At 45.0% G+C, this 72,089-nt stretch overlaps 2 protein-coding genes across 2 annotated transcripts; both read right to left on the bottom strand.

The window, feature by feature from the left end:
- Positions 1-24,154: 24,154 nt before the first annotated feature.
- Positions 24,155-25,662, bottom strand: pou4f1 (POU class 4 homeobox 1; the record flags this gene model as incomplete). The annotated part of the gene is made up of 2 exons (XM_080541258.1): positions 24,155-25,129; positions 25,540-25,662. The coding sequence occupies 2 exons, from the start codon at positions 25,660-25,662 to the stop codon at positions 24,155-24,157; spliced, it is 1,098 nt and encodes a 365-aa protein (XP_080397384.1).
- Positions 25,663-28,427: 2,765 nt separating this feature from the next.
- On the bottom strand, positions 28,428-41,437 carry obi1 (ORC ubiquitin ligase 1). The gene is made up of 6 exons (XM_080526271.1): positions 41,302-41,437; positions 40,764-40,899; positions 40,537-40,628; positions 33,516-33,737; positions 31,033-31,121; positions 28,428-30,443 (listed from the first exon to the last, which is right to left on the bottom strand). The coding sequence occupies exons 1-6, from the start codon at positions 41,371-41,373 to the stop codon at positions 28,817-28,819; spliced, it is 2,238 nt and encodes a 745-aa protein (XP_080382397.1). The 5' UTR covers positions 41,374-41,437; the 3' UTR covers positions 28,428-28,816.
- Between the last annotated feature and the right edge of the window lie 30,652 nt (positions 41,438-72,089).

Raw genomic sequence — 72,089 nt, 5'->3', positions numbered from 1 at the left:
CCCCCTTGAACCCCCCCCCCCCCCCCCACCCCGAATCCCCACCACCATCACCATCTCCTGCCACCCCTAACCCCCCATGCCCCCCACCAGTCACCGTCTCCTACCCCCTTGAACCACCCCTCCAAATAGCCCCCCACCCGCGACATTATTCACAGATTAGCCATCGCCTCCCTCCCCCTCCCCCAGTCCCAGTAATGACCCTCCTAAACCAGTGTTGGCTGACAATAGTATTAGACACGCTTATGTCTGGATGTGCCTGTGGTGTGTACAAAATATGGAGGCCTGCAGACATCAACAAAAGAAAACACTCCAAAATGGTTCAAGATGTGAAAAGATATAAACAATGAAGTGAGGATAGAAAAACATGATAAGGACATTCATATTCAAATATAAATAATAAGATAATGGTATCATTTGTTTGTCCTGTTGTGGTCTTCTGTTGAGAGTGGTATTGTAATGCCTGTGTGTGTGTGTGTGTGTGTGTGTGTGTGTGTGTGTGTGTGTGTGTGTGTGTGTGTGTGTGTGTGTGTGTGTGTGTGTGTGTGTGTGTGTGTGTGTGTGTGTCTGTGTGTCTGTGTGTCTGTGCATGTGTGTGGATGTATGTGCATGTTTGTGAGGGAGAGAGAGAGAGAGAGAGAGAGAGAGAGAGAGAGAGAGAGAGAGAGAGAGAGAGAGAGAGAGAGAGAGAGAGAGAGAGAGAGAGAGAGAGAGACTGGGTGAGTGATACTGCTGCCCTAAGCAGTTGTCTTCATAGGCTCCATTGTGGCTCTGCTGTATTTCATGTGTGTCTCTCTGGCCCAGTGGGATGTCCAATGGTCCATCTGGACTGCTCCAGCTTGGGGTCTTAGGCTGCTGTTGGTCAGAAAAGGCCATTTTGCCTTTTTTTTTGCCAACTTTTCTGACAAACTGGTGACCCCAAAACCCATAACATTTCCAAATGTACTGTAAGCAGTTGAGTGATAAGATGCTATCGAATAAAACGCAATGTCAAACATATTTATGTTGCCACTTTACTGTTAGATTCGATTCCCACAATTCTGTTAACGGAAAAACTCATGTCTTTCAGTTAATTTTTCTACCTGTGTATTTTCCTGTCATCCATGTCCTTTGACATAATCTCATACAGCAGCAGTAAAGCAACCATGGTATAACCCACGTATTGTTTTTGAAAGCCTCTATTGATCGAGGGAAAGTTTTAGAAGAATATTAATATGTCCTTATGATGACAAAATGCATTAGCCTCCGTAACCGCGGCTCCACATTTCATTAGAGACTGGAGGGACCTCTAATTTGATTCCAGTCCACTTTGTGGAAATAGCCAAATGTTATTATGTTCAGTGGTGTATCAAACATAACATAGCGGCTATTTATTTTCACTTTATTTGCCTAAGTAACTCAGGGGGCATCTGGGCGTAATTGTTTTATTTTCCAATGTCTCCCTGGCCATGATAAATCATCTTTTCTGCTCTGTACCCATGGGAACCGAAAGACGTCGCCTAGCAATGGATCTCAAGTTTAAAGAGATTCTGTTAAACAGTTCACTACTTTTCCTTGTTTAAGAATGTTCGCAAAGTTCTCTGAACTTTTCTATTCAGCTGCTTCATTTCAATGCTAGGCTATTATAGAGGCTGGGAGATTGGTTTGACCTCTGTCTAAGGTCACATGTCGGCTTCAAATGGAGAATATAACAGAGTGTTATGTCTGTCTGTGGACCGGTCTGTTCTAATTACAGGCTACATTGTCCTGCAGGAATACAAGGACTTTACCATCCAAGATTAAAGACAGCAGAAAAATATCAGAAATGCAAATAGCCATCCTCTCTATCCTTTGTAGAGAAGGGCTGCTTTGTACTATATAATTTATTAAACCTTGTTTAAGATCATCAGGTAATTCACACATACTAGGTACTGTATGAGAGAGTGAGTGAGCGGTATGTGCGTGTGGCGGAGGGGGTAGAATGGGGGGGGGGGGGGCGATTGAACAAGAACAATTTTAAAATTGTGTCTTTTGATACAGTTAGAATATAATAGAAATGAACGGTGACAGGGTTAGGTGGGCTCCTTTGACTAACGTCCAGGACATACTGATTTGTTTTGAAAGTGAGCAGGAGATAGATTGCCAGCCAGCCCAGAGCAAAGCCATCAATGTCCAATTACAAAATAAAAATTACAATTCCGCTTTCTTGCTTGAACTTCTCGCAAAAGGGCTACAGGGGTGGCTAGCGGATGGGAAGAGGAGAAGAGAGAGGGAGGTGGAGGTGATGGAGGGAGGGAGGATGGAGGATGGAGGAGGAGGACATTTGGAGGGGAGGAGGGAGGAGGAGGAGGAGTGGTGAGGGGAGGGGGGGGGGTATTTTTAATCTCGAAATTATTATATCTGGACTAGCCTCTTCAAGGCTTATCAGATTGCTTTTCCTAATCATGTCACCCAGCGTGTGTTTGATCTCCATGATGAATAGATGATTTGTTTTCCATGGAACCGTTCAAGCACACTACTCCACACGGCTGCAGACGCTCGCTGTTGATTTAGCTGTTTGAGAAGCTGGCGCAGTCAGCCACCTAGCGTCTTACGGCACGGCCACCCTGCGCTCCACCGCAGCACCGGGCCCCGCTAGGGAGAAGGGAGGGGTCGTCAAGGTCAAGTCTATGGGTAATGATATATCACGGCAGCCGCCATGTTTAAGGTTTGGTTAATTCTCCTCTCAATTATGGCCGTTCCTACGCCCTCTTGGCCCCCCGAAAGCAATGAAGCTACACAATCAATTTGAGCTGCGGAATACGTTTTTAGCCGCGAAATGACGCCTTACTTATGCTGCAAATCAGTGGCAGTCGGACCCAGATGGGGACTCGAGTGTCAACCTCATTTCCCCCCACAGACATGATCATTTCACTGGCTCGCTGTCAGATGAGGGGGGGAGGGGGGGGAGTTTTGGGGGGGGGGGGGGTAGTAATACATGGAGAGAGGGGAAAGGTTCACAAATGATAGCGATAATATGTATGGCTATGCTAACTAGCAGTTCAATGTACATTATCTGTAATACAGATTAATTTGCAAATATAGTATAGAAAAGATAAAGAAATATAGAACAGTGTGATTAATAGTCTACCTATGGGTTGTTTAGGGAATTAATGTATTATGAAATGCGTTGTTAACCAATGAGGTTTACAGAGAATGTCCAACGATAATCCACAAAAGTTTGCCAGTGTCATAAACGGTTGTCTGTGAAGTGACATACACATACAGACTCAAGGGACCTCTCTCTCTCTCTCTCTCTCTCTCTCTCTCTCTCTCTCTCTCTCTCTCTCTCTCTCTCTCTCTCTCTCTCTCTCTCTCTCTTTCTTTATTTCCCCCTTCTCTCTCTTTCTCTTTCCTCTTTCTCTCTCTCTCTCTCTCTCGTCTCTATCTCTCTCTCCCATTGAGTAATAGTTTCCCATGGTTGACAGCTTGTCAGCGCGGAGCAAGGGATGAAAGAAGAGTATAATGGCTGATTTAACCAACGGAGAGCAGGACACTGCAGGGGGGTTCTGTTCTTCACAACCGCTTTGTTCTGCCTGGGTAATGGAGAGGCTGAGGCACAAATGCCATAGTCTCCTCCTCCCTGACGAGCACTGGAGGAGTGCAGCTATGGCGACTGTGGGAAGAGGCCATGGTGAAGCTTCAGTGGGCAATGTAGAGAGGAGAAGATATGATATAGTCTCCCCTGGCTGGCAGTTTTTCCTAAATTTCATTGTTTGGTACCTGTACTGTAGCAATGACAATAAAGACCATTCATTCATTCATTCATTCATTCATACGGGTGGTGTAGGGGGGCTAAGGCCCCAGAGAGGCTAAGGTGTGGCTGGTAAGAGTAGAGAGAAGCAGAGGTGCTAGAGTATAGTCAACCATGGCTGGGCTCTACAGAAGCTGTGGCGGGGCAGAGGCCCAAGAGGAGTATGGGTAAAGAGGCTATAGCATGGTATTCTTTCCCCTGACTGACCCTTGAGAGAGTGAGGGTTGACTCGAAGGCTGTTGGGGGGGGGGGGGGGCAAGATCCCAGGTTGATACGGCTGGGGAGGCTGTAGAGAAAGGATGAGGTCCGATCTCAGTCATTGGCACAAAACCTTGACTTTTTCAATATTTGCTTTCGATGTTTACTCTATAGTATAGCCTTTCGTATCCAAGGTCTTTTGATTTGGGGTGCCCCCAGACTCCAATCCATCCTTCAAACCCTGTCCCTCTGTGAGGCTTCCCTGCTGGAGCTCCTTGTTTTCCTGGGAATAGTGAAACCAGGCTGGAAAAACAAAACAAAATCCTAACAAGCACTTGTCAGTTTCCAACCGCCGCACACCAGACAGCCACTCTACTGGACTCTCTGCTCTCATCTACCCCCCCCCCCCTCTCTCTCTCTCTTTTACTCTCTCTGTCTCTCTCTCTCTTTTTTTTTTTTTACTCTCTCTGTCTCTCTCTCTCTCTCTCTCTTTCAGTCTCTCTATCTCTCTCTCTCTCTCTCTTTCTTTCTCTCTCACCTTGTGGTCATCTGTGGAAATAGTGTGTACACTATGTACACACACGTGTGTGTGTGTGTGTGTGTGTGTGTGTGTGTGTGTGTGCGTGTGTGTGTGTGCTTGCATGTGTCAGGAACTCGACATGAGCGCTCCCTGTCTCCAGTGAAGGCTTGGATCACCAGGCCCTGCTCACTCTGGACCTGACAGTGCAGCTGGACCAATCAATACCATAGTGCAGTCAAAGGTGAGCTCTAGCTAGCTGCCACTGGGCCATGGGGGTGGGGGAGGCCAGGGGGGGACGCAGGGAGGGGGGAGGCCGCAGGGGCGGGGGGGAGGCCGGGGGTGGCACCTAATTGATGGAAACTCACCGTCGGCTAGCTGAGAGCCCTGCGGCGTTAGAAGAAAACCTAGGCTAGGGCCAACAGTACTTCCACCAGGCTCGGGGAGAGCAGGGATGGAGGAAAGAAGGAGAGAAGGAATACTCATGGATCACATAGGGAGGGGTGGAGGATGGGGGGTGGGTGAGGGGAGGGGGGGGGAGTTGATCAATTTCTGCTACTTATATATGTGGGAGCAGTGGTTCTTACCTGCAGAATATTATGTTTGTTAAAGGTGGAATGTTGTCCCAATTTTTAGAAGACAATGGTTCTGTGTTGCTAAACACACTCACCGTCGTCTCACCCTCTGCAACTCATAACTGATGTCAAAATAAAAATCATTTGAAACTTGTGAAAGTACCCTTATTCTTAAAGTCTCGGCATCATTTCTTAGCCATTTCACTGCTGGAACCCATCTTAGAACTCTTAACTATTCATAACAAGGCACCATACAACACATGGGTGGGGCTGTTATCATGCGCCATTTAACATGACGTTTGTACGTGTTCAATCCCATGATGTAGGTGTCTATTAGCGAGCGTTCTAAATGAACTCCATCTCGGCTTTCCGGTGGCAATGAAGGAAAACCACAAGAAACCCCTCCCCTAACCCTCCCCCCCTAAAATCCAGTTGAGACTACAGAACACTGACTTGTTTCCAGTTAAGAATATATTGTTATGGCACGGTCTAAGCACGGCCATGATAATTAGTATCAATAATTTAGCGAGGGGAAATGGTGGAGTGGATAGGCGAGCGTTCAGAGGCTCGTTGTGTAAATGCACCCTAGCAGATGCTGAGATAGCCCCGGCCAGCTACATCATTTACCTCCTCTTTTATGTCCCTTTGAAGATTATCTTTATGTCAGTGCCATGCTAGGTTTTGCTAAGGTGAATCTTTGGTCATGGGAAAAAAGTTGCCGCTCCATACCACTTTCTAAATATGTTTACACCATTCTATATCTGTATATACAGTATATCCTCTACATTCCATGCTTTTTTTTATCTTGCTTTGTCTCTCTCTCTCTCTCTCACTCTCTCTCTTTCTTTTTCATAGCTCAATTAAAAGACTATCACCAACAGGAACAAGACCATACATGGGTGATGAAGGCATCTATACAGAACATAAACTTCCCCCCTACCTTTCCTCTCTTGTTGTCTCTCCTTATGCAGCTGCTCTACTGCATCAGCAACTGTTGGGGTCCAATTAAGGAGAAGATGCCATGGACTCTTTAATGTTGACAAGATATGGACTCAAGGGTCCTCTCTCTCTGTCTCTGCTCTCTGTGTGTGTGTGTGTGTGTGTGTGTGCCTCTCTCTCTCTCTCTCTCTCTCTCTCTCTCTCTCTCTCTCTCTCTCTCTCTCTCTCTCTCTCTCTCTCTTTGTCTCTCTCTCTCACATACACACACACACACACACACACACACACACAGGTGAGTCATTCTGCAATGCTAGTAGTTCCAGTATGGCGTTCAAATGTGTCCAACAGTAGGAAGCTAAGACCACTTAGCTAATTATGTCTGACGCCCGCATTTCACATCACAAGGTTCATGCCTTGATGTGGTGGCCTCTCCTGCCTCAACGTAATCCACTATGAAAACATAGAACAGAGGTTTCGGGGGTAAGAGTTTCAATACTACTTCAAGAATCTGCTATTGTATATAATTTTTGGTCCCTATAATATGAATGAATGAATGAATGAATGAATGAATGAATGGTCTTTATTGTCATTGCTACAGTACAGGTACCAAACAACGAAATTTAGGAGGGGTGGCTCCCCTGGTGTTAGGAAAGAAGAAAAAAAAAGAAAAAAAAAAAACACAAGAAGGGAAGGAGCTGGTTTACATAAATAAAGGCTATGTACACTATCCACTATACTATACTGTACAGATAGACGACTAGGGTTGTCATATTGCACAATAGTGTTATTGCACATTTATTTAAAGTGTCGCAGTTTGCAGGCTTGAAATGTACATATTTGTGCCTCAGCACTACACCTGATTTTTTCAGTCCAGCAGCTGCCATCAATCCGTCCAGACTGTCCAGGGCCCAGAACCTAGGTCTTTGCTGTGTTCAGGGCCTGGACGGCCCTGTGGTAGAAGCTGTTCTTCAGTCTGTTTGTCCTTGCGGCCATGGTCCTGAACCGCCTTTTCGAGGGCAGCCGGGTAAAGTGTTCGTACCCAGGGTGGGTTGGGTCCCTGGAGATCTTGGAGGCCTTCCTGAGACAGCGTGTGTTGTACAGCTCTTCCATCCCCAGGAATCGGAGGGTGAGACTCTCTCCACGCTCTCTCCGTCGATGAGCAGGGGCTGGATCTCGGACTTTTTCCTCCTGAAGTCTACGATGATTTCCTGGGTCTTTGACTTGTTCAGCAGCAGGTTGTTAACCTTGCACAGCTTGCTCAGTTGCTCTACCTCATCCCTGTACGCCGCCTCATCCCCCCCCGAGATGCATCCCACCACGGTGGTGTCGTCTGCAAACTTTACGATGGAGTTGCTGGGGTGGACGGGGGTGAAGTCGTAGGTGTAGAGGTTGTAGAGGATGGGGCTTAGCACGCAGCCCTGGGGGGACCCAGTGCTGAGTCTGAGGGCTGTGGAGGTGTGGGGGCCCACCCGCACCCTCTGGGGGCGGTCGGTCAGGAAGTCCTTGATCCATGCACATATAGAGTGTGATAGACCCAGGTCTAGTAGTTTGGTCACTAGCCTGTCTGGAAGGATGGTGTTGAAGGCGGAGCTGAAGTCCACAAAGAGCAGTCTCGCGTAGCTGTTTCCCCTCTCCAGGTGGGATAGAGTGGCGTGGAGAGTCGTCGCGATGGCGTCCTCTGTGGACCTGTGGGCTCTGTAGGCTAACTGGTATGGATCCAGGTTGGGCGGGAGGCGTGTGAGTATGTGGGCCCGGACTAGTTTCTCGAAGCACTTCATGATGATTGGTGTGAGTGCCACCGGGCGGTAGTCGTTTAGGCAGCTCACCGTGCTTTTCTTCGGGACTGGGATGATAGTTGAGGTTTTCAGGCAGGGTGGGATGGTGGCCTGGGACAGGGACTGGTTGAAGATGTTGGTGAAAATCCCGGCCAGCTGGTCGGCGCAGTCCCTCAGCACCCGTCCCAGGACGCCATCCGGCCCCGAGGCTTTCCTGGGGTCCACCGCCTTCAGCACGCGTCTCACTTCATGCTCTGTGAGGGTGAGGCTGCTGAGAGCTGGAGAGAGTGGTGTTTGTGTTGTGGTTACCTCCGTTCGCCCCTCGTCGAACCGGGCGTAGAAGGTGTTCAGCTTTCCCGCCAGCAGGGGGTCGTCCTCTGCGGCTGTGAGCCTGTTGGCTCTGAAGTTTGTCATGTGCTGAACCCCCTGCCACATCCGCCTGGAGTCGTTGCTCAGGAAGCATTCCTCAATCTTCTCTCTGTGGTCTGCCTTGGCCGCTTTGATTCCGCGCTTTAGGTTAGCCCTGGTGGCGCTGTACAGCGGTGTGCTCTTCCCTGCGAAGAAGGCGTTGTCCCTCTCGTTGATCAGTTTTTGGACCTTCCCAGTCATCCATGGCTTCGTGTTGGGGTAGACCCGGACCCGTTTGTCCACGGTGACTGAGTTGGTGCAGTTCACTATGTGGTTCAGAACCGACGACGTGAACTGTTCCAGTTCCTCATGCTCATATTCTTAATACAGTATATCCCTCATACAGTATATCCCAGCGAAGGTTTATATGTGTGCTTATTGTATTTATAAGTAATACACATACAGCTAACATAAGCTAACCAATAGAATTGCACTGGAATTACTCTTGTCACAGCATTGTACCAGCTGCATAGGGTCCTCCTGGAAGGTTGTCCATTATGACGGGCAGTTGAGGTAGAAATCGGAGGAGGTGTCAAACACATTCCTCATTTGATTCCATGCATTACAATGAGTGCATCCTCTGATTTCTGCCTCCCCCAGCATCCCCCTGATGATGTGATACATTGCTGATAAGTTCTGCTAAAAAGAACCCCAGAGTTTCCTGAACCTCTGTACACATTGCAGATATGTCTCAGGGCACACATTCATGTGCTAGTCTAGATTTCTGTGGAGTAAGGCTAAAGCAGAGGCTTTTTACTGCTGTAGCTGGCAGTGTTTGTGTGTTGTGCTGACGAAGACTTTTCTGGAGACACACAGACTCAGGCTGCCTTAATGTAGTGTTGGCTGGAGGGGGGGTTGCTGCTGTATGTCTGTGGAAGTCTGCACGCCAACATCTCCTTCAGACAAGGCAATCTAAAACGCTGTAGAAAGGGGTTATTTTGGAGTGGTTGTACTGTTTACTGTATTTTCGAACGTTTTCATAGCCTTTATACATATGAATCTAAGGAGTAATCTAAGGAGCCATTATTGTTGTTATTGCAACATTAAAAGTCAAAATGTGTGTGAGGCCTTTTGCTCTAACCGGCTGAAGTGTTGCTCGCCTGTGGTTCAGTTAGTTCTTCGCCAGTACAAAGAAAGTTCAGGGTCAGCATTGATTGAAAACGATACACAACCTCCCCAGGGGAGCCGGTGCACTTTCCAAAATGTAAATCAGGCCTCCCAAAGATGTGTCGGCTCGACGGGCCTCTCCTCCTCCCTGCTGCTCTGGAGGCTCGAGCGCTCACCTTTAAACAGCAGAACAATAATCAATGGAGCATTATTAATGGTCAAATCATTCATGTGCATTTCTCTGCTCCCCTGCTGAGCTTGATAAGCTATTGAAGTTGTGTGTGCATGTGTGTGTGTGTGTGTGTGTGTGTGTGTGTGTGTGTGTGTGTGTGTGCGTGTGTGTATGTGTATGTGTATGTGTATGTGTATGTGTATGTGTATGTGTATGTGTATGTGTATGTGTATGTGTATGTGTATGTGTGTGCGTGTGTGCGTGTGCGCGTGCGCGTGTGCGTGTGTGCGTGTGGGTGTGTGGGTGGGTGTGTGGGTGTGTGTGTGTGTGTGTGTTGGTGTGTGTGTGTGATCCATACCGGGCATTGGATTATTATAGACATCACCAGGCTCATACAAATCAGGCCACAAAGGTGTTGCATATCCCAGTCCACTGAATTGATCCCCACCTGTTTGTTGTGTTCCAGAATGTGTTAAGCAAGTGCCTTCTTACACTTGTTATGATATTATATTGAATAATCGTGTTGTTTTGGTCACCCAGAGGAGCTTGTGATGATATTGATGAAATCATCGATCAGATGCCATTACCAGAGTCCTCCACAGACAGTTCAATACTTTAAATTCTTCATTCATATTTCCAACCTTCCCAATTTTCTTTCCTATTTATAGAGAGATAAAGGCAATAGATGAACATAGGAGAGGAGAGGTGGAGAGGAGACAAGAGAGGAAACAAAGAGGAGAGGAGAGGAGAGGAGAGGAGATGAGAGGAGATGAGAGGAGAGGAGAGGAGAGGAGAGGAGAGGAGAGGAGAGGAGAGGAGAGGAGAGGAGAGGAGAGGAGAGGAGAGGAGAGGAGAGGAGAGGAGAGGAGAGGAGAGGAGAGGAGAGGAGAGAAAAGGAGGGAGGGAGTCTTCTCCTTCATTACAAGTGCCTAGAATAAATCACATTAATTATAGAGAACGTTACAGTATTGAACTCATGGAGAGAAAATGAAATGATCAGGGCCGGTGGAGGCACGACGACACTGAGGAGATAATGAAAATACTAATTACCTGATGATATACTGAAGATCTCCCTCTCCCTCTCCCTCCCTCCCTCCCTCCATCCCTCCCTCCCTCACCACCTCTACCACAGAGAGCATTTGTTTTAATTGAGTAATAATAAGACTGTTACATTTGGCTGACTCACTCCTTTCTGAGTGGTTAATTGACCAATAAAGAGCCGCGATGGACAATTAGGAGGCTGATGTAAGTCCTAATTAGTCTCTGACACTGAAGTGACTCACTAACAGATGTGTAGGAAGAACACTGGACTGGCCTTCACTCCCCATTATGCGCTGCAGAAGTGATAAAATATAAAGCTCAGAGCTCCAACATAGCCTATACAATAATTACTTAGAGGGATAAAAACTACAATAACAGATTTGTGGGAGGTGAGCAACTCTCTCACTCTCAAATCTCCAAATGCATTCATTTGACTTCTTCTTACGTTACATTACATTGACTACACTTTTTGACTGCTAAGTTGGACAGTCTTGTACAGCAGCCAGTAGTCACACCCAGACAGCCCCCCACCCACCCCCCCCCCCAGTCATCTAGTCACCAATCAGACCCTCCTCGGTAACATCATTGTGTAATTTGCAGTTAATATCAGATTTTGCCCTTATCGATTTCCTTTCTGTGTTTTCATTCTGAATTATTCATTGGCACACTTCAACTCCTCACCCCTCCCTCTCTCACTCCTCAGCCCTGTCTCTCTCCTCCCCCTCCTCCCCCCCTCCTCCAACCTCCCTATCACCCCACCATCCTGTCTTGCCGAGTCAATAAGTGGGGCATATTTGGATGATAATCAATAGAGCAAGTGGCGAGTCTCTGCTGGTGTGAGTGAGTGAGTGAGTGAGTGAGTGAGTGAGTGAGTGAGTGAGTGAGTGAGTGTGTGTGTGTGTGTGTGTGTGTGTGTGTGTGTGTGTGTGTGTGTGTGTGTGTGTGTGTGCGTGTGTGCGTGTGTGTGCGAGCGAATGGGAACCCAGACGTATAATATGTCACAACAGTCAATCATAGCAATCAGAGGAGGCATCAACAGTGGTCTGGCATTGGAGGGTGGAGGCTGGATAACGGATGTGTTGTAGCTGACACCACCCCTGATCCCTGGGCATGGCTGTGGAGGAGCAGCGCACAGGTGGTGACTCCCAGTGGGACAGTTAAGTCCTCTTACTGGATGATTAAACAGACACCATTTCTAATGAACTAGCACCAATAGTGTGGTGTGTTGTTATTGTTATTGTGTGCTAAAAGTCAAGTCACCTCAAGTAATGTGACATGTTTATGACCTATGGCATTTTGAGACAGTTTTTTACATTTTCTAACTGATTTAGCAACTTGTCCTCCTTCATGGTATATATCTAGATTAAAAAAAATAAAAATAAAAAAGTGATAGCGATGATTAGTCCTGTCATTCCATCTGAATCCAGATAATAACCGTGTCTCAGAACGGTGGGTGAAGATGACTGGTTCCATACTGTCTGCCTGAGCGCCATTCAGAGTGACAGGATAATCAGGTTCAGAGTCCCCCCTCTCTCTCTCTCTCTCTCTGGCTTCAGCTGTCACAGCCGTCAGCCTTCTGAGAGGCCTGGGAGGGGAGAGACACTCCCCAGTGGGATCTGATCCAGGGGGGGAGACTGAGAGACTGATTCCACCCTGGGTGACCTAAGACGGGCAGGAGTCCGGACACGCAGGCCATGGCAATCAATGTCAGACGGAGGTATTGATGAAAGGTGTCGGGAATTACTGGAAATTCACATGAAGTCCTCCTCAGCGTCGGTTCTCGGCGTCATTCTCTGGTGGTTTTCTCTCGCAAGGGGGGTGGGGGAGGGGGGGGTGGTGTTGATTATTTCATTTCATTCATACTGCATGACTATCAGCGCGATCATGTCGAGTACATTGTGCAAAGTAACTGGGTATCATGTACTACTACAACTGCATACTGCAAAGTAAATGATGTCGGCACTTGTTCGACTGACACAGTTTTCGCTGTTGAATTATTACAGTTATGTGTAACCTCAGTCCCCCCCGCTCACATATACACGTGCGCACACGCACGCACACACACACACACACACACACACACACACTCTTTCTTTCTTTCTCTCTCACCCTTGAAATACACCACAAGCGTCACAACCTCAGCAGCGCGTGTGCGTGGCGGGAACTGCTGCGGCTCTCACTATTGCGGCTTCCACACTGGCTGCGTGTCTTCTGTGACTCGAACTGCAGAGCTGCTACTGCCAGCCCTGTCTTTGTACATTGCGTTTCGCCTGCAACGCACGCAGCACGTGGAAAAAATAGGTGAGAGTCCTAAATGGTGTGCCGCGGTAGCCAGCATTCATCAGAGCAATTGCGCGTCATCTCCCTGTCATCAGAACGAGCACGCCCCTTTTTGGGTGAAAGAAGAGTAGAAGTTTGAATGGCGGTCAATGGGAATTTCTGGTCTTCGCTACTTTAAATTAATCCGATAAAATAAGAAAACCGTAGTGCTTTTTAGATATTAGGAGCCCAAATCCGATGGCCAGTTAGGCAAACTATTATATAGTGTCGTTGCCGATCAATGATCGACGTCGTTATATAGAGAAAATTAATGAAATAGGGGTTGAATTGATCAGAGCAGTCATACATCATCTCCCTGTCATCTGGGATTTGTAGTTCTACTTTCATCCACATGGATGGAGGCAGACTGAAAGGACACACATTCATTGCCTATTTCATAAATGTTCTCCATATAACAACGTCGACGATCATTGATCGACACTGACACTATATAATTGTTTGCCTGACTGGCCATCGGATTTGGGCAGTCTGGGGATTTACACGGCAAATCAAATGAAGAACTCCAAATCCCAGATGACAGGGAGATGACGTATGACTGATCTGATGAATTCAACCCCTATTTCATTAATTTTCTCTATATAACGACGTCGATCATTGATCGGCAACGACACTATATAATAGTTTGCCTAACTGGCCATCGGATTTGGGCATCTAATATCTAAAAAGCACTACGGTTTTCTTATGTTATCGGATTAAAGTAGCGAAGACCAGAAATTCCCATTGACCGCCAGTCAAACTTCTCCGCTTCTATCACCCAAAAAGGGGCGTGGACATGACGAGAGAGCAAAGTACCCGGATGCTTTGCTCTGATGAATGAGACATGCTTGAGATGCGCGCCTCACGCACGCTGTATGGCTGTGTCATGCCAAAACCTGCCGCTTGCCAAAAGCTGCCGGGGGTGCGGCCTAACGCGTCACGACCAGCTGGCACGCGCACGCGTCACGACCAGCTGGCGACTGTGACCCGTCAGTCTAGTGTTTTTGAAACCTCCGAGGCGAGAAAGTAACCATATATATTCACAAAATGTATCCGGTTTATCAAAATAACCCTTATATCTATCTGATCTGACGGTTTTTTTCACAACGTTATTACTAGTCACTTTAAGGCCCAGGAGGGAGTTAGCGATTAGCGATGTTTAGCTTAGCTTAGTTTAACAGAAGTATCTTCACTTTTAACATGACTTCCCGTGGTCGTAGAGGGCTGGTCGACGGCTTAAAATGACCGTGTAGACCTGTAGACCTTATCCAGCTATAGTCAGTGTATAGAGCCTCTCTATGTGTTACCTATGGCAGTGTATAGAGCCTCTCTATGTGTTACCTATGTCAGTGTATAGAGCCTCTCTATGTGTTACCTATGTCAGTGTATAGAGCCTCTCTATGTGTTACCTATGTCCAGTGTACTAGAACCACTCTAACAGGAGTGTTTGTCCGTGAATAACACCGGCTATGCCCGGGGTAGAAACACAAGACTATAGCTGGATAAGGTCTACAGGTCTACAAGGTCATTTTAAGCCGTCGACCAGCCCTCTACGACCACGGGAAGTCATGTTAAAAGTGAAGATACTTCTGTAAAACTAAGCTAAGCTAAACATCGCTAATCGCTAACTCCCTCCTGGGCCTTAAAGTGACTAGTAATAACGTTGTGAAAAAAACCGTCAGATCAGATAGATATAAGGGTTATTTTGATAAACCGGATACATTTTGTGAATATATATGGTTACTTTCTCGCCTCTGAGGTTTCAAAAACACTAGACTGACGCGTCACAGTCGCCAGCTGGTCGTGACGCGTGCGCGTGCCAGCTGGTCGTGACGCGTTAGGCCGCACCCCCGGCAGCTTTTGGCAGCGGCAGGTTTTGGCATGACAGCTGTCCTAAACTGTTAACATGGGCGCCGAAATGAAACGCACACGCGCCGCTGAGGTTGACGCTTGCGGTGTATTTTTAAGGGTCACACACGCACACACACACACACACACATTCTTTCTCTCTCTCTCTCTCTCTCTCTCTTTCTCTCTCACACACACAGACACATTCTTTCTCTTTCTCTCTCTCTGTCTCTTTCTCTCTCACACACACACACGCACATTATTTTTCTCTCTCTATCTATCTCTCTCTCTCTCTCTCTCTCTCACACACACACACACACACACACACACACACACACACACAGTGTTGTTATTGTTGGGTCCCAGGGTGGTAGGGATTGGTGACAGTCAGAGGAGGTGCTGATCTTACGGCTGTGTCTGCAGCAGGATATTCCTGTAAGGGGATCCAGTGGATGATATTGCAGGCTGGGTAACAGGACGCTAATGAGATCACAGAGCTGCTGTCACTGACTGTAAGAGGAGCCAGGGACTTGCGCAGACACCAGGACCAGCCACGGATGTGGCTCTCACTGTGTGGTCTATCACACACACGCTGGAGACGGGGGAAAAAAACACAAATAGTGATGGTGTTGGAGGAGGCTGGCTGGTGTGTGTGTGTGTGTGGGGGGGGGGGGTTGTGTGTGCGTGTGTGTGTGTGTGTGTATGTGTGTGTGTGTGTGTGTGTCTCCAATACGTGTGAGCTTCAGCAGCACATCCCTTCCCCATGCTCCTCACCAGAGGGCAGAAATCAAATAGGCATCAATCATCCAATTAGACTTGTGTTGTCTCGCTAAATGAGTCTGGGACTTTGAAGTTGTGTGGCCCAGTGGAATACAGTACAGTACACTTCCCTGTTCCCCTCTAATCAACAGTCGTGCCTGCACTGTAGAACAAAGCGGGGGCTGTTCCCATGTTCCTTTGCTGCATCCTAGAGATGATACAGCCCAGCTGAGAGAGAGTAACACAGACATACACAACACCACACAGCCTCTTGTCTCGTCTGCAATTGTAGCCTGTATTTGTGCTCTCCCTGCTATCAGATAACAGCAGATTAGGTTTCAGCTGCGCTTCAGTTTTGGTTGGATAAAAGAGACAACAGGCGATAGATGGATGTGATTCACTGTGAATTGTTTATTTGTGGATACAGGTTCAAGCTTCATATAGGATCATCATCCTCATCTTCATCATCGTCTTCGTCATCAGCGTCGTCAAACCCAGATCACAAGACCATAACTGTATTAGTAATATAATATAATATGAGAGGAATCTCTAACATTGTAGACCTAACTATGTTTCACACCAAAATGAATCAAGCCTAGAAGAGAGGTTATTCTCTTGATGAACAAACTGCTAATACCAAGTAAGTGAGTGTCCTTGGTTGAGAGCCTTGGTTGAATAAATTGTGTTGGAGGAGGCTGGCTGGCTGGTGTGTGTGTGTGTGTGTGTGTGTGTGTGTGTGTGTGTGTGTGTGTGTGTGTGTGTGTGTGTGTGTGTGTGTGTGTGTGTGTGTGTGTGTGCGCGCGAGTGCGTGCGTGCGTGTGTGTATGTGTGCGTGTGGCGGTGGCAGCTATAGCACCAACATTTGTTCCAGCGCTTCCCCAGCCACAGCTCAGCAAATGAGTTGAACTAACCTTCCTGACCAGTCTTTCCTGTCTCCTCCGACTCCTCATGAAATATTTAATGTGCTCCACAGTGACCGACCTCGCCTTGCCTCCCCACTCCTCCCCTCTCCCCCCCCCCTCTCCTCCACTCTCGCCGTCTTCGCCTCCACATTCTACGGTGATGTCATGGAAACGTCAGTGCAACGTTCTGCCCGTGTCCGTTGTGTCGCTCGAGGTGACCCCTTGGCAAACTTTTGCAAGACGACCGATTCCATTACCATATTTATATTTCGTTCGTTATTTCGTTCTATTTCATTTATTTCTGCATTTGGATTGAAATACAAATTTGATTCCACCCGATCTGCAGCTGGCTGTGCTGTTTAATCAACAGTGATAAATATTTGATGACGTGGTGGCGAGTGGAGGGTGGCCCGCACTCTGGCCTCATTATCGAGATCCACATGTAGAGTCATTCAATATCCAATCGGTCAGGGGCTGGCCTGCAACACACTAGAAATATGACCACTCAACTTGACTCTTTAACGTCCCACTCTAGGCTATCAGCAGGTGTGGCGGAGTGGTGACTGGAATAAGAGTAAAGACAATAGGCCTTTTATTAATCTTTCGTTGATTAACCAACCTCCCAGGAATTAACAACCACATTTTGAATAATATAATATATATTTATATATAATATATGACAGCTGAGACTTTTATCCAAAGCGACTTATATTGCAGTGAGTGCATCCATTTTTTCTGTAGCCTAGTTTAGTTCATTTTACCATTTTAAAACCAAGCGTGCATGACACAAAGAACATACACGTCGTGGCACAGAACTCCAAACAGTCTCCCGTTTGAGGCTGTCAGCCCCATGGACAGAGGCATCCAAGGTTCGAATGGGGAATGTTAGAGAATAATGTGATATATCACCTTTTGTCCATTGTTTAGGGGGTCTATCCTAAATGTCCGAGTTAGAATGCCACATCTAACAAGCTTGTCATGTAAAATGTAATGTTTAATGTTTAATGTTTAATGTTTAATGTTTTAGCTACATGTGTGGCCCGGGCCGAAGATCAGTGGATAGGAGACGACACCACCAGAGGCTGCGCGTGCAGAGGTAATGATGACAAGAATGTGTTCAATACAGGGGTCAACAAGAGCACAGCCGCGGGCCATCAGAGCGCTAAAGAGACGTGCTGAGGAAAAGGCATGACATGTATACCGGCAGTAAGACAGACAGGTATAGAATGTACAAAAGGACGCCTTCAAATGACCCTCGCAGCCGCTGGGTTTGCCTGACGTTGGTTTGACTGAAAACGCTCAAAAACATTTCCAGAGATATTATGACCATTCGAATTACACTGTCATATATGTATGACCACAAGACCACAAGTTAACCCCAGCCTGAGCCTGTAATCCCTACTGTTTATTCGTGGTTAACTTAAATCTAGCCCATGTTAATGTATACGACGGTTTTGATGGATGTCAAAGTGAATGACATTCCGTGGTAAATGGAACGAATCCCAACTGATGTCTCCGGTGTGACCCGGATTCACTATGCGTTTTCTGAAAAGTGTAGGCCTATCCTTGTTATTGAGATGCAAGCGTCTACAGACCACACACACTTTCATATTCATGGTCCCGAATCTGAAATCGTCTATATAGGACGCCCTCCCTTCATCCTACACTTCCCGGGCGTCGGAGGTCAGACCCGACAGATCAAATATTTTTCTTCCTAAATGACGGATTTATTAGACAAATAAGTTGTTCATCTGACTCTGAACCCCTTGTGATTGATATTTGCCGCTGTGTCAACAGCGTCGCCACTCACACCGGAGCCCCGTCGGTGGAGAGCTGCTGCTGCGGATTACCGAGCAAATACATGCGGGAAATGAATACAGATCTCGGGGATATGCTCCTCATACCCCCTGTTTGACATGATCTACGTCCAGAGGCCATCCTTCATGGTCATTGTTACAACCAATAGAGCCCGTAATATGCTGGTTCAGTTCATTCGCCAACCATTCTCTATAAAATATAATCATAATAATCATAATAATCATAATCATAATCATAATCTGTATTATAATATAATCATAATATACAATAAAATAATTAAATTATTAATTATAGGCTACAATATGGCCGTTTCTGGAAAATAAATAATGTAATGTTCGGTTTAATGTAGACCTATAGGTCTACGTCTTTTTATTTGGATGAAGGCCTTTATGGGTGCAAAATAACTAACATGTGTATGGCAGATGAGCGGTCTATCTTGATGGATCCGGTCAACTTTCTGAGTCTGTCCTCATATTGGTGGTGTTTCGTATTTATTTCCATTTTAGGAGGGAGCAATATAATCAGCATGATCTAATACATCTTAACTGGAGAGAGTAACAGCTGCGATTAGGTTATGCCCACTCCCCCTCGCTCACAGCTATTGTAAAAAGTCATGTGCTCGTAAATCTAAGCGCGCGTTTCCATAGCGTGGTGAAATCATTATTGTGCGCCGCCGCGGTGTCAGAGGCCCTCTCATCTCATCTGTCAGGAATCCAATTTCACTTTATTTACATCCACGGGCTAGATTAATTACTCCCCCGACTAGTAGCCTAAAGGAATTAAGTTATGAGATCTATGGTAACTCATGAGCTGCATTATGTAGTAGCTATGCAACTTGGGAAAATGGTGTTGTGGGGAGAGAGTACGGGAGTGGAAAGTGAAAGATGCATTTAGGGCCTATATTATTTTGGACTATAGAATCGTAACTTTTTATAGGCTGTGTGCACACAACTGGAATTATTTTGAAAATGACTATGCAATGATTACAATGTAATTACAAAGTTATTAAAAGGTAATAAACGGCTACATTGATAACAAGTTACCTGCAGCGATACGCGAATGAATGTAAAGTGTTAGTCAGCAAAAATATAATGTTCTCTTCTTTGTTGTTCAATTGTGGTTTTGACGTATAGTAGCCTATAACTGTTGCCACGAGTAGCTAGGTGAGAATGGGTTTTCCCAGTAGAAGTGGTGAGAGCCTCAAGGCCTTGCTCTCTCGCGTACGATTACGCACCTGCCAAAGCAGTTTTGAGTTTACTAAACCTACGAAGACCTCGACAGACAGACAGACAGCAGACAGACAGACAGTATAGGCACACAGACAGCAGGCAGGCAGCTTTTTAAGTATGTCATGATTCCGAGTACCTTATTTGGTCTAACGATCATGATGTACAATTGAGTTTTCCACAAAGGCGTCCATCTATTTAGTGACGCTTAGGCCTACTTTTAAACAGTGGGTGGGAAATAGAAAATCATGCACATTAAATTCTTATTAGGCATGTAACCGTATTTTCTCGTCATGACCAGTGTTATTTTTGGTATTGGATGAACTTTGAGGTTGGTGGGCTATTGTGAAGTTGAGCTGATGAAATATCTCCTGATTAATAGATCCATGTGGCCAACCGGCTGACATATGGTGCGCGAGGCAGCTGAGGACGGTACCTCGGGCATCCCCTACGGCCGTTAACATATTAGAAGCTTTTGTGCAGTCAGACAGTCGGACTTCATCTCGAGCCCCTGCGCAGAAAGACAGCACCCTAGAGCTGTTTGATATAGGCTTTCAATAATGCATTACTCCTCAATTTGCAAGGGAGCTGTTCGCGGTGCTGAAATATGGTGGTTGCGTGCGTGATGCTGCTGCTGCCCCGCGCGCTTGAAGTGTTTTGCGGAGTTACATGAGCTGTGTAGGGTTCTAAAGACAACTCTAGAAGAGAAGAAAAGTTTAATATTCGACAAAAGTAACGGAATTCTATAATGTATAGGCCTAATACACCGTTTTAAAACGTTGCCTTGCCAAAATGCCAAATAAGAAAATAGCTACATCAGCCATTTGATCGATTCGATTATATAAGAGCATTTTAGTGTAGCCTACCTAGCCATATATTTCTTCATAACAAAAACAAAAAATAGGTTGGAGATAGGAAAAAGTTAAATTCGCTGAAACTGAAGAAAAAAACCTGAAAAGAGACAGGAGCCCAAACACCCTATCCTTTGAAAAAGAGAAAACAATTAACCTAGCATCTGATGATTCAAAAGCATCCATTGTTGACATAATAAAGTGAAACCTTTTCCAAGACAGGGCTGCAGTTACGGTAACCCGTGGAGTTGTTTCTGCCACTAAAGTGGGCTAGATGTCTTCCCACTGTAAGCTTAAATTCAACATACGTTTACTATGGACAGATAATAGTTTGTGTAGGCTACTCGATTTTGTTTAACGAACATTGGAAAAACAATTGCATATCGATAAAGAATAATAGACGGTTTAAATTGCTGCACTTTCACACTCAAATAAAGAGACATCCTTACTCACGTTTCAATGTTCCTTTCTCCGTAGCCAAAAGCCAAACAAAAGCAATAAATGAGCCGCTATCACTAGTCTAGTGCCGTGGCCGCTTTCATCCGCCGTTTCCCTGAAACCCCGATAGCTGTCTGAAAATATTGCATTTTATATCAGCAAAGCCCGATTAATATTGCATCACCTGCCTTTAAAATTTCGTTTTTCTAAACGCAGGGAAAAGTGAAGCCCTCCCAATATATCCTCCAATATCGTGGATAGAAATATTCGAACAGGGCCAGGTCGTTGGTCAGTGAGAATAAACAAACCGTCAAGTTTAAATGTGTTTTTCTTCGGTTTGTTTTATGTCAGAGGGAGCTATACTAATGCTCGTTTTGAATTATTCTGACACTGCTTGGAGACGCGCGCGGGTCTCAGACTTCATTAAATGTTTATTGTCACTTCAGTACAGCAAAGAAAGCTCCTCGGTCTACTCGAACATCTCCACTACAAATGCTGCTTTATAAATGTTGTGCATTATAAAGGGGCTGTTATTATACGTTGATGTTGTAGATAACTTGTATCCACTGTATAGGCTATATGTGGCTTGAGGCTAATAAGCCTCCGCATTTTCTGTAGGCCATATATAGCCTAGTGAAAAGGGGCAACAAAATAAAAATGTCATGAATTGCATATATTTATTTATATTTATTTATGTGTGCAAAATGTGGCTACATGACTTGCATTTGTACAGAAGGCCAACCCCTAATTAGACCTATGACGATAATTACTCAAGTTTTTAATTAGTGTCTTGTTGTATTCCGCTTATCAATTTTCCAAATCTCAGTTCATTAATTATTTAATGTGCCCAATTGTGTGTATTTCAATTAATTTGTATCTTGTGGTGTAAAATTGGCTATAACACCATTATTATCATTAGTATTGTTATATTAGTAGTAGTATTATCAACATAGCGGTATTATTAGCATCATCATTATTATTATTTATATTATTATTATTATTATTATTATTATTATTATTATTAGTAGTAGTAGTAGTAGTAGCGTAGTGATTGTAGTAGTAGTAGTAGTAGTAGTAGTAGTAGTAGTAGTAGTAGTAGTAGTAGTAGTAGTAGTAGTAGTAGTAGTAGTAGTAGTAGTAGTAGTAGTAGTAGTAGTAGTAGTAGTAGTAGTAGTAATATTATTGCAATGAGCTATATTATGATGATCTCATCAAGCCTATGGATTTACCCGATTAAATACGCCTGAATTGCCTATTCATTTCATTTTACTGTACCTTCTTTCTCATCAAGAAATATTGCAAATATTTTTGGGATTGTAAACCTTGTTCCCCTGGGAATTCCATTTGATTCTCTGGAACATTGTAACAGACCAATCAATAACATCATAGGCCTATATCATTTAGCCTGCCAGGTACAACGTCCAATGAAGTTACAAGAGTACAGCTCAAGTGTATTGCTTATGTGAAAAATACAACAACACTGAGGTTGTATGAAATATTAATATACACCTTCCTCCATGTTGGAAAATAAAGTATAAGGCCTATAGGCCTACAAATCGGCTACACTGTTGATGTTTTAATCGGGGCAAGATGTGTTTAGTTGAGATGAATACAGCATATAACGGTATTTTACATAATGCTTAGCCTATAATATAAGAAGACTGAAATGATGGAAGAAAGGAAGAGCCTCATGAATTGAAATTCTACTACGAGAGATCCCTTCCGCTCCATGTAGGTGTCAAACTTGGTCCAACTTCAGATACTAATTTGATGCAAGATATGGGTGGTGAGACAAACAGCATATGCCCGTTTAGGCCCAATGTGCAAGGCAGGCATAGGACATTTGATAGCCCTGTTTATATATGTAAACGTCATAATGTAAAGTAATGACTTTAATGATGTTGTTCGTGAGTGGAGATCAGTGGGTTCCTGTATAAAGTGTGCCGAAATTAGGGAAGTGTGTCAGACTTCAACTTAGGCTATACAGTCCGAATAGGTGGGTGGAAGATCGAAAATGGTGACACAGCAATAAGCCTGAATCTACTCTTGTTATTCAGTCAGTTCAATGAGATATAATATCAATAACAATAATACATAAGTAATATATCATCATAACAATAATAATAATTATTGTTATTATTATTATTATTATTATTATAGATCTAATCTATGATACATCACTCAAAAACAGCAGTGCTTCCTCTTTCTTATTTTCGTTAATTTATTTAGAAGATTTGCTAGGACACACCTCCCTGTTGAATTTGGCTTACAGGATGAATAATATCAATGAAAATCAGACAACAGAGGAGAGGGGAACGTTAGTGACAGCAGGAAGAGACAGTGGGACGTTTCATCATGATGCACATGTGGCCGCAGTTTGTAAACATACTTGTGCAGGTAAAATATTACTTACACAACTCTTTTTTTTTAACAATTAACACGACAAACAACGTTGTGTCTTAATGTGAAAACAGGCATTTAACAGTGACTTACACCATCCACATAAGGTCTACCAGTAGATACTCTATGTAGTGCTTTTCCAATGCATAGAATGTTTGCACTGCAAACCAAAGTACACAAAAGAAAATAGTTTTCATTGTGATTATTCTTTTTCCTCAGAATGTAGCCATGGTAGGCTATACCTCTGAATCATGCGAGTTAAAGTTTTGATATTGAAGTTTTCGTTGTGAAATAAGCCAATAGCAAAATACTTTATTTTAAAAACTCGGAGTCGACTTCTGAGATGTGAGAAAGTGATGTTTGTACACACATACACACACACACACACACACACACACATATATATATATATATATATATATATATATATATATATATATAAATAAAACCTTTTCGACAAAACCAATCTAAATCTAAATTACTGCCTAAACTTTAGTGCAAATTAAAAATAAATATGTGACAATAGACAGCCCATTCTGTCACAGTCAGAAGTGAATGGACTGACTTATGAATTATTCTCTCATGCAGGCCTCTGCAATATTGGGTTTCTGAAGTTCTCAGATTCTCTTGACAAGAGTTCACAGCAGCCCCCAAATGTAATCACAAATACATAAACAAATAAATGCGTACATAAATAATTGAATATCAGCATATAAATAAATCAAACCAAAGATAGTTCAACGATGAGGTAATTTGTAAATGGCTATATATTTCAAATCAATATCGAAAGAAAATAACTCGCTAGAATAAAGCAAATTACCTCTTTTCACAATGTTTAAAAGGCAATGTCGATATCTGTAGGATACTTCAACTGAGCGAAGTTCGTCTGGTTTATCTGGTATTTGCATACTTCACATTCACCAATAACGTGAAAATAAATCGGAAGAGATATGAAGCCTCATAAAATTGGGTATATCTAACGGTCATTGTCACACCACGTTTAAAACCGTTGGCGACATTAGAAGACCGAAAATACATAAAATGTCTTTATGTTCCTTGGTCCCCAAATTCAGTCTCGCAACACTTTTCCCCCCATCAGTGCTGAGCGGAGAATTTCAACCGCTTCTGTTTTTGTCTTTGGTTGCAAAACCATACTCGCACCACGTTCTTTTTGAGGTCCAACTTTTCAGCAATTGCTGCAATCTTCTCGGACGACGGTCGAGGTTGTACGGCGAAGTAAGCCTCCAACGACCTCTTTTCAGGCGCCGCTATGGAGGTCCTCTTGCGTTTCTTTTCTCCACCGTTAAAAATGTCTGGTTTGTTCATTTTCTCTCTCTGGGCGCCCTCGGCCTCCTCGAGCCACGCCTGGAGGATGGGTTTTAGCGCGATCATGTTATTGTGTGACAGAGTTAACGATTCAAATCGACAAATGGTACTTTGGCTTAACGAGCCTACGCCGGGAATTTTAAGATTCGCCAGCGCCCCACCAACGTCCGCCTGGGTCACCCCGAGCTTGATTCGGCGCTGTTTGAACCGCTCCGCGAAAGCCTCCAGTTCCCTGGGGTCAGTGTCCATATCATTAACATTAGGCAGTCCGTTGTTGTTGAGTCCAGGTCCGCCCTGACCGCCTCCATGGCAGCCAGGTAAAAGACCGTGGTGGGTGAGGGGGGAATTCATGTTCATAACAGCCTGGTGGGAGAGGTGGCTCAAGCCGTGCATGTGCGAGTGAGGGTGGGCCGAAGTGATGAGTCCGCCGCCGCCGCCTCCGCCACCTCCACCGCCCCCGGACCCGTCGTGGCCGCCGGACATCAGAGACAACGACGGCGAGATATGGTCCATGAGGTCGGGGGGTTCGAGGTTCTGGTGGTGATGGTGGTGATGATGGTGGTGATGGTGGGCCAGTGGCACGGTGGTGTTGGACGAGCATGGCACGCTGTTCAGATTGTGGTAGGTCGCGTCGGGCTTGAACGGGTGCGTCTTGCCCTGAGACACTGCCATGTCCACGGCTGCCAGAGCTTCGGCGCGTGCCAACAGAGTCTCATCCAGGCTTGCGAAGATGTTATTCTGCAACTGCAGTGAGGTAGAGAGACAGAGAGATACAGGGAGACAGGGATAGAGAATAGAATGAAAATGAGAGAAGAGAGAGAAAGAAAAAAAAAAAAACAGATGAATACAGGGATAAGGCAGCTGGGGACCTCTGACAACACACAGCACAGAAAGAATATTCCTTTTCGAGGCTCCAAGTCATAAAAAAATATACAAAAAATGGTGAAGTCGGAGCTTTGTGTGAGCATGCTTTCAAAAACATCAAAAGACGTTCGGGTGATTGCCGTGCAATACACGAAAAAAACATTAAGCGCGCGCGGCTCGGCAGAATGTGCCTCGGAGCGCTCCTTATTATTGCGCTCGCTCCATGCAGTAGAACATGCAGCCGGGGCATAGATAGAAAGGGAGGCAAAGATAAGTTTGGTTTCATTTACCTGTGGAGTTTGCAGACAGGCTCTTCTTATGGCTTCTGAGCTGGAATGCAGGGTTGTGTACTTGTGCTCAGGTATGTTCGGATGCATGGCGAAGTGCGGCTGCTTGCTGTTCATGGACATCATCTTTACGAGCTTCTTGAATTGCTTAAAGTGCACAAGAAAGGGGGTAAAATACAAGAGGTGGAAAAAAAATAGCAATAGACAGTATGATCCTTGGTTGTCCGATAATGATGCAATAGTTCGCTGTGTAGAGTACAGCCTTGAGCCCGAAGATCACACGGAGATGCCTGCAGTCTCTCAGACGCACTTATCTGTCTACTGTTTCCCACTGCTGGGGATGAGAAGGGCTCTTACACCTGAGCGCCTCAGATCTCGTCAAGCGAGCTCGGCTTCTCTCGCGAGACATTGAACTGTGTGTAGCCCTGTAAGATAATAAGCCGCTCCAAGCGCAGTTAACTGGAGACGCGTGCGTGCTTTTTTCCAGGGCTTATCCACGAGCCAGCCACGAGCCCGCCAGGCAGGGGGTACCGACACCTGTAGATCACGCCTGCGTGTTTTATTTGGAATCCGTTTATTTATGTATGATATATCCAATGCAGTTGTTCGTAGTTATGCTATTTGATGAACCATATTGCCTGTTTGGATTTGTCTTTGTCTCATAAAGCTGCAATAGGCTATAATACACAATTCCTATCTGAACTATTTAGATAAAGCTGTTTGACAATTAGGCAACATAAATTGTTCTCCAACTCATAAAAAAAAAAAAAAAAAGATTAAGGCTAATTATCAAATTAGCCTATTGCTGTGATATAGGCCAACAATCAAACATTCGATGAAAAACACAGAAACAATGAAGCATGGATATTAAAATGTAGTGGTCGATGTAATGTAGGGCTATAGGCTCGGAGACGACTGACTTGAGGGGTTGAAGCCATGTGTAATTACAATTATGTTGGAGAGGAGGCTATGACATCTAGTAATTTAGGCAAATTCAATGCCATTCAATATTGCACAATACCTTTAAATCAATATGGAGACAAACAATGTATGGAAATGACAGGACTAAGGTGAGCACATCCAGAGAACTGCACCTAGAGAAAAAAGATCAAATATCATGGAAGAGTCATGACTGGCTTGGTTTACAGCCACAAATAGGCCTTACTATTCACAACAAAATGTGCACACTCAGCTTGCGGTTAGTATTGGATGAAGTTGCACCTATAGACGCTGGTCTTCTTGAGCCAGTTCTGAGTTTTCACTACTAATGCTAAATGGTATGAATTTGGGGGGGAAGACAAGCTGATCTATGCCCATGGGTAACTTCCCGCCGGAGCGCATTTGGACATCATCAATGTCCAATTAACATTTTGGTGACGCGCTCAGGAGGAGTTAGGACAATTGAATCCAAATAACGACCACATGAGAATACGTTTTTTTTCCTCCCAAGATCAGAGAGCTCATTTGGCACACTGTCTCGTATGTGTTCTCCCAGCTTCTCATCTTAACCCCTAGAAGTAATGAGTACCCCTCTTTCTATCATTAAACCCCATCATCGGCAGCCAGATGAGCGCTAAACAAATTGGTTTAATATCCAGCGTAACCGTGTCTTTACCAAATTAATTAATCCCAATGAATTAACACTTCATTTGTTGAAACGCGCAACCTTTACCCAATTAAATTTTCATGCAGTGATTAGAGGTATGTGAAATATACACGATATCGTTAAAATATGCATAATAAATAAGGAATGTCGTCTCGTGCAACACTAGAATTGCCAGGCAGCCGTGCGTGCGTGGGAGGTCTGCGTTCTGAGTGTGATACAATGGTGTTTTATGAATGGAATATAGATTTACTGTTAATAGCCGTATGAAATTAACGTTTATATAATCAAACGCTTTAGGGTGCAGATGACATGCAACTAACTGATCGTTGCATCACAGGAACATAGAGCCCCTTAAGACCACCATTTGGATTATGTTTGAATATGAAAAAAGGAGGTAGGCCCACAGCTATCCAGTTCTGGATGATGCATAAGAGTTTTACAGCATGTAGCAGCGTGATTGATTGATACTAACGATTGATACATGGATCATAAAATACATTTTGATATTACTGCCTCGTATATGTCTCTGATTGTTTAATTCTATGATATAGCCAATATTCTATCCAAGACCATTTCTAGTCATTATATGATAATTTTGAGTCATTAATCAAAAACCCTTTCATATATCCCTTCATAATGCTTAGGTTGCTGGTTTTATATCCGAGATTGATTATTATAACTATTCATTGAAAAATATGTAAAGTAAATTCCTATGTAGATGGTACTAGCTTAATAATAGCATCAAATAATATGGACTGTGAGAAGCTTTGTCACCCAAAGAGGAAGGATAATCATTCACAAATATTGTATATTCACAATGCGGAAAATACCACAAAGTTTCCCTGCACACTCAGAATGGTTATTTATGTTGAGAAAAAAACATCACACCCTGCTTATACTGAAAAGTGTAGTTTTCGTACGTTTATTTTCAGGACAATTTCTGTATTACAAAGCAGTGCTATAATCCAGACCGTATTAACTATCTTTTTAATTGAGACGGCATTAAGCAATATGACACTTCATTGAATGAACAATTTCAGTTCATACGATATCAGCCATGAGCTGTATCGTGTAGTCATAACGATAGATAAGACACATGGTTACTGTGACAAACTAACAGAGAAGCAAAACAACTACTGGTACACTTGCATCTACAAGACAATATGACTATCGAAAAAATGCTGAAGCTGCCATAGCAATTCAATTTAGCTGCCCTTACGGTCCTCACCATAATATGCTATAATTATGTGACTGAACATAAGAAAGACACAATTGATGAGGGGTCTTGAAGCGTTCATTACTGATTGAGACAACTGACAATCAAAGACAGACACATTCATATCATTACATCATATCATTACAGTGCATGTCAGACAGAAATGTGCCAGGTAGAAAAATGTATAGACGTCTATTTTATAGCTGCTTAAGGGGTTGCGACGGCTCTATACAGGACATTTCGGAAATCCTTCACCTCACTGAACACAACCCGTTATGAAGTTGATTAGGCTTCGGTCGACCCTACATGCATCAGGTGGTGAGAGGGGAGGACGGGGGCTCATTGTAATGAATGGCACGAGGGAATGCTATCAAAACTCATTCCATCCCATGCATTACAATGAGCGTGTCCTCCCTTTTCTCCCTCCACTAGCCTCCCCCTCGTGAGACGTTGATCCGTTACATGTACTTAGTCACTTTAGAGGGGCTGGTGATGTTGAAAGAACTGTGACACTTCCTCTTGTTTGGCTGGCTAGGAGTGACTATTGGTTTCTCTCTCGTTGTGCTCGTAGGTTTGCCCGAGACACCGGAAGATGAGGACGGCCCTGGTCCTTGTCCTGCTCCTTCTTCTCCTTCTTCTCCTTCATAGTGACACTGCTCGCTAGCCGGGGAGGGTGCGGGGGGGCTGCCCGAGGGCGTCGCCACATTCTCCCCCAGATGGCCAAACAGCAGGTCAAACGACAGTTCGTCAGTCTGAGAAGAGGGCTCCTCCTCCGGTCTACTCCCTGTACTGTCAGGCCTCTGAGGGGCTTGGCCATCACCTGATGAGGACTCGCATCCTCTCCTTCTGGATGTGGTGGCTGGGGGCTCCGGGTCGTCCGGCGGGGGTCCCGTCACACACCACGCCACGCCGTTGCTCTCCTGGTCAAACAAAGTGCTCAGGTGACGACCCTCCTTCACAGAGTCGTCGTCGTCACCACATCCGCCACCTCCGCCACCCTCCAGGCCGCTGGGGTCAGCACCGTCCAGGAGGTCGCGGCACACCTCCAGCTCCGGCACCAAGGTGACGTCAGGGTCCCCCCTGGGCGGCAGGGAGGTCAAGGAGAGCAGGGACCCCCGGCTACTGGAGCTCTCCCCCTCCAACATCATGGAGTCCAGCTCGGAGATCTTATCCAGGTACGCGGCGTCCATGGACGCCTCGCTGGACAGCCGGAAGCCTCCGGAGTCTGGGTCTGTCTCGTCGTCGAGAAGGTCATGTGATGCGGTGTTGGCGCCGGCCACGTTTGCGTTCCTCTGACCGTGGGTCGGGTTGAGCTGCTCTCCTGTGGGAGTGGGAGTGAGACTGGGACTGGGACCGATCAGGTCGGGGGACTTGGGACTCTGCCAGCCTCCCCAGATCACAGGCTTAGTAGTGGACCCCACCTTTGGTACACTGCTCGGTGATGACGTACCGCTGCGAAGGTTAGAGAGACTGGAGAGTTTGGTTTCTGTGGCAGAGGTGCAGCTGCTCCCACTGCAGCCTTCGAAGCTCAGCCTCCTGAGGTAGGTGGGAGGTTTGTAGGTGACCCTCTTACCGTCACGCACGCCAGGGCTTTTCAAACTCAGCGATCGGAAGGCAGAGGAGGGAGTGGAGGGTAGGGGAGACTCCAAGGAGGTACTGTCCATGTCCGGGTCGCCAAACCCTCTCTGCTCCGGGAACTTGTCCGAGATAGGAACTCCTGTGGAGGTTGTCAGGAGGCAACTCTGGTTGCCAGGAAGTGTCTGGGCTTCTCCCTCACGCTCGGTGAAGACGGAGGCCGTCTCCATGTCACTTAGACTCCTCCTCATCGTGGCGATCCGCTGGCTCCCAACCTGACAGCTCGCTCCAACCTCTCCGTCCTCAGGGATGGTGATCTCTGGAAAGGCATCGGTGCGAGGATGGATGGCTTCTCTCTGGTCCGACGGCCTCCTCTCACTCTCAGAGACCTTGACCTCAAGGTCTTCGATGTACTGGTCGCTGCGCTCCAGAGCCCGTTTGAGGTGGACCACGTCTCGTTCGTACTGCTGGATCTTTGACTCCAGGGCTGCCACGGTGTATCGGCCAAATCTGGAGAAAAGATTCAGAACAATATCAATATTCTGAAAACAATAAAAATGCAAAGTACAAAAATGAGGGGAAATAGATAGAAATAGATAGATAAATAGATAGACAAATTCCAGAGCCATCATGTGTACATTCCAATGTGTTGTAGAATATTCAAAGGTACTGTGATGTGTGCTAAAACATTAGAACTACCCCAATAAACATAACCACACTATTTCTAAGGCAAAGCAAATAAATACGAAATGAAAGACTGTTTTAACACAGCATATTTCAGTCCCTGTAGCACTTTTCGAAAAGTGAAATGACTGTGGCAAACCGATCACAATTCACAGAAAGACAGATCATAAAGAGTGAGGTTAGGGAGGTTTGTATCCATAAATTATTAATTTAACCAACGTTTTTTTCTATGGGATTCATCCATTGAAAGACAACGGAGATGACAAAATGTATGTGTATGTGTCAATTTGTCTGATATGTTATGATCCATTTAGTCAGTTAGAAATGAGGAAGCAGTTGTATAGCAAGCAGTGTAGAGGCAGTGTATAGGTTTTTGCTTGTCTTCTAACGGACTATTGCCACTGCTGATACATACTTCTGAGGAGATCTGCTGGCCACTTCTGCTTTCAATCTCATGCTCTCCTGAACCAGGTTGATATTCTGAGACCGCAACACCTTGTTAGCCTGGGGTGGTGGGGGGGGGGGGGGGGCAGAAAGAGGTGGTTGTAGAACTTATATGATATTCTGTAGTCCAGATACTACTCAATATAATGTGTTAAATAGCCTGGGAACATTTAATACTTTGTTACTCACTAAGAATGGTTAGAGAGACTGAACTTTCCTGTAACACATTGAATATACAGTACCAAAAGATAGGATAATATTGCTCAAATGAATGTGTTTTATAAAGGGCATAAAGAATGTGTTGATTAATTCGTTTGTTGATTAATCTGATGTGGAAATGTAGGTGGTCAGAGATTTTCGAAACATTTCTCGACAAGAAACCCAAGGTGTCAAAACAATGAGTGGGGGAGTAATAGGGCACATCAACAATTAAACGATGGCGTCCATATCAGAGGTATGAATAAAACTAGGGATGTACGATATGCATTTTTTCCAACCGATACCGATAACCGATATGAGAACCGATAGAACAGATATAATATATAACAAGCATAACCAAAGAATCGCTATTATGACGATGTACTGTGCCTATGCTGTTCCTCAGTCCAGCGCGCTTCATCATCCCCCTTCTAGAACTGCCATCTCCCCTTTCCATCCCTTATGTCATTTTATCAATTAACATTGTATTACTGTTATTTCAACATTTAAGCCTCTTTCACACATAGTTCCCTGTAACTTCAATGGAATCCCAAGCTGTGCCGTCCAGCCATTTTCGCCGTTCACTCATGAGTCAAATGCCGGTAGATTCGCGTCTTGTTCCCTTTAACACATGTCGGCGTTTCCCTGGTTGCGAGATCTAAACTACTAGAACTGAAAGCGGCAGGTAACAGGCACGTAACATCCATAAGCTGTATATATAAATATATATATTTGACTACCAGCAAGACACCGGAGCACTCTTATCTATAACAAACGTGGAGAATGTATGAGCTCCGTGTCAGTCAGCCTTTCCGTAGAAATACATCGCTCCGTTATATATCTAACGTTACATGTTTTAAGGCTGATCTGTGCATGATAGTGCTGCATTATGTTGATCTATTTATATCGATCTATTCTTGCCAATTCCTTATTACCAGTGGAAAGGGGGAAGGCTAAAACACTTTGAATGGAATAGATAGGACTTTCTGTTCAATGGAGGAAGCATGATACTCGCGCAGAGTTCATCTCGCTTTCACCCCCGTTGATGTATTAAACAATCTAAGCAATCTAATCAGAGCAGTTGTTATTATGTAATATTATTGATGGATGTGCCATTTTTGATGGAGAGCAGTGAGCGGATGACTGGATGTGAGCATGTATTTGACTAATGCCAATAGATTCGCGTTGCAGGCGCAGCATCTTGAGCGCGACAACCGGAACCGGAAATATTTCCGGCTTCATATTATCGGCTCTATATCGGCTAAAATGTAATAAAACCGATAAATATTTAATAAATAATAAATATCGGCGCCGATAATATCGTGCATCCCTAAATAAAACGTTTATACCATGGAGCCAACCGTTTGCAGCACAATATCCAATTCAACACTGATCATCAAGAGTTTGTACTAGGGGTGAGCATCAATTATCGACGATCGATAATTGATTGATAAGGATCTTGGTCGATCACAAAATATTTTGCTCGATAATCATTAATAAATTGAGTGGAAATTTGTTTGTCCACGTTATGTGTGAGAAATTAACTTTGCATTTGCCTTCGCATTGAATTTCGCAACGCAGTACGGCATGATGCAACAAGTTCCCGTACGTTAGCCAGCAGAGCAAGCATCCCCGCAACCTCGGTGCCCTCGGAGCGAGTGTTTTTTCTGCGGCTGGCCTGACTGTCACCAGATTGCGTTCGTCTCTCACCCCTGAACATGTTAACATGATCATCTTTCTGAACAAGAACCAGTAGGCCTGCCGCCTACAGTCTCTCGCTGTATTTTAAGTTTAAGTTAAGCTGGACGCTCTTAAGGACACTAACGTTTTCAGTCATCCTCCTATTTGTGAGTAACTGTTTTTTTACTGCTCCAATGGTGAGTTACTTATTTTACTATATTTTTATTTCTAACGTAAAATGTGTTTTTAAGTTAAACAATTTAGGCTACTCACTGCCTTGTTTAAGAGGATTGTTATCTGACTGTAGTGTCTAGTTTGAATGTGAATGAATGAATGTGTGCAATAGCAACTCAGCATGTGGGCAGCCTACTGGGCTAACGTTATGGCTCGCAGATATTTTTTTCTTTCGAAATGCTTTGTGAAATGGAATGCCTGGAAGGAATACAAGAAACATTATTTCTGCCCTAGGCGTTGTTTTAATGAAAAAAAAGCTTATCAATTAATCGATAATTGATTGTTAATTCTTGTGATTATCGAAAAAGAAATGTTGATCGTTTGCCCAGCCCTAGTTTGTACCTCTTTAAGCTTCTCCATATCCTGTTTTACTATGGTGTAACGATCTGTGACAGCTCTCAGCTTATTGGACCATTCCTCCAGTATGCTGGGGTCAATGCTCCTGTCCTCTCTTTGGGCTGCAGAGATAGTGCAGGGATCCAAGGAAATCTTGAGCTGTGACTCCAGGCTTTGGTTCTTGTTTTTAAGGTCTTCATTGTCTCTGAGAAGCCCTTCAATCTCATCCTGAAAAATTCGAGATTTAGTCAATATTAAAACACAAACCTGGGTCACAGTACAGGCCAAACGTTTGGACACACCTTCTCATTCAATGTGTTTCCTTTATTTTCATGACTATTTACATTGTAGATTCTCACTGAAGGCATCAAAACTATGAATGAACACATGTGGAATGATGTACTTAACAAAAAAGTGTGAAATAACTCTAAATATGTCTTATATTTTAGATTCCTCAAAGTAGCCACCCTTTGCTTTTTTGTTGTTAATAAAATAAAATAAAATTGTTGTTAATAAAATATATAATAATATTAAATATATATATATATAATAACATATTATTATTAACACATATTATATTTAATATTATTATTATATATTTTATTAACAACAAAAAAGCAAAGGGTGGCTACTTTGAGGAATCTAAAATATAAGACATATTTAGAGTTATTTCACACTTTATTGTTAAATACATAATTCCTATGTGTTCATTCATAGTTTTGATGCCTTCAGTGAGAATCTACAATGTACCAAATAGTCATGAAAATAAAGGAAACGCATTGAATGAGAAGGTGTGTCCAAACTTTTTGCCTGTACTGTACATATGACATGAGAGTGTGCTTCATTCACAGAGTATGCACTATTGAGATTAGGCTAGTCCATTGGTTCAAATTACCCGGCAAACAAGACCAAATGCAATTAAAGAATTAGTAAGTGTGTGACATGTAGGCAGGATTTGAGTCAGGTCTGATGTGATGAGAATTATTGGGAAGACCACAGGGCTTACAGATACATACAGTATATCTCAAAAGTGAGTACACCCTTTAGATTTTTGCAAATATTCTGTTATATCCTTTCAGGGGATAACATTATCCTACTGAAACTTTGATATAACTTAAAGTAGTCAGTGTGCTGCTTGAATAACAGTATAGATTTATTGTCCTTTGAAAATTACTCAGTACACAGCTGTTAATGTCTAAACAGCTGGCAACAAAAGTGAGTACACCCCATAGTGAACATGTCCTAATTGTGCCCAATGATGTTGTTTTCCCGCCCTGGTGTCATGTGACTCGTTAGTGTTACAAGGATTCAGGTGTAAATGATAAGCAGGGCTGTTAAATTTGGTGTTTTGGGCACAATTCTCTCTGAATGCTGGACAACATGGCACCTCATGGCAAGGAACTCTCTGAGCGGCTGAAAAAAAGGATTATTGCGCTTCACAAAGATGGCCTTGGCTATAAGAAGATTGCCAACACCCTGAAAATGAGTTGCAGCACAGTGGCTAAGATCATACAGCGGTTTTCCAGGACAGGTTCCACTCGGAACAGGCCTCGCCAGGGTCGACCAAAGAAGTTGAGTCCACGTGCTCAGCGTCATATCCAGAGGTTGGTTTCCAAAAATAGACGTGCGAGTGCTTCCAGCATTGCTGCAGAGGTTGCAGAAGTGGGATGTCAGCCTGTCAGTGCCCAGACCATACGCCGCACACTGCATCAAATCGGTTTGTATGGCCGTCGCCCCAGACAGAAGCCTCTTCTGAAACCGATGCATAAGAAAGCCCGCAAACAGTTTGCTGAAGACAATGAATCCAAGAACATGAGTTACTGGAACCATGTCCTGTGGTCTGATGAGACCAAAATAAACCTGTTTGGGTCAGATGGTGTCCGGCGTGTGTGGCGGCACCCTGGTGAGGAGTACCAAGACAAATGTGTTTTGCCTACAGTCAAGCATGGTGGTGGCAGCATCATGGTCTGGGGCTGCATGAGTGCTGCCGGCACTGGGGAGCTGCATTTCATTGAGGGACACATGAATTCCAATATATACTGTGACATCCTGCAGCAGAGCATGATCCCCTCTCTTCGGAAACTGGGCCGTAGGCCAGTTTTCCAACATGATAATGACCCTAAACACACCTCCAAGATGACAACGGCCTTGCTGAAGAAGCTGAAGGTTAAGGTGATGGACTGGCCAAGTATGTCTCCAGACCTAAACCCAATTGAGCACATGTGGGGCATCCTCAAGAGGAAGGTGGAGGAGTGCAAGGTGTCCAATGGGGCTTTTCCACTAGAGGGCTGACCCGGGTCAGCCCGGGCTGGCCTGCTTCTTTGGCGCTTTTCCATTTGTCGGCCTGGGTCGGGTCGGGTCGGGTCGGGTCGCTTCTTTAGCTACCCATCGAGGGCAGGAACCTTTTTTGAGACCCGGAACCTTTTTGCCAGGCTGCGTGTGACGTATGACGCTGCACACCGTTGATTGGTCAATGGAAATCGTCATCCCATGTTCATAGATTTCATCACTAACCGCCATCTTGAAATACCACATTCGCTCTAGGAAAATGTCACTACAGTTTCTGTAATAGCTTATTAATAAAGATTCGAAAAATTATGCTGACCATCGTATTATCTTAGTTTAATGTCATTTCAATGCATCATAGAACTTTTATTTACAACAAGCATAACACAAAAATCACTATTATGCACCGTCTTTGCCCGTGAATAACACCGGCTATGAAGGTGGTACAAACACAATACTCCTTTGCTAACTTCACCATCGGTATACGGTCATTTTGAGCCCTGAACCACCGCGCTGACACCCCGAGAAGTTATGCTTTTAACCGTAAACTCAATGAACCGGGAGTTCACCCGCTGCTGCAAGCGTATCTATAACGAACGCTGAGATTGAATGAGCCCCGCGTCAGTCAGCCTTTCCGTAGAAATACGTCGCTCCATTATATATCTAACGTTACATGTTTTAAGGCTGATCTGTGCATGATAGTGCTGCATTATGTTGATCTATTTATATCGATCTATTCTTGCCAATTCCTTATTACCAGTGGAAAGGGGGAAGACTAAAACACTTTGAATGGGATAGATAGGACTTTCCGTTCAATGAAGCATGATACTCGCAAGTTCATCTCGCTTTTCCCCCCGTTGATGTATTAAACAATCTAAGCAATCTAATCAGAGCAGTTGTTATTGTGTAATATTATTGATGGATGTGCCATTTTTGATGGACAGCAGTGAGCGGATGACTTGATGTGAGCATGTATTTGACTAATGCCGATAGTCTTGCTCCGAAACCGGAGCTGTCTACAGCGGATTCAAACTACTCAACGTGTCAGGAGAAATAAAAATAGAATTGTGTCGGCATTTCCCTGGTTGCGAGATCTAAACTAGTCTACTAGAACTGAAAGCGGCAAGTTACAGGCACTTAACATTACATGGTGTAAGGCTGATCTGTGCACGATAGTGGTGCATTTTGACAATATTCTTATCGCATTTCCCCCTGCTGATCTGTATGAATGGTCTTTATTTGTCATTGATATAGTACAGGTACCAAACAACGAAATTTGGGAGGGGGGGGCTCCCCTGGTGCTAGGAAAGAAAAAAAAAGAAAGAAAAAGAAAGAAAAAACTGAAAAAAAACAAGAAGGGAAAGGAGCTGGTTTACATAAATAAAGGCTATGTACACTATCCACTATACTATACTGTACAAATAAAACACTGTGCTGTACTCTATGCTATGCTATACCTATTCTAACCTATTGCTGTACTCTATGCTATGCTATACCTATTCTAACATTTCCTATTCTCTGCAACCTTATGTACCCTAGGGTTGTCATATTTAGGGTTGGGTACCGAAAATCGGTACCGGTAGGTACCGGTTACTTTACATTCGGTATGTACCCGTACCGAATCGCAAAGGAGATTTCGGTACCTCATTTCGGTACTTTTCTATCTCGCCCCCTGGTGTCCGGTGTCAACTGGTGACTCGTGACGTCACATCGCCTAAATTTCCACTCAGTGAAAGCAGCGAGTACGGAAGGATAACGAGAAGGTTGCTAATAGCAACTTCCGCTAGCGGGTTGGCATAACGCGACGCTCGACTTATGGGTGCGTTCCGTAAACTCGTTCTGGAATTCTGATCACCACTCGTGGAATGCCTTCTGTCCAATCAAATGACTTGCTCCCCTTATGACGTCGGGCCCAGTGTGCGCTGCGACGCTCTCAGAGCGAGTTTACGAACGCAAGCCTTTGATTGGACAGTGCACTCCAGGATTCGACGCGTCTGTTGATGACGTAGTGCGGATGTGTGGCTGCGTCTCTGCGAGGTGGACAACATGATCGGGGATCTCCTGATATTCGGGTACTGTGTCAGATCATGTATATATATTCTTATCCTACTACTGTGTCTGAAAAATCAATGGTCATGTCGTCATGGACCAGAGAGGGGGAGGGGAGTAGTAGTAGCTGAGCGGCAACAGAGTTTGGATTTTGACGAGGTGGAGGGCTCCAGTTCATCAGAGTTATATTTCCTCTTGGTCTTCTTGGTTCTGGGGGTGAGGGGAACAATGGATGAGGATCGGAGGGTACGGGTAGGGCGGTGGGGGAGAAGGAGGTCAGTCAGGTAAGGGGGGGCCAGGCTATGGAGGGCTTTGTATGTGAGGATGAGGACTTTGAAGTGTATACGTTCTTTAATGGGGAGCCAGTGGAGAGAGTGGAGGACAGGAGTGATGTGGTCACGGGAGCGGGTGTTTGAGAGGAGGCGTGCAGCAGAGTTTTGGACCATCTGGAGTCTATGGAGGGAGCGGGGGGTGATGCCGGTGAGTAGGGAGTTGCAGTAGTCGAGGCGGGAGGAGATGAAGGCGTGGATGAGGGATTCAGCAGCGGGGGGGGAGAGGCAGTGTCTGATTTTGTCTGATTTTGTGATGTTTCGGAGGTGGAAGTAGGATGTCTTGACAATGGAACTGACGTGGGGATCGAATGAGAGGGTGGGGTCCAGAATGAAGCCGAGGTTGCGAGCCAGGGGGGAGGGGGTGATGGTAGTGTCGTCAATGGTGAGTGTGATGGGTCCGGTTTTATTGAGGGTGGATTTGGTGCCGATGAGGATGACTTCGGTCTTTTCACTGTTCAGTTTGAGGAAGTTGTGTGTGAGCCAGGTTTTTATTGCGGAGATGCAGGTTTCGATGTGAGTGAGGGGTGGGTTCTGGGTGGAGTTTGTGGTGATGTAAATCTGTGTGTCATCGGCGTAGCAGTGGAAGTCCAGGTTGAATTGGCGGATGATGTGACCGAGGGGGAGTGTGTAGCAGAGGAAGAGCAGGGGGCCGAGGACTGAGCCTTGTGGGACCCCCTGTGTGACAGAGGAGGAGGAGGAGGTGTGACCGGAGAGGGAGATGAACTGGTGTCTGTTGGTGAGGTAGGAGGTGAGCCAGTCCAGGGCGGTGCCCTCAACACCCAGTTGGCGCAGCCTTTGAAGGAGGATGGAGTGGGACACTGTGTCGAAGGCTGCGCTCAGGTCTAGTAGAACTAGGATGTTGAGGGCACCTGAGTCTGCAGAGGTGAGGAGATCGTTGATTACTTTGACCAGGGCTGTTTCAGTGCTGTGATGTGGGCGGAAGCCAGATTGAAGGGGTTCATACAGTTTGTTGGATTGGAGGTGGGAGTGAAGTTGGGCAGCGACAACGCGCTCTAGGGTTTTGGAAAGGAATGGTAGGTTGGAGATGGGGCGGTAGTTGGAGAGATTGGCTGGGTCAAGAGTGGGCTTTTTGAGAATGGGGGTGACAGCGGCAAGTTTGTAGCTTGAGGGAACGTGGCCTTGGGATAGTGACTGATTGAAGAGGGCAGTGAGGTGGGGGATGAGGGCAGGGAGGCAGGCCTTGGTCAGGGTGGTAGGGAGGGGGTCGAGGGAGCAGGTGGTTGTTTTGGAGGCGGTGATGATAGTAGTGATGAGGGAGGAGTCAACAGGGGAGAAAGTAGTGAGAGGAGTAGGGGGAGGGTAGTCAGGAGGGGGGAAGATGACAACAACATATATATATATGTCATTTTTGAAAATCTAAAGTACCGAATTAAGTACCGTTTTGGTACCGGTACCGTTTTTAAAGTATCGGTTAGGTACCGGTACCGGATAAAACCCAAACGGTACCCAACCCTAGTCATATTGCACATAGTGTTATTGCACATTCATTTAAAGTGTCGCAGTTTGCAGGCTTGAAATGTACACATTTGTGCCTCAGCACTACACCTGATTTTCAATCCAGCAGCTGCCATCAATCCGTCCAGACTGTCCAGGGCCCAGAACCTAGGTCTTTGCTGTGTTCAGGGCCTGGAAGGCCCTGGGGTAGAAGCTGAGCTTCAGTCTGTTTGTCCTTGCGAACATGGTCCTGTACCGCCTGTTCGAGGGCAGCCGAGCAAAGTGTTCGTATAGCGGGGGGAATCTTATGACACTGTTATGACGCGTAACTCCGCCTACTATCTCCTGCTCCTCCTACTCGTTCCTGGTCTCTTGTGTATAGTGGAAAAGCCCCAATATCCAGAACTGTTCAAAAGCGTGCCGAAGCCAACTGAGCCGAGCCGAGCCGGGCCGTATAGTGGAAAAGCGCCACAACATCCGTGGGCTCCGTGATGTCGTCATGGAGGAGTGGAAGAAGATTCCAGAAGCAACCTGTGCAGCTCTGGTGAATTCCATGCCCAGGAGGGTTAAAGCAGTGCTAGATAACAATGGTGGTCACACAAAATATTGACACTTTGGGCACAATTTAGACATGTTCACTATGGGGTGTACCGTACTCACTTTTGTTGCCAGCTGTTTAGACATTAACAGCTGTGTACTGAGTAATTTTCAATGGACAATAAATCTATACTGTTATTCAAGCAGCACACTGACTACTTTAAGTTATATCAAAGTTTCATTAAGATAGTGTTATCCCCTGAAAGGATATGACAGAATATTTGCAAAAATCTAAAGGGTGTACTCACTTTAGAGATATACTGTATGAGTCACTCAAACAGCATACAAAAGAGGCACAGCATATTGACCTCATATTCCCTCAGTAGCAGCTCTCCTCTGGTCTTTCTTAGACGCTTCTTCACAGAATGACTTTCAGTAGACTCACTCTCATTTGTACCTCCTACAACAAGAGGAAACAAGTCAAAACAAAGACAATGACCCTCCACTTTGTCTTTGAATCACCAGCTGTAGTTGCTTTGTATTGCTTGTTTATGTAAGGACTTTAGGCTGTTAGGTAGGGCTATTATCAACCTACCTAGAATTTCTCGACAAGGGTTCTCCGGTGTGATGGGGACTCTGCATGTAGGGCACTGGGTTGCTTTCTTCAACCAGATCTCAATGCAGGCTGAACAGAACACGTGGTTGTTGGCACAGATGACAGGTTGGCGAACCTAGTGGCGGCAAAAATATTTATAGACAACATGAGCTATTTGGCTTTCTAAGTACCCACGGCTAGCAAAACAAATGCTGATATAACATCACAGAGAACATCTAAACAGTTAACAGGCTGGCTCGCTAGTGAACATACACCAAAGAGGATACAGATACACACACGCACGCACGCACGCACGCGCACACACACACACACACACACACACACACACACACACACACACACACACACGCACACACAGCCACACACACACACAGCCACACACACACACACACACACACACACACACACACACACACACACACACACACACACACAGCCACAGCCACCAACGTCAACGACACAAACGAGATGATCTCAAGTCAAGTCATTATTACAATACACACGTTCGTTGTATTACCTTTCCAAGGCAGATCTGGCACGATATGGGTAAAGTTAGCGAAAGAGTCACGTTTTGGAAGTTGTGTGCCATTTTCGCACAACTGTCTCAAAGAGAAGCGTCTGCAGCTGCGTTCAACAACACCGCGCTGCGTTCGGGATCGCATTACTACGGAGAGCCGAGTGGTAGGAACAAGTCCCGTTACGCTTCGCGTTTCGGATAGGCAAAACACTTTACCTGGTAGCGTGTTCAGTGATTCTTATACAGAGGGTTTTGTTTGCGGCGTTTATTTATTTTGATGTGGGCATAAATGTCCCCAAAATATTAAGCTTTTCCTAACGTTTCCTTGATTTATTGACAAATAAAGATGTATTTTCCATTTCCACTTCATACATTTAGCCTAAAAGAAAAAAAAGAAAAGAAAAAAGATATGTGGGAGAGTGCCTACTAAATGTATGACAAAATCAGAGACATCATTAGATTTCCAAACACTGGACAGTGTAACACTGCTCTAATATGTAACCTACTAAATGTAATCCAGATGCACATACAGAAAATAGGCTTAAGATAAATTGCCACCACTCCAATTTGGTCAGATCAAATATCTAACTGAATGGTTAGCTCCTCAGTGTCATTACTCATATCTAGACCACCAGTCTCCATCTGTAGCCTCCTGCGGTACTAAAGAAACTAATGTGATTACAATTGAATGGATGCAAAACAAGCTTGTCCATTGATTCCAGCAAGGAGAACATGGTACTTGGAACATTAGCTGTTGTTGGATTTACAAGTTGTTTTGTTTCAACGTGCCATCAAATGGACTGTAGACAGACTGCATGTGCTAGCACCTACTGTACACCCACATACTATAGAGTAGTAGACTGTGATACTTACAAATAGGATTCACTCAGATTTCACTCACTTAGCATAAAAGACCAATAATGTTCCACTGTGAGAGAGGAGACAGAGAAAGAGAGAAGGAGAGAGCGAGAGGGAGAGGGGTGTTTTTAAGTGCTTGGGGAGGTAGTAGTGCTGTTGTTGGTTACATAATATCAATTTGCAAAAACAAGTAAACCTTGATGGGACCAGAGTCAATGGAATAGTGTCTCTCTCTCTCTCTCTCTCTCTCTCTCTCTCTCTCTCTCTCTCTCTCTCTCTCTCTCTCTCTCTCTCTCTCTCTCTCTCTCTCTCTTCTATGAGAACATGAACAAAGTAAACATCCATTCCAGACATGGCTCACTCTCCCTCATGGCTCATGCTCTCACCATGACGATAGTTTGTAATTGTTCATTGGTCATTAATTGGTGACAGTCAATTAATCACAGCTGGTAGGGGCGGCTATGTCTATTGATTTCATCGCAGGCCTTATTTTTCATCCCTAACTGACACAGATCACCAGGTCTGACTTCTGGGGGTAATGGACAGTGAAGAACCAGTGACCCCTGTGTTAGGGCTGGGCAAGGGAGGGCCGCCTCCCCCCTCTGCCAAATGACATCTTTACCATTTAGCTTGGAAAGGTTTAGACTGCCCTAAGAGCACGGCTCCGGAACGCTCCGGAACATGGCTCGCTCCGCTGCTCAGCTGACCTTTTCTGTTTAAGGCTTAATCACTGACAAATGCTTACATTAATTAGCCCACACCCCCTGCCTCGCCCCTGCGCCACTCCCTCTATCTCTCCTCCCTTCTCTCACACACACAGACCACGTCAGGTGCACTGTGTGTGTGTGTGTGTGTGTGTGTGTGTGTGTGTGTGTGTGTGTGTGTGTGCGTGTGTGTGTGTGTGTGTGTGTGTGTATGTGTGTGAGGAGATTACACACCACCGGGATGGTTTGGGCATGATGCCTCGACCACCTGCAGGTTCCATCTATTGATTAGTAACAACCCTGACAGGGAGAGGCACTCCATAGGGAGAGGAGAGAGCTCCATCAAGAAGAAAAACCAAAGCTTCATTGCTATGAGAAGAGAAAGAGAGAGAGTGAGGAAGAGAGGAGGAGGGGAGAGAGAGAGAGAGAGGGATAGAGATTTGTGGGTTCAAGTGGGAGGTTTAGAATGAAGGACAAGGCTCCAAGCTGAAGGGTAGGAAACAGAATGTGCTCCGTGTGTACCTGATGTAGCTCAGTCCGTCACACGGAGCGACCCACAGGGACGCGTTACTCTCTTGTCCCTTCCAGGTTCGACACATTCAGTCCATATTCCCCTTGTGCAGTCCCTTCTCCATGTGTATCGTAACCAGTAAATCGTGAGCTTCGAATGATAAGGTTCTATCTTCGTTTAGGGTAGTTCAGAGATATTGAGCGTCAACGTTTTTACATTCCATTATGTTTTGTGAGATGGAACCTTTGTATTTGATGAAATACTAACTGAAAAATGTCAACATTTAAACCACACAGGCATTAATAAACACCTAATGGATCAGATTATGTAAAAAACTCCATTTTGACAAAAATGGAGATACAACCTTATAATTCTAACGTCACGAAATGCTCAACTCCTTCACTATGCAGCATAACAGCAGCTTTATGGGACACATTATTATTCCTCCCAAAAGAAAGATGGAGATGATGACACAAAATATATATTTTATAGTATTCATCAGCTGAAGACATTTTAGCAGGTTGACGAATTTGGTTTTTACACATACTGTATATATATATATATAAAAGTGACATGTAAAAGATAATCTCAATTATTGTTTTACCTGCGTAATAAAAAAATAAAAACACTCTCCACGTTCGGGTGGATAGAGAACCACCTTAATAAGAGAGACTGCAGAATAGGCATCACCCAGCTGCAGTAAACAGTGGTGGAAAAGGATGCATACCCTACCCACAAATCCCTGTTTTATTGGAAGGGGGCCTAATTATTAGGATGTAAGTCTCTGACTGGAGGGCCGTCTCCTGCTTGACGTTCCACTGTTTTATATTTTATATTTATTCTCCTCTGCAGTCGCAGCAGCAGCAGCGAGGAGCAGGCTTTATTACATCGCCTACAGGCTGACTCAGCCCCAGCACAGACACACACAGACACACACAGACACACACAGACACACACAGACACACACACATACATACAGATACACACAGACACACACAGACACACACACATACACACAGACACACACACATACAGATACACACAGACACACACAGACACACACACATACAGATACACACAGATACACACAGGCATATACAGGCAAATACAGGCACAGGCTCACCAGTCAGCTCAGCTCACGCTAGCGCTCACGCTACGCTACCCTACAGCCCCAGGACCAGATGAGTCCCTTCCACAGTGGAATTACTCCTCCTTAGTCCACCACCACCACCACCACCACCCACTCTCCACATGGGCCCTTGGGACCAAGGGAGGGGGGGGGGGATTATTATGGTAATACTATCGCCCATTGCCCCCTTCCCCTTCTCCTTCAGCACAGCTGGGTAGAACCATCATTACAAGTATTGTGGCAATCTGTTTGGGAGGGACACAGAAAAGGGGGAGGGTGGGGAGGATGAGTGCGGCATACATAGATCGCATAAAACATGATTAAAATGTGTGTGGGGGACCAGGAATAAAATGCAAAACTTGTTATGAACACCTTATATCAAGTCCCGTCAAAATGGAGGACATAAATCTCTATTTCCCACCTCTTTTCTTTTTTATTTTATTAAAGGCCTGTTTCATTGGTCCGGTCATATCTCAGTGAAAAGGCCTGTGGCGGATCAGGAATAAATAGGACATAAATGTAGTTTAATCTCTAATGTCTCGTACCTGCCAGTCCATATTGTAGCACGATGTCGCCTGTGACAGGAATCTGGCGGAATGCTCCGGCTTGGGGAATGTCTTGCTTTCACACAGCATTCTTATTGCAGCTTGAAGGCCTCAATACGTCAGTAACCACTGATTATAAAGCCTGTTGTGACCCCAGCAGCTCAACCATCCTAGCCAATCACATAACACAGACATCCAGGGACAGTCACACCTACGTATTTAGGAATGAGGACCATCTATTTGCAAAATGGTGTTCTCCCCTTGCCTCCCTCCCGTCAGTCTATCTTGCAATGCTAATACACAGGATAGCTGAAGCAATATGGAGGAAGCCTAGATGTGCTTTTAACTTGTAGTTCAGATCAAGGGAGATAAGGAGAGGAGACAAAGAAAGGAGAGAGGGAGAGGAAGCCTCTTAAATGATTGAGATGCACTCAGTATTTAACGGAGCTCATACAAGATACAAGATCCTTTTATTGCCACACAAGATTGGTGGGCATTGTTTTTCACCCACTATGGAGCTCTACAGTCATATACGGCAATGAGACAAAACAGTCAATTCAATTGCCCAAAAATGTCCAAAATGTAAATGTACATTTATTTCAATACAGTACAATTAAATACAACACAGTAAAATACAATACAACATAATACTATGAGTGGGTGAGGTGTGTTAAAATCCCTCTAAGTGATTGTTCTCTGACCTGACCAGAAGAGACAACCTCCATGTCTAGATTGTTATCAGATTAGACCAACGACAGGGGAGTCAATCACTCACTGCCCACTACACCAGCTCCTCCCCATCCCTCAAATTAACCACCACTTCTCTCTTCTTCTCTCTTCTCTCATCTTCTTCTTCTTCTTCTCTCTTCTTCTTCTTCTTCTTCTTCTCTTCCTCTCCGTGAAGGAACAGGCAGTGTTCGTTCAGTGTCGTCTGTCCTAAACGATATCATTCTCATTCAGGGGCAGGAGTATTTTTAGACGGCGACAGAGATATCCATTACACTCGTTTTACCCTCGCCCCCCTCCCCCCCCCACCCCATTCTATTTCCAGTGACTGTTTTAAAGAAAGTTCCAGGGAGATCATTGATAGAAGAGGGAATCTATAATATGGATGACAGGGGTGATGGGTTATTGAACAGTCTAAAGATGAACTATTAAAAATGCATATTACCTCATTATTTCATATGTTAACTCCTGCTCCTATATGTGCAGACGGGCAGTGCACAGTCGGTTTTTATTCTTTCTTTGACCTCAGAGAGGGCAGGTGGGGGAAGGAGGGGAGATGAAGAGAGGAGAGAGGAGGAGAGGGGAGGGGTCTTAGAAAAGTGCTACAGTACAGTGTCTGTAACTTCATCCTCCACTACCCCCTCCCCCCCCTCCCCCCCCTTCCCTCCCTCCCCCCTATTTGAAGGTGAGGGAACACTTAGCATTGCTGCTAACTCAACCGCGTTCGGTTGGTACAACACTACACTGTGCCTTCACTGTGTTGGTGTGACAAATTGATGTTGTTCCTTGTGCCTTGTGTTTAAAACAGCTACAGCAGGTGCGCCTCATGAAATATGTTGGGCAAACAAAACCAATATACTTACAAGACATTAGTCTGCACCTCCAACCTCCACCACACACACACACACACACACACACACACACACACACACACACACACACACACACAGACACACACACACACACACACACACACACACACACACACAGACACACACACACACACACACACACACACACACACACACACAAACACACACACACACACACACACACCAGGAGGCCTTATTAATTATTTGTGGCCACTTGACTTCATATTGTGCTGCCGGTGGCCTGGTCAAAGATTATAATTACCACTTCCCTGTTTGTATCATTTTCATCTCCTGTGCTTTTAGTGCAGTATTACTCTGAGTATCCCCTCACTCTCCCTCCCTCACTCCCTCTCTTCCTCCCTCTCTCCCGTACACAAGAACCAAAAGTGCAGGCACATCATTTATTGATAAGACAAAAAGAATGTAATGAAATTATCAATGTTCTTGAATTAATTATGAACATGATTAAGAAAGCTAAAATCTCCTGAGCCGGGATCTCATTACCCATGCAGTCTTAGGGATTGCTTTCATTCAGGGACGGAGAGGCTGAAAAAGCCACCAGCAGACCCATAGCCCACTTAGCCATCGCCGGGCTCCCAGCTCCCAGCTCCCTGTCTGCCGACCCGTCTCTCTCTCTCCCTTCACTGCTTCTCTCGGGCTAGGCTGGACGACGGGCCGACCGACCAGCTGACTGGCTGGCTGCATCTATCTACTCTACCCTGCTTTAGCCTGCTCTGCTTGAACGGTTCTGGCTGCCCCATGGCCTATGATGCCTGTGGAAGAAAGATATTCTTTATCTCAAGACTTTCCTGATGGTGTGTCTCTTCTCAGTCCAGACTCATCTAAACCAAATGCTAACTCAAGGTAAGAGAAACTCTCCTGACTATAGACTTTGGTTTGCTAGACGCTCTCTCTCCTTGCTCTCAAAGTACCTGAAGACCTGTTGTCCTCCATACTGGCTTGTTCTGTTTATTTTAAATCTGCTTAACTTGGTCTGGGATATGTGTTTCTGCAAGTGTTTAGTTTATACAATTGATTATGTTTGTAAATGTAGTGATTCTTTTATTGTGCTTGATTGTGTCTCCTACTGATTGTGATTACATGAGTATGATTGTAAATGTGATTCCTTTGGATGTATTCTGTGCCATAAACAGCACTAAGGGATATCATCATTTGTTGTTTTATGGAAATATGCTAAATGGGTTAAAAAATACACCCGTACAATAATTTGCAATTAAGTGGTTCTCTTAAAAATATAAATAAATAACAATGCACATTTTTGTCAATGCACAAGTCTTATTTTCCATTCTCTATGTTTTCCCTTGGTGATGCCAAAGTCATTCACAAACTGGTCATTTCCATATCGACTGCTTGCGCTGTACATTGTATGGCAGCTGACTTCAGGATTTATCACTACTGCTCTATAGAGTAAAACACAGTAACTACTCTTGTCTCTTATTGGATAAATCAATTGAAAGACCCATCTACCCCGGCTAAGGCCATTGGGTAGGGAGAAGGGGAAATGTAGTGGACTGGAATTGAGAGGAAACTACTTCAGTGTCCTCTTGTAGTATGTTGTCTGTGTTTAATTAAATTATTTTGAGTCATGTATTATTTCAGTCAGTTCCATGAATTAACACTTAGTCTAGGTCCTTTATTTTCAGAAATGTTATAGCAAAGAACTAAAGCACTTGAAAAATATATAAGCATAATCATTTCTAATGATGTGTTCTAAAATGACTTTATTTATTTGTATATTTATTATTGTAGATAAAGAGCTTTTAAAATGTGTTTTATTATTTTAATTATTATTATTAATTAATTAAAGTTTCAGTAGTGTTCAATATTTAATTATCCAAATATTATTTTGAATAATGATGATTGGAACAAGTTTTGGGATTTTGGATTTGGGGGTGTCATAAGTATTTTGGTGGTATTTGAATTTAAGTGGATTATAAAGGTAAAGACTAATTCTAATGTATAGAATTATAATATACAGTAATTCAGAAGTAGGCTCCCTATGGTCACATGGGAAAATGTATATGGGACAAAACTCCCCAAAGTATTGGTGTTTCATTACAGTATTCCTTTATCTTTCATTCTACTCACTCTCTTCATTCTCTCTCTCACTCTCTCTCTGCCTCTGCCTCTCTCCTGCTTTCTCTGTCTCTCTCTCTCTTGCTCTCTGTGGTGCTTTTTGTCTCTCTCTTTCGTGCTTTCTCTCTCTCTCTCTCTCTCTCTCTCTCTCTCTCTCTCTCTCTCTCTCTCTCTCTCTCTCTCTCTCTCTCTCTTTCTCTCTCCCCCCCCCCCCCCCCTCCTCTCCTCAGTCTCGCCCAGAACGAAGGCAAGCCTTGAGGCTCTGGAACATCTGACATACTACTGCATACTTGGGGGGAAAAAAAGACTTGAGCTCACTGGCTTTCATGCTGCTTTACATTTATGTGGAAAAGTATCTCTGAACCTGGGCGAGCGAAGCTGTGGGTTACATTACTATCAGACAAAGGTCTGAACAATTATGAGAATCTAATTCTGAAAACATTCTAGACAAGTTGCTAGATATGACAAGTAATTATTTCCTGAACATTCCCAAACAATGGCATTTGGTTGGAATGACGAAAGTTATTTTGGAAGTTGCTAAATAATAAAAATCCACAAAATACGCTGAATTGATGGCTATTATTTAGTTTGGATCTTCCAGTCGTAGACAAAGTAGTGTTGTTTGGAGCTGTCTTCGATATAATCTCTGCATGGCCAGACAAGCACTAAACCCAGTTTCACTTTTAGGCATCCATTAATCTCGCTATCGGAGTCCTCTCTCTAAAATAGAAAGCCTTGATAAAAAAACAATCATTTTAAGGGTGAGTTAAGAGCTTTGTTTTTCTGTAGTTATTCTTGGTATGGCTGCCGTTGTGTGTTGAGATCGGGAGAGAAAGAGAGAGAGAGAGAGAGAGAGAGAGAGAGAGAGAGAGAGAGAGAGAGGGAGAGAGAGAGAGATGAAGAGAGACAGACAGGCACAGAGAGACAGACAGACAGACAGACAGACAGTCAAACAGACAGACAGACTAACAGATAAACAGAGAGAGGGAGAGGGAGACAGGGACCTCTTCCTCCTCTCCTCCTCTGCCCAGGCCAGGGATTGATCCAGAGTATTGGATCGCACATAAAGCTGCTGTTACTGGATATTACCCTGCTGGAGCTATCGGCCTGCAGTGATGGTCTGGATAAGAAGTGCTTACCAGGGAGGATGTTGCTGCCTCTGCCTCTGCCTCTGCCTCTGCCTCTGCCTCTGCCTCTGCCTCTGCTGTTGCCTCCACCTCCACCTCCACCTCCACCTCTGCCTCTGCCTCTGCCTCTGCCTCTGCCTCTGCCTCTGCCTCTGCCTCTGCCTCTGCTGTTGCCTCCACCTCCACCTCCACGTCTGCCTCCACCTCTGCCTCTGCCTGCTTCAGCTGCTGTCTCTGCCTCTGCCTCTGCCTCTGCCTCTGCCTCAGCTGTTGCCTCCACCTCTGCCTCCACCTCCACCTCTGCCTCTGCCTCTGCCTCAGCCTCTGTCTCTGCCTCTGCTGTTGCCTCCACCTCTGCCTCTGCCTCTGCCTCTGCCTCAGCTGCTGCCTGCGTTGCTTCTTCTGCAGGGGAGATAGGGTTTCCCTGCCCCTCGGGGAACAACAACTAGCACAGCCTGCTTGGTCAGGAACTTTTTACCTCATCGAGTAAATTCTGGGCCTTATCAAGTTACTACTGAACCGCACAGATACTCAGACCGATTTCCTCTGCGTCGTTGGAGGAGGCTAGTAATTAGAATGCTTCTGCTTTCCATAGATAACAAACAATACAGATTTTTGTCACAGTGTGGGGTTGTGGGCCGAGGGAGGGATAATTATGCAGTAAAGAAGGGAGTAAGACGGTTGGTATTAAGTGCACTTAGCTGAAGGGGAAACTACATTGCTGTGAATATCACTGACCTAGCTGCTCTGTTTGGATACCTCTCCTTTCTTCTCACAAAGAGCGCTTTGAAATGATGCTGTTTAACATCTTCTGTGGCCATGAACTGAAACCGTTCATCGACTGTTAATATGCAGGTACAATCGACAGCTTCTACCATAATTACCCAAACAGGCTCACAGTATTAAGTCTTCAAACACCTACTGGGTCGGTTGAAGAGTGTCTAATTGAGCTGACTAAATGGACAACTCCCACTTCACCGTCCCAGGGCGCTCCACGGGCCTCTCCCCAGACCGTTTGAACCCCACAGAGAGAGAGAGACGGGAACGCTGTGCTGCAGAGCTGCAGTACCCAGCAGCCTCAGTGTGGCAATACCCAGGAAGCATCTGGCCCAGGCGGTGTGCCAGCGCACCAGCGCGCCAACCTTGCTATGACGGCCCAGATGGCAGCTAAGCAGCCTCATTATCGACACACAAAACTCTGATGCCCCTGCCTGGCGGGTCCAGTTCTACCAGGCTGAATGTTCCTCTGCGGGCGAGCGTGTAAGAGAGGGCCCCCTCTCCCAGCGCTGTAAAACTGTCAATTTGAACTTAGGGACTGACTCCAGCCATTAGGCTAGGAGTGAAGTGGTTGCCCAGGGCAGCCGTTGAAGAGCAGCTGTAGTGCCAGTCCTAGGTGGTCTCCTCTAAAGGAGAGGAGAGAGAGAGAGAGAGAGAGAGTTGGCACGTCGAACGACTGTAAATTGTTTTCGCTCATCACGTTCTCCCACCCAGATGTGTCCGCCCGACATCGTATTGTGTAGAGTAGACAATGATGATAACGTTTCTCGATTGTTTTTAAGCATCGGCCCTTTCAATATTGCTTTTCGGTGTAATATTCAAATGTTTGAAGGTCTGCCATAATCGTTTTTATCCTGCATTATTATCCTGCAGGGGCTTTGACTCATAAGCTACTGCTTCATATAACCATAGGTCACTCAGCAACGGTAAAGGGAAACTGCGGCTTATTTCAAAGACTACTTCAGACGATACTTCAGACGATACTTCAGAGAATACTTCTGGTTAGAGTCCTGCAACCTCCCTAATACACTGTAGTTTACTGTAGAGAGTCTGGCACCCTGTTCAACAGAAATGGCATGTTCTCTAATGGGAAAAGACCTAGGAGAGAGGGAGAGTGCCTGCTGGATAATGAAAGAGTATTCCTCATTCATGTGTGAATGTAGAGGCTGAGATATGTTTAGTGTGAAGAGTATTTATTATAGATTGGGACAGCTTGGTAAGTCTGTGATCCCTGGTGAGAACTGCAAAGTGAACTAAAGTACTGTCTGAGTACTGAGTTTGTGTGTGTATGTGTATGTGTATGCGTACACAGATGTAAGTAGGAATACTTTTGTCAATTTCTTTCTTCCATGGCAGAACAGATCAGGTTATCAACTCAAACAATTTAAAATAGCATCCTTGTATGTGCTTTGATTATTCTTAGGCTTCGGTTCCTGACATTGCATTTCAGCACAAGACATAGGGCATAATAGTTCAGGCATAATTCAAGATAATAAAAATAAAAAGAGATACTCCATTGAAACTGTGATTCAGTCCAGCACTTGCCCTTGATGGAATGTGTATTATCACACTATATGCATATATGTGACACGTTCTGGTGAAAAGGTCTGTATGACGGCAATTCCCAAGTCGAGCAAATGACCAAAAATATATTTTTTTCCCAAAAAATGTGTTTTCCGTTTTTCATATAACAAAAGTTAATTGTTGAAGAGCCCACTTGATATAACAAATAACAGTTTTAGGATCTCTAAATACTTATAATGTCTGAATTGGATTCACTCTATCGTCTGCCATAGGCTACTGGGTAAGAGATACAAGACTTGTAAACAAACTTTGTACACGTTTTAGGATGTGTGATCATCTAATTATGTGTACTTATGTGCTTTTAGCATGTTGATGTTCTATCAGCATGTTGTGATGTTATAAACATGCAGTTAGATGTCCATAGTGATGTTCCTTCTTAGCTGCTAGCTACTAGCAGCTGTTTTGCTTCAGAGGAAGTTTCTTTTGGTTTGTGGTGTACCAACATTCAAATAAGCATATCTTCGTTCCCTTAACTATTTTACATACCATTTGAAAGCTTACAATTTGCTCTTTCATAATCTGGAAAAAACAAAAAAATGACCTTGCCCTACTTGAGGACTTTTTCAGCAAACCCTGTCACATTATGTTTATTTAAACAGCGTAACATTGAAACTGTACACCGCAATTGTATGTTCCATTCCCCCATTTAGATTTCCTCTCTCTGATGAAGTGTTACCATTAGGGCACCCCCCCCCCGCCGACCCCCACCCCTAGCAGCAGAATGGTACAGAGTTGATAGAGATGGCCGTTTGAGCAAGGTGCAGTCCCCATAGTGATAACCTACTGACTCCAACATTAAAGACCTCACCACCGGAGTGGAGACTACATCTTGATGTATTGGCTGGTGTCAGGGAAGAGTAATGCCCCAGGCCTGAGCCCCATCTCTGTCTGGCTATCCCTCCCTGTAGCGCTGGGCGTCTATAGGGTCTGGTACCCCGGTGGGAGAACAGGGGGAGACCACCGGGAAGAGAAGAAGAGCCAGTTGAAGATATGTTAATATGTTTATGTATAAACATAACATTACATATGTATATGTTAAAGGGACAAAGTTTACCAGCGTTATGAGGACTGACACACACATGCATGCACAGTGCACACACACACACACACACGCACGCACGCACGCACACGCACACCCACACCCACACCCACACACACACACACACACACACACACACACACACACACACACACACAGATCTGACCCCAGATATACGTAGATATTGGAGTGGGTTTAGTGCATCTCAGTGTGGTCTCACTGTTCCTGTAATCCCTACCAGTGGCATCAACAGTGTTGAGCAAAACAGAAAATCTAGGAAGTATTTGTATTTCTATAATAGCCTTCAGTATGTCAGCCATGGCTCCATAAGATATTTCTATACACTAGTCGATATGTTTATGTATCAGAACTGGATCGAAAATTATTATACACTACAGCAGGTTCCAGAAACGGTGTCGGTCTCGGGGCGCTAAACTTCAGATTAATTAGCCACAATAAAGCTGGAAAGCCAGGATCATCCATCCCTCCTCCTCCTCCTCCCCCTCCCTCCCTGTCCCTTTCTCTTCCTCCTCCCCTCTTCTCCTCCCTCTCCCCCTCTTCCTCCTCTCCCTAAAGTGTTCTCCATCTGCTTTGGGGAGCTCTCCCCAGTGCTCTGCAGCAGGGGTAAGGATAAGCACACCATTTCCCTGTCAATACACTCCTATTAGCCCTAGCAGATCCATACATCACTGACTGGAGGACAGAGAGAGGGGGGAGATAGAGAGAGAGTGAGGGAGAGAAAGGGGAGTGGAGAGCGGGGGGGGGGGAGTGAAAGGGAGACAGAGAGCGATAGAGAGTGAAGGAGAGAGGAGGAGAGGCAGAGCAAGAGAGAGAGAAGAGGGGAGGGAGAGAGAGAGAAAGAGAGGGAGATAGAGTGAAGGAGAGAGGAGGAGAGGCAGAGCAAGAGATAGAGAAAGAGAGAGAGAGAGTGAAGGAGAGAGGAGGAGAGGCAGAGCAAGAGGTAGAGAAGGGGGGAGGGAGAGAGAGAGAGAGAGAGAGGGGGGATAGAGAGAGAGAGAGAGTGAAGGAGAGAGGAGGAGAAGCAGAGTGAGAGAGAGAGACAAGGGGGGAGGGAGAGAGAGAGAGGAGGGGGGATAGAGAGAGAGAGAGGGAGATAGAGAGAGGGAGAGAGAGAGAGGAGGGAGGATAGAGAGCAAGAGAGAGGGAGATAGAGATAGAGAGAGAGAGAGAGATGTGCTAGCCTGCAGCCTCGGCTTATCTTGGTAACAGCGTGGACCTGCACCCCGGCCGCTGCTCTCTGATTTATCAACCAGTGGGTTAATGAGGACTGGAGCCTGGCCCTGACTACTGCCTGGAGAGAGGGGAGATACAGGGGAGGAAGTGAGGGTTAGAGAGCGTAGGGAGAGACGGGGGAGATACATGAGAGGAGAGGTAGGGTTAGAGAGGGGGAGGGAGAAATAGAGAGAGAGAGAGGAGGATCCAGTGCTTTTCTATAGGCACTTCAAAAAGTAACGTTATTGCTACGCATAGCCTTTATTTTCTGAAACTGGAATATGCTCTCCTATTTGGACAGAAGTGAATCAGATATGACGTCTACATTTTGAAGAAGTATATTCATTCTCCACAGGGTCATGACCTGGAAATGATGCCTGCCCCCCCCCACCCCACCCCGGACCCCACCCCACCCCCACACCTATAGGCTAATCACTGGACTGTTTACCCTGTAATGACATGACATAACATAGGTTATTACCCTTTAATGACATGACATAACCGCACAAGTTATTTCGATGGGAATGACACTGGTGATGTCTCATTACTTTACACAGTAACAGCCTCCGCTGTGTGGAGGAGATTGACTATTGATTAACTCCTTAACTGTAGGAATTACCTCCACTGTTGGTGTGTGTCTGTATCTGTACTGGGAGGAGGTCAGCAGAGGGCAATATCAAGGGGCCATTCTGCTCTAAATGATATTGTTACTGCTAGATTAGAATAGGTATAGGGTGAGAAGGCTATAGGTAACAAATGGAAATCCATAAGACTACGCCCTTCGTTTTGGGAAAAGCTGTAGGGTCTAGACAGTGACATCCAGCAAAGATTTCCCCAAACTTATCCTCACTGTTCTACTAAACTACTAATGACACTAATTTCATCATTGGCCCGTTATGCTGTTTTCGGTGTCGCTAAGAACATATTTGATGGAAATCTGGCTAGCCAACTAGCATCCTCTGGTGTTGATGTTGAAATAACTTTGTTGTGATGCAACTGATTAGCACCTAACAGCTCCTCACAACAGAAGGTTCCCCACAATTCACTGTATGGTGTGTGTGTGTGTGTGTGTGTGTGTGTGTGTGTGTGTGTGTGTGTATTAGATAAGCATTGCTATTGACTAGTTGTTATGGAGCACAATGTAATGGGAATACAATATTTTCATTAACATTTGCTTGCAGCCTAAGTAGGCCATTTATCTGGCTAGGGTTTCTCCCTCCCTGTTCTGCATGTATACGGGTTCCTGCATACCCCACAGCTAAATGCCTTTTGTGTAGAGAATTTCTCTTGGTTTGAAATGCATACACACACACAAGCACACACACACGCACAAACACACACACACACACACACACACACACACACACACACACACATATACACACACACACACACACACACACACTCACACACACGCACACACACCTCCTTGATGAAAACATCTAGCATATGGTTGTATGCTTCATGTCTGTGTCCCCCAGCCAGCTTCCCATCTGCTTCAAGCACGGAACAGGGAGAGAGAGAGAGAAAGAGGCAGAAGAGAGAGACGGAGTGATATGGAGCAAGATAGAGAGAGAGAAGGGAGGAAGATATTGAGATAGAGAGGAAGAAAGAGAGAGAGATAGAGAGCGACAGGAATGAAAAGAGAAAGAGAGGGGGAAATGCGGGAAAAGAAAGACATAAAGAGAGAGTAAGAAGAGAGAGAGAGAGAGAGAGAGAGAGAAACATGTGGCAGCCTCTGGCAGGTGCGTTGTAGGTTCTGACTGTTAAGTACCAAGTAATTACCATGCCTGCGAGCGATCAGTCACCACACATCTGTAGCTCCAAACTCAGGGCCTGGGACCATGTCCTCTCCCTCTGATTTACCCTCTTTGTCTCCTGGTGATGTAGCTAAAACCCCCAGCACCGCACAGCACCGCACAGCACTGCACAGCACAACACAGCACAGCATAGTCAAACACTACATAGTTCAGCCCAGCCCAGCCTAGCCCAGCCCAGCCCAGCCCCAGCCCAGCCCCAGCCTAGCCCTAGCAAAGCACAGCACAGCACAGCACAGCACAGCACAGCACAGCCCCTGCATACTAAGAAAGCCTGGACTATGCCTTGTCATGCTGATAACTTTCGGCCAGTGATTCTAATTCACAAATCAGGACTGTAGCATCATGGACAGATCAGCCCATCTTTCCTGTTAAGCTGTAATTTCTCTGTTTCCATATCTACAATATGAGGTGGTATTTTTGGAGGGGTTTTCTCATCGCCTGCCGGAACTGTTTGTGTACTAAAATGCTGTCTCCTTCTCTGTGTATCGATCAGGAGGGAGGGAGGGAGGGAGGGAGGGGGAGGGGCAAGGAGGGGTTGGCAGAGATCCTTATCTGTCTCACAAGGACATCTGAGTCTCCAGTCCTGCAGATACCAAGAGTCCTGACCTTGGCTTCACTCCACTGAGGGGAACATTTTAGTGCCTATTTAAGAACATGACAATGCTTCAGTTAGATTCTAATGATTTTGAGTCATCTAACCCTCCCAGTAACACAGCAAGTTGTTCTTATACCTAGGTAATAACACACTACCTCATTACACTACTGTACATACAACATTGTCATGACAAAACCCCCACTGTAGCACATAAACAACAGATACATGTTCTATTTCTTCTCAAGAGGAAACTCTGATAAAGCATTCTCACACAAGTGATGCTGGTGATCTCAAAGCATACATCCTCCAGTCATTTCTCTCCCTCTGCTGTCCTTCAGATCACAGACTAAAACACAGAGGGATGTAAGAACCAACCCTATTTCATATTTCCACTGCTAGTATTTCTGATTGATATAATTTCACAGAGTTGGTTTGTTGAAACCAATCTTGTAGTTTTTATCTTATCGCTTTTAATCTTAGTAGTTTAATGTGTTTCCCTATACGTATACATATTTAAATTCATCTTTGTTCTGTCTCTGCCTGTGTGCCCTGTTTCAAATGAATCTACCCCTATGATACATTCATTATGATATCCCTTTGTTCTGGAATATTCCATTACTGTCGTAGAGACACTGGCTGACTTCATATTCATCTTTAGATCCTGAACCGTAATTAGTGATCTCTATTACAGAAGTGTCGCTGTGGCAAATGTAAGGAGGCTGATGGAGGAGATGATGATTTCTCATGGTCATTTGTTTTTACATTTTGTTGTGTTTTTACATTTTGTTGTGTTATTTATTGATAATTAGGATTCAGTCCATGGGCTTTTAGGCGGTCCCGACTGTAATGTGTCTCAAAACCTGCTGTTGAAAAGCACATCTTAGTTTTATAGCCGTGCCATGTGAAACGAGTTATTTTATGTTTTATGGTACATTATACTTAGCTGGCAAAAGCACAGTGGGCTATTAGGTTTTCCTGCACAGGGACAATGTAAGGTACAGAAAGACATGTTTTCTGATGAGTGTGGACACGATATTGCTTTGCTGCCGCTAAACACTAGCTAATCTTGTTTAGTCCAGCGCACCAACTGCTGGTCACTAGGGGACACTTAGGCCACAATCACCACCCTTTAGGATGAGGGTTAGTGGCAGCCCGCCCGCCCTCGCTAGCCAAGAGTAGCTAACACTGATATTACTCTAGTGTATGTAGAAGACCAACTCATCACATCAGCTACATAGCTACAGTGACATGCAGTAATGCTCTGGACAGGTCACAGAGAAGCCAGGGCAGAAAGTAGTGAAATACCCTGAAAAAGGGTCAAAGGGGGGGTTAAAAGTGTACACAAATACAAACAAATAAAAGCTGAGTATCTATATGTTAACCTCATAGTAACTGTTTGTTTTAATATCCAAATGTTTGATATGTATAGAGACAAAAGAAGAACATAATGTTTCACTGTCCCATTACTTATGCAGGGCACTGCCTGTAACAAGTCACATATTAGTAGGTTTGTAAGTGATTTAACATACAGCATGGTCAGGAGGGAGTAGAGCTGTCAATGCCGGAGAGCCTAAGGGAGATTGAAGAAGCCAAGCATATATCAGGGTAGACATCTCACAACCCTTCATATCCATCCCACAACAGCAGCACTCAAACCCTCCCCACCTTTCCCCTCCCTACCTTCCCTGAAAGGGTTAACAGCTCCCTGGTTGCTCCGTGTTCTTACCATCCATCATCTCTCAGGGTAACTGGATCATACCTCCGATCGCAGCCCAGATCTGATAGTAGTCTATTAATCTCCCACATTAAGGCAGGTCCATCTGAGAAGCGGGTGTCTGGGAGGAGCCATCCGTTCACTTGTTGTTTCGCTAAATCTGATTACACACGTAATGAGATGTCGCCAAGGGTCAGAGGCGGTATGGATTGGGTCTCCGTTGGTGCCTGTGATGTAGTATATAGCCTGATGGTGAATTCACATACTAAAAGTTAGTGTACAGTACCTGAGAGTGTGTGTGTGTGTGCTGTATTATTGTGTGTATTATTATGGGGTGTCGGTTGTGTTGCCTGTGTGGCTGTGGCGACGGGGCAGGAAGGCAGGCTGAGGTTGGCCAGGCATGTAAGAGGTCAAAGGTGAACCATGATACTCGCTGATGTCACAGATTGTTATCTAGTAATGCTATCAACAAAGAGCTGTCGTTGTTAGGTTCTGTTCATCTGCTGGGATAGGTGAGACCTTTTATATGATCTATAACTTATTACTATTATTAGTTAACTACATTAGCTGTTTTGATTGCTATAAATGACCTTGAATGGCCCAGAAATAGTTTCTGTAGATGGCATGTCATCGGTTTAGTGTTTTCCAGGAGAAGGTCTTGAAATAGTCTGTAAGAAAGTACTGTCATTCATTCTGTGTCATTAAATATTGAGACACGATATGACACAAGTCTGCTCGCTCCTGTCCTGTCTATCTATGATGCGACAGACTGGGAGTCCAGATGGGGGCTGAATAGGAGATGCTTGGATAGTCAGGCAACACTTTCTATGAACTTCATACTATACTTGTCTTTAATGCACTATAAATACATGATCTACTCTATGCATTTGTAAAGGCTGCTGCATAATATACAAATGCTTAGGATCATACTTGAGTGCCACAGCTGTCCTTAAATGCATCATTACCAGATGGTTCATAGAAAGTGTTTCCAAGATTTTAACAAAATATGTGTTGGAAAAGTTAATGGAAAACTTAGCTTTATCATAATTTAAAAATAGATCCAACAATCCAGATATCTGTAAAAAGTGATTGTTCTTTCTGTGTCGCCTGTAGGATTTAGTGGGACTTTCTCGTGGAATAAAGGTTAAATATACGACAGAATGTATTAAAAGAAGCCTGCATATTTGATGTGAAGTAGTCTGGGACTTTCAGAGTTCGGGGTGGGGGAGAGAGGGGGGGGGGGGTTGTCGGGTGGAGGTTATGCTGCTGTTGATGATGATGTCAGAGGTCTTTATTTAGCTCTCTTACCTCAGTATGCAGGGCAGAGCTTGAACGCTGCGGGTATTTCATTTCTCCCTTCACTCTGGGAGGGGGGTGGGTGGCTGGGGGGGTGGAGGGGAGGCCGAAGGGGCAGGGAGGGGGGCCTATCATGTTACAGTACGGAGCAGGGTGCATGGGGACAGATCCATTTACTTGGAGAAGTTAATTGATTGGGAGGAAAAGGGGAGAGGGGGTGGGAGGGGGGGGGCAGTGTTTTCAACCCCCCCACCCTCATATTGATCATATGACTCTGTTCACCAGTACCTCCCCCTCCCCCTCCACCCCTCACCCCCTCCTGACCCCCCCCCCCCCCCCTTCCCTCCGTTAACCTCTCGACGACTGGATAGCGTGGTATTATTGCACACTGGTAACAAATGCAGCCCTGTAGCCCTGTAGAGAGACGGCTGGTAAAAACAATACACACTCGATGGCAGAGGCCAGGGTTGGTCAAGGGGTTGTGGTGTCACAGAGGTCCCATGCTGTAAGCACTATTTCTACTTTTTCTATCCCCTTTTGTCCTAGTAAGAGAGGTGAATAGGTACATGTGCTCTGAGTACATTGAAAGAATGCACTGCTGTGCCATAGTAAAGTGTATGAGGGTTATCATTATGTCCAATGGCATACATTGACAGATTAGATCTGGTGGTATCCCTTCCTGGTCTGAGATGTTAAGATAGGTGTCTCCTCCAGGTACCTTTACAATTCACTCACATCAGTAAACACAGGACATGAATGACAGGGAGTTCAGATGATCTCGAATGGAGACACACCCAATAGCTTCTGGAATAGTCTAGTGCACTAGCAAAACTGCAGACTGTCTGACCCCTTGTATACAAGAAAAAAACACACAATTGTGCATGTACCCACATGGGAGAACACACTGGGTGAGCACACACACGCGCACTCACGCACACACACACACACACACACACACACACACACACACACACACACACTTTTTGAGAAGGTAGCAACAGAGAGAGTGGGTTTGGGAGGTCTTGAGTGTCTGGCTTAGACCAAACTGGGCCAGTCATGCGTACACGAGGGTGTGTGTGTGTGTGTGTGTGTGTGTGTGTGTGTGTGTGTGTGTGTGTGTGTGTGTGCGTGCGTGCGTGCGTGCGCGTGTGCGGCACGCTGCCCTGTTTGTATTGAATAGACTACATTAATAATTGAGCGCCATGGCTGCTAGCTATTATTACAGAGAAATAGTGGACTGCATCTGGACGCTTGCCTCTCCCTTGTAAGTCAATAGAAAACACCTCACCTACTGGGTGCACCAGACAACAACAGTACCACAGCCGTAACATAGGCCTTTCAAAACTGCTCATATTCAGAGCGTGAATGTGAAGTAGAGAAGGATTTAGCCTTATAGGGCAACAGTATATACTGTATGTATATGTCTGCCCAGCCATGTCCTGTTTAAATGGATTTAAATGTCAATAACCTCTGTCTGACTTCCAGCACGGCCAAGCTTCACTATGTCAGAGGACTATCCAGTGTGTGTGTGTGTGTGTGTGTGTGTGTGTGTGTGTGTGTGTGTGTGTGTGCGTGCGTGCGCACATGTGTGTGTGTGTGTGTGTGTGTGTGTGTGTGTGTGTGTGTGTGTGCATGCATGCGCATGTGTGTATGTGTGTGTGTGTGTGTGTGTGTGTGTGTGTGTATGTGTGTGTGTCTGTGTGCCAACTGCTGAGGACTGAGATAAGGGGGGGGGGGAGAGAGAAGTGAAGTGAAGTGAAGTGAAGTGAAGTGAAGTGAAGTGGTTCATTTGTTCCAGTATGATTTGTTTGTCTGTGTCCTTCCTGGCTCTCTCCTGCTCTGCGTGTCCTTCTTTCCCTGGGCAGACGGACATTTCTCTGCTGTCGTGCCGAGGTTAGGCTTTTAGATTGAGGGCAACACCCAGAGTCGGCTGTTTGTTTTTGAACGGGAGCTGTCGTCAATACGGGGGCCAGCGGAGCTGGGATTGTTTGCAGAGTTAATAGTGGTTTGATGATGTCATTCTCAGTGACCTGGGGAGGAATTGACCCTCTTGTGTGAGCATGGCTAAAATGCCACCTGCACAATTATGGTTCCACCATCCCTGGGCGTCACTGTCACTGCGCTCTGCTTTATGTTGTTTTGACACAGTTGTGCTCATAGGACACACACGCACGGATGTACACATGCACGGATGCACACACGTGTGTGTGTGTGTGTGTGTGTGCGTGTGTGTGTGTGTGTGTGTGTATGTGTGGCTGTGTGTGTGTGTGTGTGTGTGTGTGTGTGTGAGTGTGTGTGTGTGTGTGTGTGTGTGTGTGTGTGTGTGTGCGTGTGTGTGTTCAGAATGTAAAAAAAAAATCAGGTCAGCTACTATGACAATGAAATTACATCATTTATTAATTCATTAAGGGTAAGACTTACAACATTTTACAGACAGGTTGTTGAGAGTGTATAGGGTTGGGTTCTGGACTCTGGAGCTGTTAAAATTAAGATCATATTTCAAAAATGTCTAGAAGAGCCGATCCCGTGAATTTTTCTCATCTTGTATAGCCTGCAATGAGTAGTGATGTTTTGCTAACATTTAATATCCGTACACAGAACTGTATCAATGATCTTTTACAGCTGTGTTCATCAAACATACACAGTATGGTGAACATACTGCAATAGTATGTCTGACAGTATCTCTCCTGTCTGTCTCTCTCTGTCTCTCTGTGTCTCTCTCTCTCTCTGTTTCTCTTTCTCTCTCTCTCTCTCTCTCTCTCTCTCTCTCTCTCTCTCTCTCTCTCTCTCTCTCTCTCTCTCTCTCTCTCTCTCTCTAAGAGTCCAAACAGTGCCATGCCCAAAACATCCCTTTTATTTGTTTTAGTCCTATATTGCTGTTGATTTTTACTCCAACCCTGTAGTCTCGAAGAAAAAAGAAGAGAGCGAGAGAAAGACAAAAGGGAATGAGAGAGAATAAAGCGGAAAGAGCAAATCCTCAAGAGGTATCTATAATTCATGCTGGGGACGGTGCGCGGTGTTTGTGTGTGTGTGTGTGTGTGTGTGTCTGTGTGTGTGTGTGTGTGTGTATGTATGTGTGTCTGTGTGTGTGTGTGTGTGTGTGTGTGTGTGTGTGTGTGTGTGTGCGTGTGTGTGTGTGTGTGTGTGTGTGTGTGTGTGTGTGTGTGTGTGTGTGTGTGTGTTGGTAGAGAGCAACATGGTGGAGAAATGCTCCAGATGTGTTGAGTTGAGGACTGTCTCCAACACACTTCCAGCAGGTTAGACTGACAACCGATTGAGTTTATGCAGGGCAAGAGACTGCCCATCTCCAGGAGCAGGGTGGTGGATACACTCTCCAACAACTTACTCCATCCATAAAGACTGCGAGGCGTGACTCTTTATTTTTTTTATATCACTTGGGTTTTTATTTGGGTTTCAGCATAGACATGGACAGAACATCATATCTACATCTTATGATAAAACAAAGAGTAAAGAAACATAGCATAACCCCTAAACAGAGGGGTAAAAAAGTGAAAAGGAAAAGAAAAAAAGTAAGAAAAAAGGGAGAAAGTAAGAAGAAATAAGAAGTCCGGAGGTGTTTCAATCAACATGTTACTGGTAATATATTTTGAATGAGTATTGTTAGGAGGTGTCACGTTTCATATACATGTTCCATGAGTCTCCGTGACTCTCTTGACTGAGAGACATTTAAAATGTTGGACTGAAAATGCACCATGATTAGTTTTTAAATGTTCTGCTATGTTCTGTTATTTTTACAATAAATGCATCCATTTTATCCCAGCCATTTTGTGTTTATCTTTCATATAGGCCTACTGTAGTATGCTGTAGAAATATTAGAGTTCCTCAAATGTGCACTTAAGTTAGAGGCATCTGTCCACCTTGGCTACACAAGCATGGCACCAACCAGCATCGCCTGTGCCTGGAATCAAGTTTGTACCAAAAAGGTGGAGGAGACCAGACATGGTGAAGGACATTAAGGTGGAGGGAGACATGGTGAAGGACATTAAGTTCCACACAGACAAGACAAAAAGAGAGTCTGAAAAAAATGTAGGCCTCCGAAGGCAAAAGAAGATAAAAAAAAAAAAAAATGATTATATTAAATGAATGCTGGGCGCTTAGGTGGAGTAGTGGATTAAGCGCTGATCATGTACCGCAGGGCTCCCGGTTCGATTCCAGCCGCGGACTTATGCTGCATGTCATCCCTTCTCTCTCTCTCACCCATGCTTCCTGTCATAATCTCTACTACGTCTGTCATTAAAAAGAAAAATCTGAGTGCCCCACTCCGAAAAAATAACTTACAAAAATAAATAAATGAATGCACACTTAATTATGAGAATATTTATTTGTAGATTACAATGTTAATGGTTCGGCATTATAATAAGTAGAGAGTGGAGAGGACGGAGAGGGGGAAGGCTGGATAGGAGGAAGAGTAAAGGAGATACAGGAGGAAAGGTAAAGGTATGATTACAGAGCCTGCCAATTTATTAGTCCAAACAATGTTTTTGAGATAAAATACAAATGGGAATCTGTTAACCAAATTAGTTATCTAATAGTGTACTATTTGTTATTAAAGATTGGAGAGGAAGGAGAAGAGGAGTGAAAAGGACAAATTAAAAGAGTAAAAATAGTGAAGAGAGGAGAGTGCCTGTTAGTCACTAGTTTATCACAGCACAACAGTTACCTTGGTCAAAGTACATAATTATCCCCCTTTTTAATTTCATAGACAGCAACATTGGATATTTTTTGGACAGCCGAACTGGAAATGTCCCTGGTTTTCACAGTCCTCTGTTACCCATCAAATGCCCTCTTTACCCTGGTTAACAACTAGCATTTTCTCACTCTCAAGAACTCCTCTCAATCATCTATTATCCACAACCATCTGTTCTACAAGACACAAACACACACACACACACACACACACACACACACACACACACACACACACACACGCTCTCAACCAAAACAGCTCCCTCCGTTACCTCCACACTTAAGCATTTTTGTTTGAATTCATATCAAACTATGGTGTTAATGCAACCCCTTCTCCCCTCTCCACCAGCGCAGCCCCTCTGCGCCCCAGTATAAAGTCTACATTGTTGGTAATAACCCAGCCCGGACCTATAGGCCAGCTGTGCTCTCAGAGAGAGAGAGACCCAGCAGGGAGAGGGGCTGGAGGGGTAATGAACAGCCTCTATGCCTCCCCGGTGTAGATCCGTCTTGTTAGTCACATGGCTTCTTGTGTTGCAGAGAGGAAGGCCTGTGTGGCCAGACGGGAGGAGAGGAGACAGCTGGCGCGTCGTATGGAGGAGACGCATAAACACAGCTCTGCTCAGACTTACTAAGAAGTGTGTGGTAATGCTGTAATTACGGTGGTAACAACATGGTATTAACTTCAGTCAGTCACATGATGCGCTAATTGCTTTGTAATGACACAGTAATGGAGCTGAGAAGCATTGTTCATTACAAAAGGGATAAAAACCAAGAAGTGAAAGTAAAAGTTGCTTTTATACATTATTATCTTCCCCTTGCGTGGTGATAGCCTTCCTCGGCCAAGTAGTGATTGTGCTGGGTGCAGTTAGGGTTACAGCTCAGAGGGGTGGATTTGGATTTCAATGAGGGAAGGAGTCTGCCTTGTGTGTGTGTGTGTGTGTGTGTGTGTGTGTGCGTGCTTGTGCGTGTGAGCCACTCTGAGTCCTTCTGGGGCCACATCCAATTAGTGATCCACTAATTAGGTCAGACTCGTCAGCCTTTTAAATCACACTCAACTAGAAGTCCTGGTTAAAAGTTGAGATGGATCTGCCACCATGAGGGGACAGGGCTGATATGATCTGCTCTTCATGACGTGCTGTACTGCGTTGGTGTGCTTCTTACACGCTTGGGCTGGGAGAGGTTGTCAGAAGGGATCATCATCTGTTCAAAAAGCTCTTTTCATGTAAATGCCTTCCCTGGCAGGCATTAGTCATCTTACTCCAACTAGCAATCAATAGGATTGTAAGAGTCTCTAGGCACAGAGGGAGGTCGACACAGAGGAACAGCTGTAAATATGTTTTTATTTCGATACAGCACGGCTCAGCAACGTCACTGACGTTCTGAGCTGGTCTTTGAAAACAATAAAGAATAAAGAATCAGTCCAGCGTGCGGCCGTCACCGCCGTCACGCCCGCTGCGTCCCCTTTCGGGACTCGGTCCGCTGTGCGCTTCTCCGAGACACACCCCCTCTCGGGTCCTGTTCGCTCCTCGCACAGCGCTCTCTCTCTCTCTCCCGCTGCTTCCCCTTTCGGGACTTTGTTCAGCTGCCTGGCTCTCGGCACCACTCCCCCTTTCTGGATCTCGCTGGTCCTCGCCACAGCTCTCTCTCTCTCTCGGTTGGACAGGTTCTCCCTGTGTGGTTCGCTCTCGCGATCGGTTTTCACCGCCTCCTTCACTCTCTCGAGGGAACAAACACACACAGGTTAAATAGACCAGTAGGATAACGAGTCTGATCACTGACACCTGTCCGTAATCAGCTCATTATCCCCCCTCCAACGACAGTCTGGCTCCCTCTGCAGGCCAGAACGCGCCATGCTCCCCACAAGGATATTTTAGAATCTATGATATAGAATCTAGATAGAATCGTTGCGTCGATATGTCAATCAAAGAGAAATAACATCATAGAAATCCAACATGTTTTTCCTGTCGATTCTCTCTGAGCAAATGTAAGTAGTAAGTAAGTAAAACTTTATTTATATAGCGCCTTTCGTAACTCAAAGCACTTCACAATAGAAAACATACAATCAAATGTGACCGCCTACGACGAGAGAGAAAGAGAAAGAGAAAGCAAATGGCTGAAAAGGCTAAAGATAAAGAGTAACGGTAAAGAGTGGCCTCAGAGCAGTGGGGAGGGCTGGGTACAGGTGTCACCTCCATGCCTGAGACACATCCAACACACACCTCTCTGAACACTCTTACAGTACAATCTTCTGACTTTGTCCTCCTCCCTCTTGCCCTAGACTAGCGAAACGACGGCACAGGTGGTGTCTGCTGGCTTTCACAGGAGTGCACAGGTGAGCAGCAAGCTTGAAGTTGTTATCAGGAACAAGAGGAAGAGAGTGACAGACAGAGCAGGCTTCACAGTCAGGAGGGTGTTTTAACTTTGTCACCGTGACAAGCAGCAGCTCATGTTAAGTTGTTCTCCTGATGTCTGCCTGGGGGTGGGGAGGAGGGTGATTGACAGGCCTGTGTTGTCACGCCGCTGTCAAAGCGTTTGATCAGCGTCGTCACGGGAACATATAGATCAGAGTGGGGTTTATATCTCTGTTTCACCTCCCATCAAGGCCTTTATTTAGATATTGGTTTAAACATGCCGAAAACATGTTCACTGTGTTGTTAAAGTGGGTGGGATGAAAAACACGGCATGAAAAACGATAAATCTTTCCCTTTATTGAGACACACTAAAGCTAAAGCCCTTGTTACATTCCAATGATGTTGTTTGGAATATTGGTAGTGACAGATGCTGTGCATGTTAACTGCCAAAACAATTGTTGTCTCTTAAAAAGACACCTTTATTCCTCCACTCTAAAAGAGTTCTCTGACATATTCCAATCTGTTTTACCCTGACAAATCATCCATTTAGAACCTGCCCTATGTCTTAAACCAAGTGGGACTCTAATTGTCCAATGGTACGATGATGCCATGTGTACGTAGTCTGTTTTTCTGAACGCACCAAATAACAGCCGACTGACCCAACACTCACCACAATTCGGAGATAAAACTAGACAAAAACATTGTTTCTAAAACAGTAGTTCTAATGTATTCTCATTATTCTCCCCTGTTTCCTAGTCTGTGTAATTGTGTTAGAGAGAGCTGACCAGGCCTGATCAATGTATGGATCCTGCCCCCTACTGTCAATAATGAAAATGACATCTATAAGCCATTAGAAGGGAGCTTGGCCAGGGTGACTGGGACAGATTCACTGCAACAGAGGGGGTTGAGTCATGCTGCTGGAGATTCAGATGTGGAGAAAATCATATTACGGTTTATAATAAGTGAGTAACTTTATTTGTATGTAAAAAATGTTTTACTACATTTCAGGAGGTTCACATTATCTTGATTATTACCAGAAGTACAAGAAAGAGTTTCTCATTTGATATCTGCTGCTCCTCCACCTGCTGTTGAAGCTGTATTGCCAGGGAACACAGGGCCCTCTACTGGACAGAAGGAGAACTGCCAAGCAAGGACAGCTGGAGCAAAATCAATGGCAGGTCTAAACTATCGTTACCTTCCCACACATTGACTTCAATTCATACTAATTGTAAATGTGTGTAGATAGATATTGAAAAGAAACAGCATTTTCCTGAAGGGCTCTAGTAGTTCTGGAGTATGCGTTGTTTAAACATAGGTACCTTATGGAGTAAAGATCTGCTTTCATGATGATGCTTGGCCCTTACTGACACCTCACAAGGAATCTTTGAATCCCAGATATCTGACAGTTTGTTCCATATAGACCAGCTAACTGGTCATTTGACTTTGGAAATCTCTGTATTGCCTTTGGAAGCGTTAAAAGTATTTCTCGGGATCAATGTATCTGATTCGTTCAGTGTCATGGTACACTTGTGAGCTAATAAGGCCATGCTAAATCAATCAGGGCAGTTGTTACACATGCACACACCCAACACACAGACTCGCCCACATCTTCCTTCCTTTCCTTTCATCCTTCCTTCCCTTCTTTCTTTCTTCCATCCTTCTCTCTAACAGATGAATGCAATGTAAATGATGACACTGAGGGAAATCCAGCAGAGAGCCATCTCTGAGCTCAGCCTGCTGCACGGCGCACATGGGACTCTCACTAGACACTTAAGCAGCGTTTAAAGCGCTGTACGAGAGAAATAGCTCCCTATTACACAGCCCTCACTGAGTCTCTTATCATCATCCTATTTGTCAGATTCCTCTCATCCATTTGCAGCTCAGAAGACGGGGATGCTCTACTCTGGGACCCCTGGGTTCCAGGTCCTGGTGGGATCATTCGGGATCCAATAATGATTTGCTTGATAGATAATGTGTATGTGTATGTGAAGCACAGTGCAGGTGATCCAGTGAGAGTTTAGTGCTAAGAAGAAGTGAAGTGAAGTGTGTCTGTTCATCCAACCTCTGGTTGGTCATTATATGTAATTCCTCAGTACTATCATCAATGAATTCGAAGCTATTGCCATACTTACTTATAGACAATAGTAGAGGGTAATACACAAAAAATTGAAATAATGTATTTAATAGCAGTAGAATCTCGGCCTGTTGGTCTGTCTGTTTCTCTGTCAGTCTCTGCCAGTCTCTGTCTGTCTCTGTCTCTGTCTCTCTCTCTCTCTCTCTCTCTCTCTGGTGATGAGAAGTGTGTGTAGCCAGGTGCTGTACAGCATCAGTCTCTTTCACAGGGCAAACTAATTTCCAAACAGAAGCTGCTGGCATGTCGGGTCCTGTCGGGTCACCCTTGTAAATGTTTTACAGCCACCGCAACTATCCTCCTTCTCCTCTCCAGGCAGTTATTAAGTGGCTAATTACAAAAGCATCACACAAGAACATGATAAAGGACAGAGGAGGAGGAAGAGGAGGAGGAGGAGGAGGAGAGGAGGAGGGGATGATGAGGAGCAGGAGAGTAGGAGGAGAAGGAGGAGAAGAGGAGAAGAGGAGGAGGACAAGGAGGTAGGAAAAGAGGAAGAGGAGGGAGGAAAGGAGGGTGAGTGGAGAGTGAAGGAGAGGGGGCAGGACAGGAGGGAATGCCCTAGATAACCCCCAGAAGGCTGTGAGGACATTCAGATGAATCAACCCAGACCCTTGACATGATAACCCAGACCCTTGACATGATAACCCTTGACATGATAACCCTTGGCATGATAACCCTTGGCATGATAACCCTTGGCATGATAACCCAGACCCTTGGCATGATAACCCAGACCCTTGGCATGATAACCCATGGCATGATAACCCATGACATGATAACCCTTGGCATGATAACCCAGACCCTTGGATAACCCAGACCCTTGGCATGATAACCCAGACCCTTGACATGATAACCCAGACCCAGACATAGACACACCCAGTTACAAACAGCGAGATCTTCCCTCCCTGTTCTCTGGAACAGACAAACGTCTTGCCTGAACACAGACAGACATTTTAAGATCATAAAATCAAAGCTACAGCTTTTTACTGCCTGTGTGTCTGCTTGTGTGTGTGACAGTACATGGTCCATATGTGCACTTCAACAATGGACAGGAAACACTTGCAAACACATCATGAGGCTTACACATCCAGCAACACGCGGTGATGTAAGAACCATCGGGACAGGCTTCTGAATAAACCATGACTACAACACAGTCACAACAGATAAAGGAACATATCTATATTTGTGTCGGTGTGTTTTCATGACCCCTGTACGAGTGCATGGAAATGTGTGCGTGTGTGTGTGTGTGTATTTGCTACTGTGTGAGCGTGTGCATGCTTGTTTGTTTGTGTGTGTGTGTGGCCAGAGAAAGTGAGAGCGTCTGACTCCCCATCTTGACAAAGTTGGGTAATTAGAGGTAGACCCCATTAAAGGGGGAATATTCACCACAGTGATAAATGGTTTTAATAAAGGAGTGGTGTTCCCTCTAACAGAGACAAATCCTCCTGCCATCGTCCCCCGTCTCTCTCTCATCTCCCTCTCGTCTCCCCGCAGATAAAACTACCCACAGACCTCGTATAACCTGCTCTATTTTACCTGAGCGTGAGAGGGGTAGGAGAGAGCTACCTTTGCAATGTGTGTCTGTGTGTTATATATCCCCAGTTAACCTGGAACAACGACAAAACGTCTCCCCCCCCCCCACACAATCATCTTGAGTCAGATGCAGGAAGTCTCTCCCCTATATTTCCCAGATGTGTCGTCTCTTACCAGATGTAGAATAGTGGCCATAAAAGGAGGGGTATGAATTGTAGACCTGAAATGGCACCGTTATCAAAGACAACCCCTCCTGCGGCAGGCACACTGTATTTGAATGGACCTGCGGAAATTCGCAATTCACGCTTTTTAATAAAAAATCGAGATTCGTTTCGAAATTTTGGGATGCTGTATTTGCCTCTTAAGATATTCATTCACTCACAGTTGAGCACATTGTCAGACATATCAAGTAAAACAACAATAACAAAACAGACATGCTTGGAACCATCTTCAGTAAACCACACAGCACCAGTCCAGAGTCCATATATGATATGTTCATCTGTGAACAGTTCTGTCTTATAAAATAATATTAGCACATCTTTTTGTACAATGCAAATTGGACCGTTAAGACCCACCCATCCCTCCCCGCTCCCGGCCAATTTACGGCCCAGCGCAGCACTTGAAGTAGGCATGGTGCTGTTTCTTTATTGGTCCTGGTGGGTTCAGGCCCGGGGCTGGACAGAGAGGTTGCATCTATCACAGGACAGTTTTAGCATTAGCATGTCTGCTCCTGGTCAGTCTTCATTAGAATATGGCTGCTGTCAGGGCCAGGCATGGAGAGGACTGCTGCTGCTGCTGATGTGTCATTATTGGAAGTGGCTACAGCCAAGCATGAACCTGTACACTTTTTCCACAGTCCTTCTGGAGAAAAAAAAACTCAGAGCATTGAACGGTCATTAGGAAGTCATGTTGTTGTCATATTTTGGCAATCAGAGGGAAATTGGTATGTGGTTCAATTAAAAGCAAAGTACCCCAAATAATTTGGGAACTTGGAGTTCATTCTGTTTACGGTCGGGTGGGAGGAGTCATGGGAGGACATGTTTGATACGATTCCTCATTCCCTTCCGTGCATTCCAACCAGCTCGTCGTTCAAATTCTACCTCCAACAGCCTCCTCTGGAGTAGTGAGTTGGAAAAGAGGAGAGGATTGAGGTTAGGGTGGATAGGAGGAGAAGGAGGAGAAGAAGGGGGAGAGAACGGTTAGGATGGATAGGAGAAGGAGAAGAAGTGGGAGGTTAGGGTGAATAGGAGGACGGGGGAGGAGGAGAAGTGAGAAAGGTTAGGATGGATAGGAGAAGGAGAAGAAGGGGGAGAGGTTAGGTTGGAAAGGGGATGGAGAAGAACGGGGAGAGGTTAGGGGTGGATAGGAGTGGGAGGAGGAGGTGGTAATAGTGAAAGGTAGTGTATTGCAGATTCCCAGCATAGCCTCTAGAGGTTGAGGGG

This window comes from Nansenia antarctica, assembly GCF_963989245.1.
Source record: "Nansenia antarctica genome assembly, chromosome: 1".
NCBI lineage: Eukaryota > Metazoa > Chordata > Actinopteri > Argentiniformes > Microstomatidae > Nansenia > Nansenia antarctica.
Note: the sequence above shows the minus strand (reverse complement) of the source record. Positions and strands in the feature narration are given on the sequence as shown.

What these genes read in the sequence shown, in the direction of transcription:
- obi1 (XM_080526271.1), bottom strand. Translation starts at nt 41,373, where the DNA reads ATGGCACACAACTTCCAAAACGTGACTCTTTCGCTAACTTTACCCATA. An exon ending in CCCTTGTCGAGAAATTCTAG is followed by an intron (nt 40,629 to 40,763) that starts GTAGGTTGATAA and finishes CTCTTGTTGTAG; the next exon opens with GAGGTACAAATGAGAGTGAG. An exon ending in GCCAGCAGATCTCCTCAGAA is followed by an intron (nt 30,444 to 31,032) that starts GTATGTATCAGC and finishes TCTTTTCTCCAG; the next exon opens with ATTTGGCCGATACACCGTGG.